The sequence below is a fragment of the Panthera uncia genome, chromosome C2, assembly GCF_023721935.1.
Source record: "Panthera uncia isolate 11264 chromosome C2, Puncia_PCG_1.0, whole genome shotgun sequence".
Lineage (NCBI taxonomy): Eukaryota > Metazoa > Chordata > Mammalia > Carnivora > Felidae > Panthera > Panthera uncia.
In genome coordinates, this window is record NC_064810.1 from 116,747,051 (window position 1) to 116,819,139 (window position 72,089).

Here is a 72,089-nt window from a genome sequence, read left to right on the forward strand (position 1 = left end):
CAATACACTATGAACATCCCTCCAGGCCAACAGATAAAAACTCAACCAGTTCTTTTTGACAAATTCATAATTAAAAAAAAAATCTTATTCATAATTAGAAAGAATAAAATCAATAAATGAAGCATTCAATCCAATAAGACAAAAAGTAACAAAATTAACTTTAGGAAAACAGAAATGAAGGTAGAACATGAAAAATTTAAGGAATTGATAAATCCAAGATGAGCGGGAAAATTAATGAGAATAAGAGAAAACTTTGCAAAACTCTATCCAAAAGAACTTAAAATTCAAGAGAAATAGATATTTTTTTAGGAAAACACAAATTTCTGAAATTGATCCCAGAAGATAGAAAAAACTAAAATAGATCAACTTCCATGGAAGAAACTGAGTAACTTCACAGAGTGAAAAAATTCGAATGCTCGGAATTCAGAAAGGTAATTAAAAATGAGAAGATGGGATTTGTGTAGCAAGATATGAGTAACCAAGGATACCAATTCCTACAATGTGACTTTTGTTTAGTTGTGATGTGACCACTGACACGGTAAGAGCATTTGTACGCCTACAGATGTGTTTAGATGGAAAAGCAACACAGAAAAGCTGTTCTCTCCCTATTCTTAACCTTCGATGCCAACTTGACTAGATTGGCTTAACAAAGTTCCTGGCTAGCTGTTAGTCCTTCTCTGCTAGGGAGCCCTAGGAAGCCCCAGTTATTGGTGGAAACGATCTGTGTCACATGACCCCCATCACTGACTGGACCCAGGATGAACATCTGATTAAAGGATAGGTAGCACAGAATATGACCAATGGTCTACAAAATTTTATTGTTCAATCGCAATCACTTTGGAAATTTTACTAGTACCAAGAAAACCCCAGTTGTTCAGTGAGTCATAGAAGCCTCAGTAGATGAGGGCAGTTATCTTAATAGCCATATTGCATTAATAACACTGACACATAAAGGATCCCCAAACTCAGCTGCTAAAAGGCAACATCATAATCCACCCAGGGCGGCTTTGTATCTTAACAGGCTTTCAGTAACCATGCCCCAAAAGCCTGGGTAGACTAAGATTCCTGTTCTTCTGCGGAGCCCCAGTGGATTGTGTTTCCTTAGTTTCTTACAGGCCTAACAATAAAGCTAGAAATCCTGTCTTTGTCAATTCTACTTCCATCCACATGGTAAAATACCCCCTCCCTCAGCTCAAGCTGAGGAACTTCCTGTTCTAGGCTCTAGTCTAAGAAACTAACAATTCTTAGAAAATATTTTGAATTTCTGAACTTGTGGCTTGATTTACCACTTTGGAAAGATTAAAGAAATTGGTCTTTTTCTAAGGCTGAAAAGATGGTGGGGAAATTTATTAATGGTATTCAAGAATATGATGGATTCTTACACAGGTGGTGCTAACCAGCTGTTCTCCATCTCTACTGAGAGCAGAACAAAGGGAAATGGTGTTAAATTGCAGAATTAGGGATTTTGTCAATTTAATAAATCACCCGGTCCTCATTCTCTCATCTCCCATTCCCTGTCCCAGTTGCTAACCTTTTCAGCTAAGTGTTCATTACTAGGCATTTCATTTTCAATTCCATTTATTCCTAAGTAGGAGGACCTGGGCAGCCCTGCTCTTTGATTTATGGATGTACAGTGTACCACACAAGTCCTTCTCAAATCTGCCTCTATGATGAAGCATTGCTTGTCAGAAGCACTATGCTGAGCAGTGGAATGAGGACAAATGCTGACATACTTTTCAATTCCAATCACAGAGAGCCTCCAATGCCAAATAACACAGAGGCACACAATTTTTCAACATCATTTTGTCTATTTCCCTCCAAACCACATGGTCGCAGGACACTTGGCTATCAGTTCTAGGGCAGCCCTGACAGCTGGGAGTTTTAGTATTACATGGAGAAATTTAATTCTATGAAATAAACCTAATGAAAGTACACAGGCACAGCAGAGTCTTGGGGCCAACAAACAAACGGAGAGACACGGAGAGAATCTGTCCGCGGAGAGAGGGTTGTGCTTAGCGGAGATGGCAATATAGACAATGATAAAGACTTGTCAGTGACATCCACTTGAGATGTGCTGAGAACTGGAAGACTCAGCTCCCCAGGATCTACCCCTTTAGATACTAAAATAAAGCAGGCTTCTTTTAGATTTTAAGAAAATTATCTGCTGAGGTGCCCAGAACAAGAAAGACTACAATGTGTTCTACCCAGAGATACCTAATAACAACAACAACAAAAACACAAATAAAAAAGGTTAAAGCATATACTGGAAGTTTTTAATGTGTTTAAGTAGAAATAAAAGTCCATGGACTATTCCATATACTAAAGGAGGAGAATAACAGCTAACCAAGTCCTCAATGACATCACACCCACTGAGTTAGAGAAAGACTTTTCACTTACATAAAGCTTTCGATTTTTTCAATCCAATTGTTCCCCTGGGAGTAAAACTGCTACCCGTGAAGAGACATCAGTCTTCCAGAGACTAACACCAGATCACTGCCTACATATTATGCAGAACAACAAAATATGCTCGTACCCTTTACAAATACCATCAGTATCTCAGCACCACCCAATTCATTTGGCTTTGATTTTGCCATCTTCCAAGATTGTGAAAAGCAAAACAGTCATACGGATTTATGGTTGTGCCAATGCTATTTGCAGTAAATAAGCACACTCCCTGAAAGGCACACACAAAGAAGGTAACACAGTCGATGTGAGGGGGCAGCTCTCTCCGTAGAACTTATATTCTACTGGAACCACAAGATCATGAGCTTAGTAGTTTAACATTGATGTTCTAAGTGTGAGAGACTCAGGATGAAAAAAGGACTATAAAAAATACTTAAACTCATCTTTCTTCCACTATTTATAATCTTTTATTGAAAATTAAAATGATCAAGCAATTTAAAACTTGTTTTTATTATTTAAAACTGGATAGGGATTCCTTCAATAATGTGTGTAGGTATATGCATACATATATGTATGTGTATAGTTCTACATCTAATGTGTAATATATGTAAACCTACGATATATAGATATATACATATGTGTTGTATACATATAATTATTCTTCAAGTTTGACTTTTCAAATCCATAATTTATCCCATCCCCTATGACAGATCTATAACTATGAAAGAAATCTGTAGTAGAGGCTAAAGTAAAATGTTGATTTAAAAAGTAAAAAAAAAAAAGTAGCAACTCTGATTCCACAAAACACAGATACCTCATTCTTTGACATCATGTCTCACACTTACTGCCTGCTATAGTAATTGTCACTGAAAGAATCAGAAGATATGAAAAAACAGCCTTAGACCCCACAACTCTGAACTTAAGGTGGGAGGCAAGCGGGACCCATATCTGACACTTACCTCAAAATACGCGCAAATCAGAAGCTGAACAGTACCCCCACTCTGCATGCCTTGTATGCCTTGTCTTATTCTCAAACTGCTTGAGAGCCTTAGCGGAATACTCTGGCCAAAGTTTCCCATACTTTTAACTTTTTTTTTTTTTTACTTTTTATTTTAGAGGAGAGAGAGAGTGAGCACAAGCAGAGAAGGGGCAGAGAGAGAGAGAGAGACAGAGAGACAGAGAGACAGAGAGAATCTTAAGCAGGCTCCACGGTGAACAGAGTTCTAGCCCATGACCCTGGGATCATGATCTGAGCTGAAACCAAAAGTCAAATGCTTAACCAGCTGAGCCACCCAAACGCCCACAAAGTTTGCCATATTTTTAAATCACCAGTGAAATGTTTTAGGACTTATATAAGAAATGCCTATGTTTCTGGGCCATGCAACTGACATTGGCTTCCAGAGCTCATAAATTATTCCTCAGAGGCTTTAAGGGTGACAGGTGGTAAATTTGCTTACCTTGTTCTACACTTCCTTCCAGCCTCACAACAACTTTCTCAATTTGGCAAATTATCTTTCTCCAGCCATTAGAATTGACAGGTAGGCAAAGGGGGTTGAGGAGCACTGGCGGCCTAATTATCCCAGTGACCAAACTTCTAAAACTCTGGAGTCTAATAAGAAAGGGTATAAATGCAAGACATTCTCCTTGATTATGTGGAGGGATGTCATTATATCCTCTAAAAGTATACTTAATGAGATAGTTTAAATACTCTGGAAAGAAAGGGGCTTGATTACTACAACCGTTGACATAGTTAAGAGCTCATTTATTGTGGTTTTATGTATCTAAAATGCACTTTCCGTACATAAGAATGGAAATCTGCTGGCTGATAAACTCTTTTAAAAGGAAGATTCTATCATATACTTAAATCCCTTTGAGGATACTGAGTACTCCATATGATAACTATTATAATTATAAGCATTTGTCAAGATGGTTTAAAATACTCTTATCACAAAAAGCTTGATTATAACAGTGGACTGATGTGGTTAGCAGCTCTATCATAGTGATTGCATATAAAAGCCTACATCATACATTTGTGAAATGGAAGAATGGTTTTGGTACTAAATGCTAAAAGTCTAGAAAAGCTCCATTTGTGATTTAAGTGCCCTGAGGAAGGACAGGGAGAGCTTAGACATGGGCTTTGAGGCCTAGGCTAAATCCTCATTAGTGAAGTCTCACAGGATTAATAATACATCTGTGGCATTGGAAAAGGCAGTCACAGAGTTTGACATTGTTTTCTACTGCTGACACTACAGAAGAAACATTTGACAACAGCTCAACATATCTGAATGTTATCTCCATCATGATGTGATGTATTCATGGCATGCTATGAATTATGTTGTAAATAGCTCCACGTTCATTTTTACTTTTAGTGGTGGAGTAAACCAAATGGGTTTCTAGGTCCAGTTTCAAGTTCAACTGTTGCAACCACTCCAAGAGATTCCCTTATCTATTTGAATTAAACTTTAAATCACAATGTAAAACCCTGCAGAATCTATTGAAAGTTTCATAGATTGGTTGTGCTGAAAGTGGGTTTAACTGATGGGCATTTTGTTTGACCTTCCAAGTGCTTCCTTGAACAAAAAATAAAGAGTGGCAAAACAATAGAATCATACAGATTTATTAAAGTGCTTATGTACCAAAAGCACTTAAGGCATAATGTTATTTGATATGTACAGTCGATCTGTGGTGAGAAATAATGATTTTAACAGGCAAACATACAGTTTTAGGAGCTATGAAAGGATTATACTTTCCTAAAAAGCATTGGAAACTTCTCAGAGAGCTATAACTTAAACTTTGAAAAGCTGAAGGAGGTAAATAATGAAAGAGTATGATATTACTTCAGGAAACACCCAATTTCAACTTAACGAGAAGCTATATCACCTCTCCATACCCATTTCTTACCCAGAGGGGGAAATAGTACAGAGACATATTATTACATTGCCATCTACTCTCTGGCTACTACATTTTCAAAATTCATCAGCAGATGAAATATGATGGAAGATGCTTCATGTCATTTTACCTGAAAAAGTAACCAGTTACTGAAGAAACAAGTAAGGCATTTTATAGTTGGAAGTCTAACAGAATTTTCAGGCTTGAAGCCTCCAGAGGGAGAGGTACCAATTCGTCCAGCTTCCTGGAGAATATGTTTGCTCTTAAAATGTCACCCAAACCATCTCCCAGCATATTTTTTTATTCTCAATTAATATTCTCTCATTGCATCACTACATGGTATCATACTGTTACCGCTGTTGTTATTCTTACTATCCTTATGTGTGTCTAACTTGTCTCAAAGACTAGCGGATCCTGAAATTTTACACAGCACATAGAAAAAACCATACATATGCATGCCACACTGGTTTAAGTGCAGGAGCTTGCCAGGCTGTTCTGGGATCTGAGGAATCTCTAGCTCGGCTTACCTGTGACCCACTAAGGTACCATATGAAAAAGTGGTGTACTAGATTCTGGGCTCACTGAGAGCAGGGTATTTATCTTCACATCCACGGTTGCTGAAACAGTGGCCCCAATCAGTACATGTAAAGAAAACAGAAACAAATTCCTTAAAGTAGATTATAAAGCACCTCACAGCCCTGGCTCTAAACCAAGTTCTGTGTTATCTCCAGCCACTCACCCGCCTTGTAATTCATCCTCCACTCTGAAGTATTCTAATATATAGATCTATGTGCTAGTCCTATGCTTACTAACAAGGTATATGGTAAACATTCAACAAAAAATTCTGAGTATGATCCTCAACAGAGCAATGCCAGGATGGTGCCGATGCGGGAACAATTTATAATCCTCCCACATACACCATCAGAGCCTGAGTTAACCCAGATCCTTCTCTCTCCTATCCTTATATCCAGTCAAGAGCTAAGAAATACCAATCTAACCTCCTAATGTCTCTCCAAACCATGCATTTCTCTACATTTCCATATCATCAGATCACATCACTTTCTCATCACCTTTCATCTGGACAATTTCCATGCCCTCTTGATCTCTCTCAAAGCATTCACCTGCCTTTCTTCACAAAGCAGTCCAAAAGAGACTTGAAAAATACAAATATTATGCCAAAAACTGGACAATCAAGGAGAAATGGATAAATTCCTAGAAACATATAAAGTCTCAAAGCTGAGTCATGAAGAAACAGAAAATTTGAACAGACCCATTACTAGCAATGAAATTGAATCAGTAATCAAAACACTCCAAACAAACAAAAGTCCAGGCCAGATGGCTTCACAGATGAATTCTTTTTTTTAATTTTTTTAATGTTTATTTATTTTTGAGAGACAGAGCGTGAGTGGGGGAGAGCAGAGAGCAGAGAGAGAGAGAGAGAGGGACACAAAGATTTCGAAGCAGGCTCCAGGTTCTGAGCGGTCAGCACAGAGCCTGACGCAGGACTCGAACTCACGAACCGTGAGATCATGACCTGAGCCGAAGTCTGATGCCCAAACGACTGAGCCACCTAGGCTCCCCATCACAGATGAATTCTACTAAACATTTAAAAAAGAGTTAATGCCTATTCTTCTCAAACTTTTCCAAAAAATTGAAGAGAAAGGAAAATTTCCAAATTCATTCTATGAGGGCAGTATTACCCCGATACCAACACCAGATAAAGGCACCACAAAAAAGAGAACTACAGACCAATATCTCTGATGAACACAGATGCAAAAATCCTCAACAAATAGCAAACTAAATCCTGTAACACATTAAAAAATCATTCACCACAATGAAGTGGGATTTATTCTTAGATGCAAGGGTAGTCCAATACTTGTGAATCAATCAACATGATACATCATACCATTAAGAGGGAGGATAAAAACATGTGGCCTTTTCAATAGATGCAGAAAAAGCATTTCAAAAAGTAAAACATCCATTCATTATAAAAACAACAACAGCAAATTATGTTTGGAGGGACTATACCTCACCAAATAAAGTCCTTCTATGAAAAATCCATGGCTAATATATACTCGATGAGGAAAAACTGAGACAAGGATTTCCATTCTTACCACTGTTTTCAACATAGTACTGGAAGGCCTAGCCTCAGCAATCAGAAAAGAAAAAAATATCAGGTATCTGAATTGGTAAGAAAGAAGTAAAACTTTCACTCTGCAGATGGCATAATACTATATATAGAAAATCCTAAACACACCACCAAAAACTATTAGAGCTGATAAGTAAATTCAATAAAGGAACAGGATACAAAATCAATGTGCAGAAATCTGTTACATTTTTATACACCAATAATGAAGCAGCATAAAGAGAAATTAAGAAAACAATCTCATTTACAACTGCATCAAAAATAATAAAATACCTAGGTAAACTTAACCAAAGAGGTGAAAGACCTGTATTCTGAAAACTATAAAACACTGATGAAAGAAATTGAAGACAACACAAGGAAATAGACATGCCATGCTCATGGACTGGAAGAACAAATATTGTTAAAATGTCTTACTACCCAAAGCAACATACAGATTTAATGCAATCCCTATCAAAATACCAACAAATATTGGGTCTACATCAAAATAAAAAGCCTTTGTACAGTGAAGGAAACGACCAAAAAAAAAAAAAAAAAACTAAAAACAACCAACAAAACTAAAAAGCAACCTACTAAATGGGGAAAAAAAATTTCCAAATGACATATCAGATAAAGGGTTTTTATCCAAAATACATAAAGAACGTCTACAACTCAACACTAAAAAACAATCTAACTTAAAAATGGTCAGAGATGTGAACAGACATTCCTTTAAAGAAGACAAACACATGGCTAACAGACACATGAAAAGATTCAGCCATAAAAAACAAGGAAATCTTGTCATTTGCAACAACATGGATGGATCTACAGAATATAATGCTAGGGGAAATAAACCAGTCAGAGAAAGACAAATACCATAAGATTTCACTCATGTGTGGAATTTAAGAAACAAAACAAGTGAACAAAGGCAAAAAAAAAGAGACAAACCGACAAACAGACTCTTAACTACAGAGAGCAAATGGATGGTGACCAGAGGAAAGGCAGGTGGGGGACGGGCAAAACAGGTGAAGAGGAATAGGAAGGCACTTGTCTTGGTGAGCATTGAGTAAATGAATGGAACTGTTGGCTCATTATATTGTACACCTGAAAATAATATAGCACTGTATGTTAACTACACTGGAATTAAAATATAAAAAAAAAAAATACAAATGAGAATCTCAACTAAAATCTATCAGTCTATCTAAATCGGTCAGTAAGAATGAAAAAAAAAAAATTCTTAACGTGTCCTATGGTGGTCCTGTGTGACCCGCTAGCCACTTTCTCTTCTTCCCTGTTATTTTATAGTCACCACTTTCTCCTACTTCCCTAAATACAAGTTCACCCCCACTTCAGGACATTGACAAACACTCTTTGTTTTGGATGATCTACTCACCCTTCCCTCTTAAACTAGTTAATGTCTAGTTAATCTTTAAACACAGATCAATAGTTAAAATCTCAAGAGAAATTTAACTCTTGAGTTCATTTATTTATTAACTAGGGTTCCTAAAAGATGTTTTGCTCTGCCCGGGGCTTTGGAAATACAGGGGTAAACAAGGTATAAACTGTGCCTGCTCTCGTGGAGGCTATGAAGTAAGATTTCATGTAGCTGCAAGTAACTAGAAACCCTTCTAGAGTAGTATAAGCATGTAATGAATATTGTTTCTTATGTACACCAAGTCCAGGAGAGGCAAACCTTGGATTAATACAATAGGTCAGCTAAATGACGTCATCAGTGATCAAGGCTCCTTCCATGTTTTTATTTCTTGTCCTTAAGGCAGAAGCCTCGTATATTCATTCCTATCATTATTTTTTAATATAATTTATTGTCAAGTTAGCTAACATACAGTGTATACAGTGTGCTTTTGGTTTTGGGGATAGACTCTCGTGATTCATTGCTTACATACAACACCCAGTGTTCATTCCTATCATTCTTGGCCACAAGATGTTATTCTTTAGACTCTAAGGCAGGGCTACAGGGATAAAGGAGTGATACTTCTTATCATGATAGCAAACTCTGCAAGAATTACTCAGTTAGACTCCCCATTATAACTTATTTGCCAGAACAATGCCACATTATGCCTCTGTACTACAGCAGAGGTCAGGATATTGAAATTTATTAGCTCAGCAATTGCCACAGAGTCAAACCAAACGTGTAACTAAAAAAGAAGAGAAGAGTGGATGCAGAGTTTGCTACATGAGATTTATAGGTTGGGGGAAGGAAATAAACACTGTGGTGAGCAGAATAATGGCCCCCAACAACTCTCACATCTTGCTCCCTCAAATCTGTAAATATGTTAGTTACATGGTGAAGGAGAATTAAGGTAGCTAACCATTTAACCTTAAAATAAGATTATCCTGGATTATCTGGGTGGACCCAATAAAAGCATCCTTAAATGTGGAAGAGACAGCCAGAGAGATGGCTGTATGAAAAGGACTTGCTCGATGTGGTTTTAAAGACTGAGGAAAGAAGGCATGAGCCAAGGAAAGCAGGCAGCTCTACAAGTGGAAAAGGCAAGAAAATGCCCCCTTCTAGAATTTACAGGAGGAATGCACCCTGCCAACACCTTGATCTTAGCTCAGTGAGATTCATGCCAGACTTCTGACCTATAGAACTATAAAATAATAATCCTCAGCTCTTTTAAAAGCCACTAAGCATGCAGTAATTTGTCATAGCTGCAATAGAAAACTAATACAGACACTAAACAAAATAATTACTTCAATAGCTGATTAACTACAACTCTAATGAGTGTTATAAGCAGAGTACTATGAGGTTATTTAATAGGGGCATGGAATATAGACTTGGAATAAATGCCCAAAGGCCTACATTTAGCACTTAACTTTTGAAATGTAGTCTTTTCATGCCTTTCTGATTCCTGCTTCAGTTCTCACCACCTTTCTTTAAATTCATCCACCACCTTCCAGGTTAAACCCTGGGTACTCAGAATACCACCTAACATATACTAAGATCTTCATGAATTAATTAACTGATTATTAATAAATTAATTAACTAATGGACATCTAAATGGTTAATATTTGCATATGTAGGCCTAAAACACATGTAGATTTGTGACTTGTAAAGTGTTTACATGTTAGCTGTTCTGATAAGAAAATTGAAAAAGACCAGGGAGATTACAGAAAGAGAAGAGTCAAAACAGAATCTCAAGAAGTATCAACATTTAAAAAGTTATGGATAGGGGCGCCTGGGTGGCTCAGTTGGTTAAGTGTCTAACTTCAACTCAGGTCATGATCTTGTGGTTCATGAATTCGAGCCCCACATCAGGCTCTGTGCTGACCGCTCAGAACCTGGGGCCTGCTTCAGATTCTGTCTCTCTCTCTCTCTCTCTCTGCCCCTCCCCTGCACTCTGTCTCTCTCTATCTCTGTCTCTGTCTCTCTCTCTCTCTCAAAAAATAAACAATTTTTAAAAATTTAAGAAGTTACGGATGGTTATATATAACGTTAACATTAAAAGACACTTGGTATTTCATGAAGAATCAAGATTTCAAAACTTAAATGGATAACACTGTATGTTAACTACACTGGAATTTAAAAAAATAATAAATGTAAATGGTTTGATGAGACTAATGGAAAACACATAATCACAAATACATACAAACATACACACAGTCCCTGGGAAGAAATTGATCAAACTGTTAACTAGCTGTGTTTGGACAGCATATATATTGGTTACACTATATTTTGACACTGAAGAATATTGCTTTATTCATTCTATACTCCAATTTTATGAAATAGAATCCACTCATCTTTAAAAAATGTTTCATCATCTCTTTTAAAATGACTCAAAGAGTTTCTTCTTTTAAATGTCCAAAGGGAAACCTCTCATCTTCTTACAGCAAAGCACCTTCTACCTTGACCTTGGATGGTGTCTTTCACCACTGTTCCTTGCCCACTGTCATCCCCTCTGTTCACACACTTGGATCTACATAGTCCAGGCCAAATACAAATCCCATTCATCACTCCTTTTCCAGAAAGCACTGCAAATTGTTGTTGACAATTTCAGTGTTCTGGCTCCACATAGAAAAAGTCAGTCTAGCTCAGTCCTGAACAAGAAGTCCAGGATGTTTATATTTAAAACGTGGGTACAAGAACTGCATTTACATATCACCAACTCCTGAGTGCTGTGGGGCTTGCCTGCTGTTTACACCGGGCTTGCCAAAGCTGTCAATCAATCCTCAGTCACCAGGCACTTCAGGAACCAGACAAGAGACATAACAGCTAACACAATGACTGAATCTATTCAGCTATGAACTCAGAGGATCAATATAAACTGAAAATAATCATGGAGACATTTTAAAACCCAGAGATTAATGGACAATAACCTTAATAAAATGGTCATTGTGTAGGCCAGGTACAAGGTGTCATTATGATAAACTAAATTGAAGGTTATTTTTAACTACTGATACTGCCTCAAGAAGATGGATGCAGTAATGAATGAATGAAAATTTATTTTTACCTTTCTCTACCATTTCATGTCTTAATTCCATAAAGAATAATTGTAATTCCGCCTAGATATCTCTTAGAAACTGTGAATAAATACTTTATATGTATTTTTATATATTTGTATTTTTAATACAAGTATTAAAGTATAAATGTGTCTAAATGTTCTTGTTTGGATATTTATCTGAAAAAGAAAGCCAAGCCTGAAGTTTCCATTATACATTCAAAGAATTGGATTCTTTGGGTCGGGTGGTAAACCACATTTTTAAATATTTGGGATTAAATCTCTTCTGGGATTAAAACAAACTGGTATAAATACATACCAATACTAATGCTCTATTAGGTAAAATCATTTGGTTATGTTGTTGGACAGGAAGAGCAGAACCTTCTTGAAGATATTATTCAACTATGTAAAAACAGTGATCCTCATGGTTTTCCATAACTCTCTAGTATTATAATGCTAAGATTCTGTCACATATTTCTCTCCCACCCCCACCCACATCTCTTTATTGGCTTAATGTTCTCTTGATGCTTTATTTTTCACTGACATATATAGGCTTCAGATCTTGTTCCTATTCAGAGTAAAACCTTTCACAAATGTATCATCCATTGTGTAGTGCTTCCTTGTCATTTATTACGGGTTGAATTATGTCTCCCCAAAATCTGTGTAGTGAAGCCTAACTCCCATTATCTCAAATATGACCTTATTTGGAAATGGGTTCATTGCAGACATAAAGAAGATGAGGTATTATGGTGGGCCCTAATCCAAATATGACTGGTGTCCTCATAAAATTAAAAAAAAAAAAAAAAGGAAATTTGGACTCAGAGACAGACATGCATAGAGGGGATAAAATGTGAAGAGATATAGAAAGAAGTGGACTAGAAGAAATTCTTTCTCACAACCCTTAGAAGAAATCAATCTTGCTCACCACACCTTGGTCTTGGACTTCTAACCTCTAGAAATGTGAGACAATTTGGGTTAAGCCACCCAATTTATGTGCTTTGTTATGGAAGCCATATTATATTCAGCATTCAAGTAATTTTTCCAGATGAAAGATTACTTCTTTTTAAAATATGTCTTCCTATAGAAATCTCTTTCTCTACTCAGTTCTTCAGATTCCCAATCCTAATTTGAAATGGCCATTTCTGAACATTTTTTATTTTCGTTTTCTTTAGAAGCAGCATCCAGAACTAATTGCAGAAGCCTTGATGCAAGGATCAATCAATGAGCCTCCGTTTCCTCACTTGCAAAATGTATTAGAAGTTACTACACAGGACTGCTTTGAGGATTAAACAAAATACCATACATGAAAATGTTTGAATTGCTACTGATGTTTCTGTGTCCTTTGCAATACTCTAACAATTCACAGAATTATAGTAACTGTTTTTGTCTCCACAGACTTCAGGTAGAACTTTCCAGAAACAGAAGATAAATAACAACACTCGAATCTTTATCCTGTGTCGTCACTGATGCTCAACGGTCACCATCATATACTATGATTTATATCCTCTTTCCTTATTCTACAACATTCACACATCCCTGGGTAAAGTTCATCTTCATGTCCTGACCTCATACACAAGCAGGAAAGATTTTTCTGCAGTTTATCCTTATCAGCCTGACATTTAATTACCCAGAGAAGCTTAGTGTCATCTGTGAACTTGAAGATTTTACTGGGCACTTCATCTTCCCAAACACCATAAAAACCTTAAATGAAGCCAGTCCTGGCAGTAATCCCTAAAGCAGAGCCTCTAAATCTGAGTGCTGGGAATGGGTTACAGATGTGCTGAGGTGCAGATGTCTCACGAGCAGCCTTTTCCATGTGAGTAGACAATGCCAACATTATCATTTTCTATAGGTGTTGGGTAAGAAAAATTGGAGCCTGACACCTTAAAGATAGCTTCTGTTAAGATCATTTTATTCATAAAGGTAGTTCTTTTGCCCTTGCCTTTTTTCCTCTCAATAAACTAGGTGGCTAGCCATGAACCTATATTCTCCTTAATTTCTATGCAATTTGTTCCGTGTGTCTGTGTGTGTGTGTGTGTGTGTGTGTGTTCTATGTCTATTTTTAGTAGACTACAGCATAGATGATTTTCAAATGTGTTGCCGTCATGATAACTGAAAAATCACAGGAGAGATGGAATTCAAAGTAATGTGCAGAATCAGTCCCTCGAATAAATAAATCAGAAATGAAGGTCAAAGCACTCATATGAGGTATCAATGTCAGAATCAACAGATGAAAACATCTTATGTTCATCATGTGGAACTATATCATTATGGAGTCTACATACATTCAGAAGCCTTGTAAATGTTACCTTTATTTTATGCCTACTGGATATTCCTTGGGCCATTCCAAAAGGTCATCTCAATTGAATGTTATTTGTTTTACATAAGCCTGGCCAAAGTAAAGCTTTCTGAAAAGATAAGGAATTCCTGTGCAGATAACTCTTCTCTCAGATGATAATGAAGTTGGGGGTGGAGGCAGTCCTGTAGTGTAAGGATAGGAATTCCCAGAGTAAAAGTTGAGGGGGAACAAACCCCAGCAAGGCTGGGACATGTGGTAGAAATCTAACAGCCTGAACAGAGGAGTGGCAGACTCATCCAATGGTTTGGAACCTAAACTCCCCACAGGAGTGGTTCAGTAAACAAATAAAAAATAATAATAAAGAGCAATAGTGAGGGAGAGGTGGAAAAAAAGCAACATGAAAGCAAGAATAAAAGGAAGAGATAGTGGGAGAGAAAAAAAAACAAAAAACCTTGGTGAAATAACCCAATTCATGTCTTGTAGTAACATCTGTTGCTATGTGAAGACAGCTCCTACATATGCCAATAGCAAAACTCAGTTTGAAACTTAAAAACTGTGTGAGTGTGTGTGTGTGTGTGTGTGTGTGTGTGTGCGCTCAATATTTTAGGTAGGTACCTTGTGTCTGAAGAAAACAATATAAGAATTATCTGGAAAGCCAATTACTGATGCATATTGTGCTGTCATAATCATTGCGCTTCTGCATTGTATCAGAAGCAACAAACCTGAGCATATGACCTCTCTGGGGTAGGATCCACAGTGAGAGGAGGTTGAAGAGAAAAGGCAGTATTGAGCAACTTGTGAAATGATGTCCCTGATCCTAGGAGACCAGCCTATGTGCCAAGCTGACTTTTTTCACTACTTGTCTTTGTGGGAGTCTTTGAGATTCTCTCTCTGCCACCTCCTACTGTACTACCAGTAATACACAGGGTGCCTGCATCATTCTCAGCCTCACACCCACAGACAGGCCCTTGGTGGGCTATGTCATGTCAGAATTATTTTGAATGGATTTCCTTTCCAAATGGTTCCACTCAGGCTCCCTCCAGGTGGGTGGACTGGGAGATCCCTCCGAGATTCTTCCCACTTCATGTGAGGTGTTGAAAGGAAGCTGTTCTCCTGTCCCCATAGAAGGGAGAACCCACAGTGGGCCCATAATCTCTCAAAAGAAGATTTCCCTCATTCATTTCCTACCTCTATGCTTTTCTGGTTGGAGGTGGGTGATCACTAGTATGACAGAACCATTTTAACTATCTCTTAGCACATCCTGGTTAAAAGGTCTGGCTCCTTCCTTTGAAACTTGTGAGATACTTGACATCTACTGCATCATTCCTGGCCTTGAGGGCCTCAACCAAAAACCAAACACAAGCATTTCTTTTTAATTCAATTTTAAATGGCCATATTTGAGGTTAAATATGGTGTATTTAGGTAACTTCACATGTTTCAACGTAATGAATATCTTGTGTATCAGTTTTCCCCTCTCCTACTCTTATCACCTAATTTTGTCAAAATGAGACTTATTAGACAACTCTTCTCTGTCAACCTGAAGTTTTTAAGAGAGACCCAAGAGAAATATATATACTAAATTCAACTCTTTCCCATTCCCGAAATAGTGGTTCTTCTAACAAATAAACAGAACACATACCTCATCCAATGTTCTCAAAGTTACAATCTTCTAAGTGGTCTTTTACTGTAAAATAAAAGAACAAATTGTTACTCACAGCCCAACTTGGAAGGATCACCAGATGCACTGGGAAGAACTATGTTTTGCTATTACTTACAGAAAGATGTGGTTTTTCTGTCTAACTAAAGGAACTTTGCTTAGAGAAGCCCTGTGGTACTAAGTCAGAGGCAGGTTCCAATGTTATGAAGCCACTTAATGATGATGGTCACAACTGCTGGCCAATGACTTTTACCTGAGACCAACTATCTTCAAAATGCATATGCACTTCTGTGATCTTCTATAACTTTTACTATTTGTGCCTCTCATTTTTAGTAAATGAGTATATGTTTAGCAAACATAAATGTTGTTTTCTCTTCTTGGCTTATATCACAATTAAATTTCATGTGTATTTCTGATCCTCTAATTTCTGTAGATTCTGTGCTCTTTGCATAGGGCAACCTGTAATCTGCTGTGGTACATACAGTTTTCTGTTCCCCCTTGTGCCTCTCTAGCCTTTATACAGTGGAAAAACTCAGGAAGTACACATTGAGTGAGCTAATTAAGGCTACTGCTCTTGAATGCTGAATTTCCAATGTCTGTATTATTCTATTTAGCTGTAGTATCAATTTTTTGAGATTATTCAAATCAACCTATCACAATAGCTGGACAAAGTTACCTTTTCATACTGCCCGGAGAATAATATGCATTGTGTTTAACTTTAGGAGTTCTCTGATTTATTCTTCTGACCTTTTAATTCCTTGCAAAAATGAGATCCTTGAGATATACTCATCTTAAGCTAAAACTAATAAGAGAATTTGCCTGATGTTTAGCTCAGAGAAAATGGAAGTGTTCTGTGAAGAGCAGTATGGTCTCTAAAAATTCCTTTGTCACCTCAGGATATATAAGAAGTTAAATAATCATATCAGAATGACAAAGAAAATAAGTACAGGATTGTATCACCCCTCTTGCAAGATAAACTTTTCCAAGAATATGGAGAAACTATTGTTTGTTCTCTTCCGTTAGCTGCTATGAAAGGAACAATTTAAAGAGCAAATATTGCATTGTTAAATTCCAAAAGTTTATCTCGTACTTAAAGTAATCTGTGCGTTCATTTAGAAACAAACTACAGATTTTCCCAGAATGAATAACTACAATTTAGAAATAGAGACAATCTTATAAAAAGACTAGATTAAAAACAAGATACTTTATTCATGATTGCTGTTTATTTTTCTAATAGATGTTCTTTTTCTTCTGTAGCTCAAAGAAGAGTTAGTCAAATTGTTTCATCTGTTTGGTTTTTAATGAAATTTTCTGATTGAGTTGATGATTATATTTTCAGCAATCAATGAGTAGTAGATAATGTAGACCTCAACAGCATCTTCTTGGCAAGAACTCCAGGGACTCTTATAATTCTTTATAGAACATCTGTGCTAAGTGGAAACTGCAAGAGAAAAATGAAAGAAACTTAAATATTCGCAAATGGATGAATTTTTATAAATGGCAAATGTTTGGCAGGACTAGTAGAACTTTGCTTATATTTATAAGGAAACATGCTATCAAAAAATGAATGTATGAACATTGTCTTTATTATCCAAGCAATAACTGCTTTTGTCAGTAAGCAGGTATTTAAATGAGACAAGTCAGAAGAAATTGGAAATAAGAGAGATTGAACTGGGGAAACCTACTAACAAGTCCCCTGAGAGGAGATCAAGCAGAGATAAGGAATGTCTCAAAAGAAACAAATTCTTTCAGGTGCATAAATCCAATTATAATCAAACTGAAGTTGTGAGTATATCAAAAAAATGAATGTCAGTCAAAATGGAGTTGCTATAGAAAATAGAATGATGAAGGTAAATATCCAAAGTCAAAACTACATTCGTCAAGTGCATTCAGGTATGCAAGGAAGATTGCCAAGAATATTCCTATCACTGTGTAACTAAATGAATTGGTATTAGCTTTAAACCATTATGCATTTAAGTCATTAACTATCTGTGTCTGTTTTGATTCTATGATCACAGAGAAATCCACTTTATATTTTGCCTTCCTAGAATGAGTTGGTTCTACTCTCTACAATACTGTGGTCCATACAAGAGTTACTTTGCTCATTACAAACAAATCAGTTGACATTCACGGTTTATTCACCAGTTTCAAGGACTCTGGTGGATTCACCAATATAATATCTGTTCTTTACGTAGCCTCTTGAAAGCCAGGCAGCAGCAGCATTTTCCTGGTTTTCATAAACTTTTCTAAAGTGTTACGGGAAAACTGAGCCTTTTAGACATTTAAATTTCTACATCTGTATTCTAGTCTCATCTATAAAATCCCACAATATGTTGTCTAACTAAAATGAAGAGTAATCACAATTAGTCATTCTAGTACTTCAAATTCAATTTAAGTTTTATTTTACAGCTCTTCTGAGAACTATCGTGCACCATTTGTAGAATTATAAAAAAAAATGGTATTACATGAAAACATTAATGAACTTAAATTTTATCAGCTTGTCAATATGTTTATATTGGGGGATAAAAAAGAATGTCGAGAGCAATTCAAAATCAGGTGTCCATTTGTTACACTTGAGCAAGCAGAATGTGTGTGCAGACTATTATGTGTAGGTTGTCAACAAAACACATCTAGAATTTAAGAATCACCTGAAATTATTATGCCTTAGAAGTTTGGAAAAAGCAAGGAGACTGTCAGCCATGTCTCCCACAAAACAAGCAGCTCATAAAAGACATTCCTAAAGTAGCACATTATTTTACTCAACATAAAATTTTGTACCTAGATTGAAAAAAATTTTTCGGAGAAACTCAAAGTTAGGTTTGTAGTACTTGGTATAATAATATAACAAAATTGAAGAAGAAAAGCCTTCTATTATTTGAATATTTTAATTCTTTGTTCAGTCCATATAAATTGTATATATTACTAAGACTACTGAAATCATGGAATGGTTCTGTTAAATCAGAGACACTTAAAACTACCCAGGCCATGGATAAGACAGGATAGTCTGGATTATGCTACAATAACAAACAAGCTCAAAAATATCAGCACAGGCATGGGGTGCTTGGATGGCTCAGTTAGTTAAGCGTCTGACATCAGCTCAGGTCATGATCTTGCAGTTTGTGAGTTCTAGCCCCACGTTGGGCTCTGTGCTGACAGCCGAGAGCCTGGAGCCTGCTTTGGATTCTCTGTCTCCCTCTGCCCCTCCCCTGCTTACACTGTCTCTCTCAAAAATAAATAAACGTTAAAAAAAATTTTAATGTCAGCACAGGTATATTTCTGATGCTATACATCCACTATAAGTCGGTTAGGCTTCTGCTCTACATAATTGCCTCCCTTCATCTATGGCTCAGGCTGATGGAGCAGCCATTGCCAGATGGCAAGGCAGAAGACAAGAGAATATAGTGAAGAATCTATTGATGGGAAAGTGAGATCCTACTACCACGTGCCCAGAAGTAGAAAAAAATCCCCAAACACAGCAGTTGTTCACAGATCTAATGAAAATAAAGGATAAAGAGTAATGATAACATATATAATTACATGTCACAATTTTAACAAAAAAAAACCTGTTGAACCAAACAGGCTCTAGGAAAGAAGAAAGGCCATTAGTGTGTAAATAGAAATAAAACATGAGCAATGTCTTTCTTGCGCTGAGACAACTCACAGTGTTAAAATTTTGTACTAGGTGAAAGCAAAACATAAACAGGGCCGAAGATAAGGCTATTTATGTTCCCTGCATTGGATTACTCTAGGATTCTTCTAATCACAGTAAGGTAGCACTTCTGAGATATCAAAGGACAGGCCAGCTGTATGGTCTTCCTTATATTCCTTACAACATGAAATATCAACATTATTCTCCTCTCTGCTGAAAGCCCTCACCCAAAGTGATAACAGTGTTTACAACTGCCAGGGCCCCAACTATGTACCTTGTTTGGGGGCTGGAAACACCTGGGGATATTGTCTGAGAGCCCAAGAAAAAACACTGCCAGGCTGACCTTTCCAGCAATGGAGGGCAGTAGGTATTCTGACCCCTATTCTGATTTCCTCCAGGACAGAAATTATAAATGGCATCTGGTAAGTGGCATCTGATCACATTTTATTTGTGCTTTTATTTGTGATATAAAGGGACATGTATTAATTTTTCTGGGAGGAAAAATCAAGCAAACAATCAAGTATAATTTCTAGACAAAAGGACTCTCTCAGTAAAGAACTTGCAGGTATTACATATTCTCCTCCCTCATACAAATACATAGTCTCTCATGAGGAAAAAGCACATAAACTTTAACACACATACCTAGAATTATAGCACTCAGAGTCCATTTATCCCATTTGCTTTCTAAAAAATAAACTAAAAAGGAAATTTATTACATAATGGTATTTTATGGTATTTTACTAATGATCTTTTTTAATGTAGGTCAGGCAAATACAATCAGCTATAAGAAAAAGACCTTAGAAATGTTCAAAATGTTCAAAAGAAGGTAGCGTTGATACTATCTATAAACAACTACAAGGTTCAGAAAATGAGATTTACCACGGAGTTTTCTATAAGGTACACAATAGAAGAATAATGCCCTCCCTACATTTGTAAGTGCACAAATGTATGCATTTCTGGAGTATGTACCTAGGGTAGAACTTGGGAGTTACAGGTCATGCATGCATACATTCTACCCATAGTGCTTCAGTGTAGTGATACACTATCTACTCCTACTAGTAACATGAGTTTCCATGACAACATCTTCATGTACACTTGGTATTTTTATACATACAGTGGCCAAGAAGACCATTGCTATCTGTGACAGAATTCTAAGATGGCCCCATAATCTCAGTCCTGGTGTTACTTCTATAATTTTGTTCACTACATGGTAAGAGGTATTTAGCAAATGTGATTAACGTTACTAATCAGTTGACCTTAAAATAAGGACATTATCTGGGTGGTCCTAAACTAATCACATAAGCTTTTTAAAAGGAAAGCATTTCTTCTAAGTGGCTACAGAAGAAGAATTCAGAGAGATTCAAAGCATAAGAATGATTCAGCAAGACAGAGATACTCTATTGCTGTAAAGGAGCTAAGACAGCCAGTAAGAAAACGGGGACCTCAGTCCTACAACAATAGTCAACTGAATTCTACCAAAAATATGAGTGAGCTGGGAAGCAGATTCTTCCCTAGAACCTCCACATAAGAGGCCAGCCTGGCTGCCACCTTGATCATGGCCCGTGAGACCTTTAGCAGAGAAACCACCTATGCTTAATAAAATTTTGACCAATCAAACTGTGAGTTCATTAATGGGTGTTATTTTAAGTTTCTAAATTTGTGGTGATTTTTTATGCAGCCACAGAAAACTAATACACTGTCTGTGACTAACCAGGTAGTATAGGACCTGACTTAACCAACCTCTACTCTGGTCTAACTGATTGTTGGCATAGGAATGTAGGTTTGCTGTTTCCCCATGTTCTACTTATGAGATGCTGAAAATTCATATTTTTATATTAAATGTTCTAATATTTTTTGAACCTGGCAAGTAATTCAGTTAAACCAGAAAAAATTTTAAAAAGTCACTATGCAGGCCAGTTTGTAACTCTGGCCTAGCAGTTCCTTTAAATTCCAATGTTCCATGATCTACTAAATGAATGTTAATAAAGGCCTTTCACTTTTTGTTTTAAATAATATATATTGGAAATGTTGTAATGCACTAAATGGCTTCTAACTTTTCTTCCAGATGAAAGATTTATAATTATTAATGCAGTACCCTTCCTTTTCTATGAGATCTCTTCCTGTGCAGAGGATTACAGGAATTGAGGTTTATATTAAAGTTTTGCTTGGGAGCCACCTGAAGAAGTTTCCATGCACCTAAGATGATACGATTTAACTCCTGGCTAAAAACCACCATGAGTTAAAATCCATCAAATACATTTAAATCCTTGAGTTTATAATGATAAAAAAAATAAAACTAAAAAGTAAAATCTAAAAAAAAAAAAACAAAAAAAAAAACAAATTATAAAGTTTTGCTACATTAAACCATCAGACAAATAATTCAAAACTAAGAAATATTGGGGCACCTGGGTGGCTCAGTCGGTTGAGTGTCTGACTTTGGCTCAGGTCATGATCTCACAGTTCATGAGTTCGAGCCCTGAATCAGGCTCTGTGTTGACACTCAGCCTGGATCCTGCTTCGGGTTCTATATCTCCCTCTCTCTCTGCTCCTCCCCTGCTCACGCTCTGTCTCCCTCTCCTTCAAAAATAAACATTTAAAAAAAATCAAAAACAAGAAATATTTATATTGATGTATAAACTTTTTTCTTGTAATAGAAATATGGCAATAATGTGTATCAGGAAGGAATAGCTGTTTTTTCTTCCCGACTACAGAGGTGGTAGTTATGATTGTGATCTTGGGCAAGTTTCTTAACCTGTGTCAAATTTCTTGATATATAAAATGAACTTACAGTAATAGGAAACTTATAGGATTTTTGTAAGGATCATATGAGTATGTCTGAAGTACTTAGAACGTTGACTAGAACTTAATGTTCAACAAATATTAGTAATTTGCAAAGAGAGGCATGAGAGTTCTAAGTAGAGAGGAGATCTCACCTTGGCCAGAAATATTCAGTAGCTTGATGGTGCTTCCATACTCCTTTGTGTGGCTTTAAATCTAGCTTTAGTCCATCTTTTCAGATCCCTTATCTGCTCTAGTGCAAGCTGTAGAGTCCAAATCATCCAACTGTTCCACATTTCCTAATCTCATGATGTATCTTCCTTCTCATTTAGATCCCACAATATGGAATATCAAGAGTCCTATTTCCCTTTGTCCATCCTAGACAGCAAACCTATAGACAAGTCCTCCACAAAACCTCCCCAGATTTAGCAGAAACTTGACTCCTAATTTCCATGGTAAGTGTCTAAACTTAAGGTTAAAGTACATGGCTAACATCTTGCATTATATTCATTTGCATCTCAATCTGTTTCATTTATAGATGATAAATTCCTCACAGAAAAGTGTATTTTATTTGTGTTCCTACAGAGCTTAGAATGAGGACTTCTAATGTTAGGAACTCAGCAAATGTTAATTGAATTGAAGATGCTCAAAAGCAGCAGACAGGGGCTGCTCACTTGGGTTAGCATGACTCAGTTGTTTAAGCATCTGACTGGAACTTAGGCAATGATCTCACAGTTCATGAGTTCAAGCCTCACATCAAGCTCACTGCTGTAAGCACAGAGCCCACTTGGGATTGTCTGTTCCCCTCTCTCTCTCTCTGCCCTTCCCCCATTTGTGTGTGTGCATGCGCAGGCATTTGTTGGGATGAGCACTGGGTGTTGTATGTAAGCAATGAATCATGGGAATCTATTCCCAAAGCCAAGAGCACACTATATACACTGTATGTTAGCTAGTTTGACAATATTTAAAAAAAAAAACACGTAACAACACTCTCTCTCTCTCTCTCTCTCTCTCTCTCACACACACACACACACACACACACACACACAAACATTTCATGAAAAAAAAAGCAGCAGACAGGCCATTCAATAATGAACACAGATAAAGAAGAAAGAGATGATTCAATATTTACATATCATAAATTGAGACAGGTTTGGTCTGCCCATTTTTAGAATTTTGTGTTTGTTTTGTTGTGTATTCACCTTTACAGGCTAAAAAGTAAAATAACTACCGGGATGAGAAGCCTGAATGAAATCATTCCAAACAACATAATTATTTTTATATCCTCTTGAATTCAGCAATTTCCTATCATTAAATAAGTTAGACTTCCAACACAGCACAATAGCCTTGTAGCACTAACTACTTAACTTGGGATTCTAATGTGCTATCTTATTTGGCCAACAGCTGTTGCTACTAAATTTCTGCCTCTCTGAAAGTAATCACATGGCAGAATAGTCTGCCAGTTAAGACATGGATGGTTCTCCTGCTGATTTTCTTTGCCCTCTATCCACCATATATAAAAATACCAGATTTTCACTTTGTGGGCCTTACTTACAGCTAGGTTACAGATTTATAAGCAGTGCTGGTCAAGGGGACCTTGTTGTAAGTCTACTGAGGGTATCTGGGAAAGGTTTTCATCCACAATAAAAAAAAAAAAAGACCTCTTTTTGCCTTTGAATATGTTATATGAGGATACGCCTCCTGCCCAGTGGTTATTTTTTAGCCACAAGAGGACATACCTGAAAACTAAAGCCAAGTCACCAAAAATAGAAGTCAGAAGGACAGGAAAACACCCTTGTCCTGAATAACACTGCTTTTCCAGAAATCAAATCCTAAGACCTGTCATTTATGGAATTCTTTTTCTATTAGATCATAGATCCTTACTGTTTTCCATTTTGTTTAGTTTGCTTATCCAGATCTTACAATAAGAATACTAAGTCTGGGTGCCTAGGTGGCTCAGTGAGTTGAGCGTCCAACTCAGTTTTGGCTCAAGTCATAATCTCCTGGTTCACGGGACTGAGCCCCGCATTGGGCTCTATGCTGACAGCACAGAGCCTGCTTGGGATTCTCTCTCTTCCTCTCCCTTTCTGCCCTTCCCCTGCTCACACGTGTGTATGTGTGTGTGTGTGCGTGCACATGCACATGCATGGATGCTTTCTCTCTCTCTCTCTCTCTCTCTCTCTCTCTCAAAATAAATAAGTAAACATTAAAAAAAAAAAAACCAAGTATAAAGTGTTTCCCGAATGATGTAGTATTCATCACAATCACAGCAGACTAAAACTTGTGTTTCTCAACTGGAATTTTTTTCATTATAAAGTCCCAGTTAATAGTAATATTCGGTCATAATAAAATGATGACTTAAGGGACATTTAAACTGAAATTATGTGACTGTCTTTATAAACTGTAATACTTGGAAAGATAAAACTAGCAGCAATTTTGTGCAGTTAAACATTAATATCTTGCTAATCCTGGACCTCCCTGGTGATTTACAGCTCACTGAATAGTGCTAATAAATATTCTAGTGTAATGCATGTCGATAATACTTACTATGTGAGAAGGACTATATCAGCTTACCTCCAAATGAAACAGCAAGACATTTGAGCTAGAAATTTTTCAATTATTTTGTGACAAAGAAATTGAGGAAGTTTCTATTTCAAAACTCAATTGATGTATATGGCTTAGTTTTGGTTTGTTTTCCCTGAGGACTTATTCTGCCAGTATAGGGCACCTTTTTGTGTATACAGCCATTCCTATACAGTCTTGTTCACATCAGGAGAATTAGCCAGACTCCTAACTCTAACATTCCTATCCTCAAAGGCAGATATCACCTACCTGTACCAACACAAAGCAAGAAATACTTTAAGATATACAATTAGCAGTATCAGAGTTTGCTGTTTGCATATTTATCTATGAACAGACCTTACTTCATCCTTTTAAAATGAGAATTGTATATAATAACTGGTTACAATAGAATGGGGCAAACAGTGGCTAACTACACATTAAAGTATGTAGAATTCACTTTTTCTTCTGAAGAGAGGGACAATTAAAATGTTAATGACAGAAATTTCAACTTAGGCCAAGTTAAGTTTAAAAAAAAAGGAAACCTATTGGCTCAGGTATCTGAAGAGACTAGGCCAAGTTCTTGTTCAGTTTGATCCAAGAATGCACTCAATATCATTTGAACTTGGTTTCTCTGTTTGACTTTCTCTCAGACCTCCCATGGCTTCAAGTTCATATTCCTCCTCATTACTAACAAGATCAGAAGATAAGCACCAGGCTCTTCTTTCAATGGGTCCAGAAAAAGTCTCCTTGGATCCCGCTTACTGGATCTTGGTCCATTCCTAGGTCAGTGATCAGAGCAATATAGTTCCAATGAGTCAGGGCCAAAAGTGGAGATTTCTGCACTGAATTATATGAATTATATGAAGTGATAATAAAAGAGAGACTGTTCATCAGAATCAAATTGTGGATTTATTACCAAGAGGAGAAACAACAGTTGCTGGGTATCTAAGACAACGATGTTTTAGACATCTTTATAAAGACTTTAAAAAGAGTCAAAATAAAACTAAATTGACATATTGACATACACTCTTTAGACACTCAAAGAAATAGTCATTTAACTGTCAAGAGACAAAAATCACTTTAAGTTTGATTGAAATGATTCATTATTCCCAAATCTTTCAGTGTAAAACTAAATATAAAATATATTTTATACATATTACTATATTTACATTCTTTTTACTAAGCAATAAATTATTCAATGTGGTAAAGTCTACCATGAGGTCAGCACTACAAAGGTGTTTTCATAGAATTAGAGGAGAAAAGACATGACTGCAGATACCAGATTACCCTAACTGAGGTGAAAAGACTTACTTCCATGAAGTGGTGTTGACCAATGGAATGGAAGACACGGTGATGTAAAATGAGGTGTTCTTGCTATGGACTAAGTGTGAGGGATATAGAAAATGTTCAAGATTGAGTCTTACATTGGAATCCTCAAGGAATTTTAGGATTTAATAATATGAGATCAGATGACAGTCTAGGTGGAAGGAACAACAGTCACCCCCCAAACCACCAAAAACAAACAGAAAAACAGAACAGTGAATAAAATAGTTTTTTAGTGAGACAGTAAGGATATCAGTGTTATAAACACAGAAGAATGAGTGAGACACAAAGTTCTACATCAGGAAATTGTAGGGTCCAGGTAAAGAATGACTGGCAAAAAAGAAAAAAAAACCAGAATGACTGGCAGAATATGGTAAAAATGGGTAATGGAATCATGCAGACCAGAACGCAAATCCCAGGGCTGCCATTTAACAAGTGTGTGACCTTGAACCAATTACTGAGCCTCTCTGTGCCTCATTGCTTTACCTGTTAGCGAAGGTGAAGAAAACCCATTTGAAAAGATTGTGAGGACTCAATGAAAGAATGCATTTAAATGTAGCACAGTCCCTGGCATGTGTGATATATGTGACAATTGTCAGTGGTTATTATTATTACTATGTAAGTTAATGTGATGAAAAAGCAAAGATCCTGAGTTGGGCTCTTTTAGGGAAAACACACACACACACACACACACACACACACACACTCACACACCAGCCTTACTCAATTCCTTCAGATAACGTGGAATTGTTGTTTGTTTGAGGAGTAAACATAGAAAGGAAGACAATGCATAGCAAGGTCTCAAAAGAATCTAGGGACCATCAGAGAACAGAAACCATAGTTGACCTGGTTTCACAGTAACCAGACCACCATAGCGCAGTGTGGTTCAAGTTCCAGGGCTCTGAGACAAGAGTTCAATGTTTCCTTCTCATAACAACCTGATCACAATTCTCTGATGAATCCTTTTATGAAGATTCTCTGCTTTTCTCTACCTCTCAACTTCTCCTACCTCCACTGAACTAACTCCTCTCTCGTGGCCAGTCAGGTCTCAGAAGAGAAGGCTGATTCAATAAGCCATTCTTTGGGTAAAGGATTCACCATTTCACCTCTCTAGCTGCTGGATTATAGATTGTCTATCCTTGGACCAGATGTCCATTTAATTAGCAGTTGCCAGTTAACAGAGTGGCATGTAGGGAGAAGGCAGTTGTAGCATGGAGGGATTTTCAGAAGAAAGCCCACATATAGGACTGTGAGGAGAAACTGGGATATAAGACTCAGTAGACTGTGTGAGGCCTGGCCAATACAAGACAGAGCATTTAAAAAAAAATTAGCTAAGGGGCGCCTGGGTGGCTCAGTCAGTTAAGCGTCCAACTCTTGATTTTGGCTCAGATCATAATCTTGTGCTTTGTGAGATTGAGCCCTCTGTTGGGCTCTGTGCTGACAGAGCAGAGCTTTCTTGGAATTCTCCCTTTCCTTCTCTCTCTACCCCTCCCAGGGTCACTCTTTCAGTGTCTCCCTCTCTCTCTGCCCCTTCCCTGCTTGCATTCTGTCTGTCTGTCTCTCTCTCTCTGTCTCTCTCTCTCTCAAAAATAAATGGATATTAAAAAAACTTTTTAAAAAAATGATCATTTACAACAATTATTCAGATATCAAATTGCTGAATGTATCAAAAGAACGATGGTTCGGTAAGGCAGGTTAGTAAGGAAGCGATTACATTTATCCCTGTATGATGTGTAAAGACACGATCCACACTGAATAGAAATAGGGAGGTTAGCAGAGTGGTTAAGGGCATAAATTCAGTGCTTTCAGAGTCTGAAAAACATTGTTTGATATTCATATCTTGTCATTTATTAACTGTGACTCTAATTGTTGTGCATCTACTCCAAACCTCAGTTTCTTCACCTGTACACCAGGGAAATTCACAACAGCAGCTGTACAGTGTCAGTGTGTAAAGTGAATGAGATCATGCAGGTGAAATGCTGAACAAAGAATGTCATTTAGTAAATGCTCCTCTCATGTTACCTGTTTTCATTAACTCTCTAAGAAGAGAAGGAGTCTGAGGACTTGAAGAGGTTTAGGTTGAATCCATGAAAGAGTCAGAGGCCTCAGGAGGGAAACTGATCTTAATGCAGCAGAGATTGGCTTCTGCTTTGGATGTACTAGCTCTAGCCAAAAAGGCCATGAGGACACTGAACACACATAGAAGGTCATCAACTTAGAAGAAGAGACAGAACAAGATAATGATACTAGGAGAAAAAGATGATGATGTTGGAAGACTACAAGTGAGCTCCCTAGAGAAAAAAACAGAGATCAGAGAGAAGAGGCCTGCTACTTCTCCCAACTAGAAACTGAAGAGGAGACATGCCAGGAAAGAGAACAGAGAAGGCTCCATGGGAGAGGGTCCCAAGATTCATTTATAGGAACATGTAATTTAAATAATTTGAACTATGCTTAAAATTATGTGTTTGTTGTTGGCCTTTTATCTCACTGCAGGAATATAATACTCTGTAATTAACTGGCAAGTTCAATAAAATGATTTTAATTTATATGAAGTGTTCTGTGAACACTTTCCTTCAAAATAAACTACACAGAAGTAATGTTCCTTAAGCACTACATTATACATAAGAATATTTAGGGAATTATAATACAATGATACATATTTAGAATTTGCTTACTTCTCTACATTGTGTCATTTAATGCCCTACCAGAAAATGGAATTCATTCTCACTGAAATCTACCAATAATTCTGTGATATTTGCTAAAGAGCACTGCCTTGCATCTATTTCTTAAGCCATAAACTTGATAAGAATTTCCTTCCTTTTTTCTCAGTGATGCTACCCAACACACACACACACACACACACACACACACACACTCACAATCAATCACCAAGACTCAGTGCTTCTATGGTTTAATCACCTGTCAGAATATCCACATTTCTGCATTCCCACTGCCAGTACCCTAATGCAAGCCAAGCCACCATCTTCCTTTATGAGGACTACTGGCCATGGTCTATAAGCCAGTATTGCCACTTGCATTCTTGTCCTTTTCCAATCCTTCTCGATGTCATTACCTAGAGGTACCTTGTGAAACACAAATATAATCACAAATATCCACTACTTACTACTCCACAAGTTCCTTCCCCAGGACTTAAATGAACTCAAATATCTTTGACACAACTATATTGTCTTTCACATCTAGCTGCCATATACTTCTAAAGCTTCATCTTTCACCACTCTCTGACTGGCACTCTATGCCCCAGTCATACTTGACTCTTTCTAGTTTGTGTCTCATCTCCCTCGCCTCCTGGCTTTAGATATGCCTAAAACAACTTTAACTATTCCACTTAGATATTCTTCAGGTCTAAACTTATATTTCTCTTTCTCTAGTCAGCCCTGACCCCTAAATCAGGTCTACAATGCTACCCATTCTATTTTGGCTTTCCATGACATCCATCACACTCAAAACTACTTGTTTATTACCCTTCTTATTAAGCTGCACACTTACTGAAGGCTGGGACCCTATCAATTTTGTTTATAGCCAAAGCTGCAATAATAGAATCTACTGTTTATAAGGAACACAATAAATATTTACTAGCTAAATTGAATTTTTGGAAGAATCCTATTAAACTAAATGGTAGTAAACATTTATACTATTGCTGAGTAATTTGATTAATAATTTCAGTTATTTGTAGAGTCCATTTACATCATATGATATATATATATATATATATATATATAACAAAATATAAACTAAAAGGCATATATATACACAGTACAGATAATATTTATATTTTTTAAATGGATATGTATTTTTAAGTTTATGATTTCACATGCACATTGGTTTCATGACCACTTAAATGATTTTAGAAATATGCAAAATTGTTTTCTACAAATATATCCTCTATGTTACTAATTTCTTGGACAAAAACAAACTTGGTAGAATTTCTTCTGGATTCTTTCCCCCAAACCTCTATGATTCAAATACTCTCTTTATAATCATAAATTACTGTGACGTTTCCACTGTAGATGTAATTTCTTAAGAGGAAGAATAAACTGTGTGACTTGGTGCTTGGATATTTCCACTTATGCTAGTAAAACAGAAACAGCAGGGAAATGTCACAAATGAAAATGATGCTTTATTGTCAAATGTGACCTGTCTTGTATGACAAGTATAAACGTTTGAAGCTGAGAGATACAGGGATTTCCTAGGAAATACATACCCCAGATATTAAAAGTTTATTGCAATTGAATCCTAAAATAACGGAGCCTAAATTATTAAACAGAAACTGTCTCAGACACCCAGAATTAGACTAGAAGCCAATTAAGTGTTTAATGCTATTGGGTATCATGAACTAATTCTTCCAAACTCTAGGGACAAGTTTCATTCTAACCCTGACCTAAAAATAAAAAGCCAGAGACAGTCTCAGAATATTTTATTTTGTCTCAGCTTATTAATTGACTTGATTCCTGCCCTTGTGTGAGGGCAGTAGGGTACAGGCTATCACAGGGTAAAAGGGCACTTTAAAATTAATGAGTTTCATATGGCAGTCAATGGGAGGTGTTTCTTTCTTCAGAGCATTCACTTCAAGTAGTAAAGCTCAGTACATTTTCACAGTTGGTGTTTAAAAAAAATAGAAATACCATTTCACTCCAGTTAATGACCACTGGTGCCGTGGGCCAGGAGCAAGAGTCCAGAAAGGCCCAAACTTCCTGGAAACCCAGGTTTTCCAGTTATGCAAACCTTTCAGGCTTAGACTAGAGTGAAATTTTGAGATTGAATTCAAGATGAAAGCTAAACATTCAGGATAGTGCAGAAGAAAGTCAACATCGGAGAATAGAGGACCTATTTAATCTTTACCCCATAGTTTTGGACTCATCTTAGGGAAGGGATCAAAGTCCGACCTTTGCTCATTGGAAATAAGACAGACAAATGAAAAAGTGATCAGTCCGAACACTCTTCTCTAGTGTATGGAGATGTCAACTTTTCCTGTTACCAGCTTATGGCCCCAGCTTCCAGGGCCTCTCACATCTCCTCATTGTGACTCAAGATGAATTGTTTTAGTGTCTCATGTCAACTCTACTATAATGTGAGGTCTTCCCACTGAGGATGTAGATACAAATGTTTCTCACTTACCCCTTCATCTCACTTTCCAGTGCCTCCATTCCACTTCTATATGGAAGCAATTACATCCTCTCTTAAGAACATGTCTTCTTTCTAATTTACTTGGTTCAGCTGCAATTTCACATGAATACTGAACATTGGCTTCATAACCCCTCCACTGATTTTAGAAGTATATAAAACTGGCACCTTCTTCTAAAATAGGGAGTCTGCTGTCCCTGCTGTGTCAGACATTCAAGAAAAACTATCCTCCCTATGCCAGAGAAGCTGTTCTGACCAAGGCTGCCAATGATCCCCCAGAATCAAAATGAAATGCTTCTTCTGGGGTTTCAGTTTTCTATAATGTATCACTACTGACCAATACTTTCCTCCTGGAATCCTCTCCTTCTCTGGTCTCCAGGCCCACACACTCTCCTGGTGCTCCTCTAACTCACCAAATAGTGGACCATTTATTCTCAGTCACATGTGAAATGTCTTCCTTTTCTGTCTAGCCCATAAATGACCCTGAAGCATTACACTGGCTCATCTGTTTTTATCCAGCATGCTGTCCTAATGCATATGTAGTCAGTTACCTAGAAGATCTATAGTTCTTCATCTCTATTTTCAGCCCAGACATCCTTCTAGAACCCCATGCTTCTATAACAAAGTGTCTATTCAATATTTTGTTCAACTGTGTTATAGGAAATTCAATGTCAATTTATTCAAAACAGAAGTGTCCCTTACCCCCTTCTGTACTCCCCATCTCATGAATGGCACCACTTTCCACCATCAAATCATTGAATGTAGAAGTACGACAGATTTCAGGCTCTTCTCTTCTTTAAATCAAATTCCATTGATTCGACCTTCTTAAATGCTGCTTGTAACTTCTCCATCTCTCTGTTCTCTTCCTGATATTTCACATGGGCTTGTCTTCAATGGTCTCTTGACCATGTGATCTTAAATGGCCTCCCTGCTCATTTTATCTTCTTCTAAACGAATATTCACTAAAATAATCTTTTAAAACACATATCTGAACATATTATCACCAGCTTAATACCATTTCAGGGCTCTCTTAGCCCCATCGTTTTCAAACTTTATCATGCACTGATAACCTATAAGTCATGTTGGAACAAGTTGTTAGGCTCTACCCACAGAATTTCTGAATCAGAAGATTTGGGATAGGCCAGAAAATGGGCATCTCTAACAAGTTTCCAGGTGGTGGTATTGATTATCGACTAAAATCACACTTGGAGAACCACTGTATAACTTATAATATACATTTTACACTTCACTGCATGGTGTACAGGGCTTTGTCAACCCCTCTATAGCCATATCACCTTACCACCATTATATGGATCTGACAGATGAGCTCCAGATGTGTAAAAGTGCCTCACTGCTTCTTGCCTCTTTTTTTTGCTTAGCTATTCCCTCTTCCTCCTTTCCTTTCCCTCTGCCTACTTATTTAATATCCACTCGTCTTTCAAGATCCAGCTCAAGTATCATCATCTGAGATCATTCCCAGTCTCCACTCCCCCACTACACACACACACACACGGGTAGAACTGACTACTCCCTTTCTTGGATCTCATTTATGAGTTGAACCTCCCCTTGTCACAGAACATGTATCATTTATCGTACTTAACTGCCTGTCTTCCTCTTTAAACTCTAAGCCCTTATAGGCAGAAACTCTCTTTAACATGAATACCTCCAGTACTTTGCGGACCATCTATAATATTGTAGAAATGAAACATTTGATGGGTGAATTAAAACAGATAAATATATAGAAGTTAAACAATTTTATTTTTTTAAGTTTATTTCTTGAGAGAGTGAGCATACAAGTGGGGAATGGGCAGAGAGAGAAGGAGAGAAAGGAATCTCAAACAGGCTCTTCACTGTCATTGTGGAGCATGGCATGGGGCTTGCACTCACAAACCAGTGAGATTGTGACCTGAGCCAAATCAAGAGTTGTTTGTTCAACGGACTGAGCCACCCAGGCGCCCCAAGTTAAATAATTTTAAAAGCCTATGCACGTTCCCACAAGATTACTCTGCATCTTTATGTAAGGAAAACTTATGAATTGGAAAAAATATCCAAGGGTAGTTTATATGTTTAGTATAAGACTAATGTGGAGAGGAGAAGTAGAGCTTCTTTCTTCTAAATTTAATGAATATAGACACTAAAAATAATTTGGCTAATGGAATATTAGGCCATACAACTGACTACATAGCAATTCCACAAGAATAAAAAGACTCCAGCAATTCTATTGTATTCTTGCCTATACTGAGTAAGGCCAGCATTAATTTACAATGCTTTCAGCATGCTTAAATAAAAGGATCTAGACTCTCTTTATAATGAAGAAAAACAATTCATTTTAAACAGGGCATGGAGTGGGTGGAAGGATTGGTTCAGACTATAAATTACTGAATGGCCAACAAAAAGGAAATCTTTATGTTCCTATCGGGTCATTGGCATAAGTTCCTGCATGTTTTATAACACATTACCCAAATATTTTGAATAGTTCATTTATTTATACATTCATTATTTTTAAAATATAACACAAAATATAATAGTCAATAACTAGAATGTAAAATATTGTGCTAAGTACACTGGAAGATTGAAAGAAAGGTCAAAATCACCCCTACCCTATTTTTCAACGGGGCACGCATGGTATTTTGGACAGGACAATTCTTTAGTGTGTGGGACAGTTCAATGCATTCCAGGATGTTTAGGACTCCTGTTATTCATCTATTAAAATACTGGTATCATCCCCCAGTAATGTAACCAAATGCCCCTATGCATTCCCAAACACTTCCTGGGGGTGGTATCAGCTACAGTTGAGATTTATTAGACTAGAGGTACCTTGACAAGGAGGCCCTTTGTGAAAAGTTGTGACACTCTCACTCTCTGGCTGTCTCACCCCATTTTGAAGGGAATAAGAAGGAAATGACGAATACTTTAAATTTTCTAATTTTTTTAAAAAAATTTTTTTAACGTTTATTTATTTTTGAGACAGCGAGAGACACAGCATGAACGGGGGAGGGGCAGAGAGAGAGGGAGACACAGAATCAGAAGCAGGCTCCAGGCTCTGAGCCATCAGCCCAGAGCCTGACGCGGGGCTCGAACTCACGGACCGCGAGATCGTGACCTGAGCTGAAGTCGGACGCTTAACCGACTGAGCCACCCAGGCGCCCCTAAATTTTCTAATTTTGTATGATTAACACTCATTTTACTCCTGTAACTCACTAATTAATAAGCTTAAATGTGAATGGTAATGTTAATGTCTAATAATTAGTTACCAAAGGAATAAATATTTCTTGCACTGATGCCAGCTATTATAAATTGGACAATTATCATCTGATCTGGACTCTATTGTTAGACAACTATCACACATCAGGTAAATCATATGTTTTGGGATAAAATACCACAATAAATTTCAAAAGGTAGAAATATTGGATAAAATGTTCTCTGAGCAAAATTAAATAAAATAAGCAATCAATAATAAATAGCTAGCAAATCAAATATCAAAAAATTAAATAATATACTTATCAATTATAAAAATTACAGATCAAAGGAGAAATCAAAAAAAAAATTAGAAAATGTTTTGAAATGAATAATGAAAATAAAGATCAAAATTTATGGGATGCAACTAAAGCAGAGGAAAACATATAGCTTTAAATGTCTACATTGAAAACGTAGATTTAAAATCAATTATCTAAGTTTCCATTTTAAGAAGTAATAAAAAATAGGGCAAATTATGAAGAAAAACAATAATAAAAGAAAAGCAGAAATCAACCAAATATAAAACAATAAAGAAAATGGACTATAGTAAGAAGAATGTCCCCCCACCCCCTGCCGCCAAAGATGTCTATGTCCTAATCCCTGCAATCTGTGAACAGGTTACTTTATGTAGCAAAAGGAATTTTGCAGGTGAGATTAAGATTGTGGACCTTAAAATAGGGAGATGATCCCGGCTCATCCAGGTGGGCCTACCTGTATTTCATGAGCCCTTAAAAGCAGAGAACTTCCTCCCACTACAGTCAGAGAAATGTGACAGTGGGAAAGTCAGAGGTGGAAGCCTGAGAGGAAGCCTGACTCAACATGTCATTGCTGATCTGGAAGAAAGATGAAATATGCAAGAAAGTCAGGCACACTTAGGAGCTGAAAGAGGCTCCCAATAACAGTCGGCAAAGAAACAAGAGCACCTCAGCTCTACCAAGGACCTAACTCTGCAAACAACCTGAATGACCTTGGGAGTGGATTCTTCCCCAGGGTCTCCAGAGAGAAGCATGGTCCTCCAACACCTAAATTCTGATCTGGTGACACCAAGCTGAGAACCAGTTGAGGCATACTGTACCCAGAATTCCAATACATGAGTACTGTGAGAAAATAAATGGGTGTTGCTTAAGCGCCTCTATGATAATTTGTTATGACAGCAGTAGAAAATTCATATAATTAATGAATACAAAAGCTGGTTTTTTGAATGATTAATACAATTGACAAATACCTAGGAAGACCAATCACGATAAAAAAGAAAACACGAAGTGTCAATAGGAAAAACAAAAGAAGGGGCATTACTACAAATTATGTAAACATTAAAATGTCAGTAAGGTAATTTTATATAAATATTATGGCAAAAATTTTAAAACTTACATTTAAAACAGTGTCTTGAAATGCACAGCTTGGGGTTCCTGGGTGGCTCAGTCAGTTAAGCGTCTGACTTCGGCTCAGGTCATGATCTCACAGTCCATGAGTTCAAGCCCCGGTCAGGCTCTGGGCTGACAGCTCAGAGCCTGGAGCCTGCTTCGGATTCTGTGTCTCCCTCTCTCTGACCCTCCCCCAGTCATGCTTTGTCTCTGTCTCAGAAATAAATAAACATTAAAAAAAAAAATAGAAATGCACAACTTGACAAAACTGATATGAAATATATATGTGTGGGGATTTTTTAATATTATATATAAAATATTAACATATAATAATGTATATCCCTATATTTAACAAAGAAAGTGAATTTGTAGTTAAAATTCTTCCAATAAACAAACTCTAAAACCTGCTAGCTTCACTGGTGCATTGTATTAAACATTTGAGAAACAAATAATAACAACCTTACTTGAACTCTTTCAGAAAATAAAAAAGGATGTAACCTTCTCGGACTCATTTTAGAAGACAAGCATCAGGGGCGCCTGGGTGGCTCAGTCGGTTAAGTGTCCAACTTCGGCTCAGGTCATGATCTCACAATCCGTGAGTTCGAGCCCTGCATCGGGCTCTGTGCTGACAGCTCAGAGCCTGGAGCCTGTTTCAGATTCTGTGTCTCCCTCTCTCTCTGCCCCTCCCCTGTTCATGCTCTGTCTCTGTCTCAAAAATAAATAAACGTTAAAAAAAAAAAAAAGAAGACAAGCATCAACCTAAAACCAAAGGCTGACAAAATTAAATACAAGAAAAATTATTTACCTATAATTTTGCACATACATGAAAGAGTCTTAAGAAAATAGTAGCAGAAGAAATCCAGAAATACAGATAAATAATATACATAATAATCAGGTGGGACTTTTCCCATGAAGACAAGAATCAATAAGTAATTCACCATATTAACAGGGTTTTAAGAAAGGAAAAGCCATATTATCTTCATAGATGCAGGAAAAGCATTTAAGAAAAAAACATCTATTCATAGTAAAAATCTAAGCAATTAGAAATAGAAGAGAACTTCTTCAAACTGATAAAAAGCATCCTTAACCTACATCTAACATTCATATTTATGTGGTTAATAACAACACTCTTTCCCTAAGATTGGAAACAAGGCAAGGATATCTACTGTCACCACTTCTTTTCAACACTGTACTAACTCTCCAGAAATGACATGACTATGTAAAAAAAATCTCAACAATCAAAGAAAAAGATAACACTAAGTGAATTTAGTATGGTGGTAGTACAAAAAGGTCAATTTGCAAAAACCAATTATATTTTTACACACTAACTTCACACAGAAATGAAAGTAAGCAAACAGTACCATTTACAACAGCATTAAAAAGTAAAATGTTAGCAATAAATTTAACAAGGGACAGGTAAGATCTTCACACCAAGAACTATAAATCATTGCTGAGACAAATTTAAAAATATTTAAATGAATGGAGAGTTCTACCGTGTTCATACCTCAGAGGAATCACTATTAGTAAGAGGTCATTTCTCTCCAAACTGACCTGTAGATGTAATGCGATCCAAACAAAATTCCAGTGAGTTTTTAGCTGAAATCTGTAAATTGACTATATGGAAGTCAAAGGATTTGGAATAGCAAAAACAAAACAAAACAAAACGCTGAAAAAAAATGAAGTTGGAGTTTTTTTGTTTTTTGTTGTGTTTTTTTTTGTTTTGTTTTGTTTTGTTTTGCTTTTTTTTACTATCAGATCTCAATACTTGCTATAAAACTACTGAAAGACAGTGCAATGTGGGCATGGGAATAGACTAATAGATCAATGACACAGAAAAGAAGCCAGAGATCAACTCATATATACATATTCAATTGATATTCATAAGGATACCAAGGCAATTCAGAGAAGTAAAGGAAGATTTTGTTGTTGTTGTTTTCGTTTTTTGTTTTTTTTTTTTTCTAACAAATGGTGGTGGTACTACACATCTGTATGGGGGAAAATTTCCCCCCAGTGTCATACCATATCCCAAAATGATGTCCAGATGATCACTGGCAGGATGAACAACCCAAAAAGCGATAGCATAACGTATAAACTTGTTGAAACTATGTTGTACACCTGAAACTAATGTAATATATGTTAAGTATACTGGAAAACAGAATATTTTAATAATCCTGAAGTAGGCAAAGATTTCTGAGGACCAAAAACACTAAAGCAAAGTGAAAAATATATAATTTGAATTTCATCAAATTAAAAACTGCTTATCAAATGATACTCTTAACAAAAATAAAAATGCACAGAGTAGGAGAAAATATTCTCAACACAGTGTCCAAGTACTTGCATCCAGAATGCAATATAGAACACTTACCATTGAAGAATAAAACACAATTTAAACATGGGTAAAAGACTTGAACAGATACTTCAGAAAAATAAGGTATATAATGTTCAGTAAGCACATGAAAAGATGTTGAACATCTTAAATCATTAGGAAAACAGAAATTAAATTCACAATGATAAACCAGTTTGCACACCATCAACACCAAATATTGGCAAAGATGTGAAGCAAGGGGAACTCTAGTACATTCAAGTAGGAGTGCAACATGATTCAACTGATTTGGAAAACTGTTAGTGTCTTATAATGTTAAACATATACCTAATAACATATAACTCAACAATTCCAAATATTTACACCAAAGGATTTGCAAAAGAATGCTCATGTAGCTTTGTTCACAATAGTAAAAAACAGGAAACAATCCAAAAGACCATCAACAGGAACAGAAGAAACAAATCTCGGTATATTTATTCAACAGAATGTTACCCAGTAATAAGAATTAACTAATGATATACGCAAAACATGCTTGAATCTCACTAATAGATAGTATACAAAATAGACAAAAGAATGATTTCAGGTTTCCATTTATACAACATTCAAGAGCAGGGAAAAAAATGTATACCTATAGAAATTGTATGTGAATGCCTTTGAAAGCAAAGACTAATTACAAGTTGAGGGAAGAGGAGTGCCTGGGTGCCTCAGTTGGTTAAGCATCTAACTCTTGGTTTTGGCTCAGGTCATGACCTCATGGTTTGTGGGTTCAATCCCCACGTCAGGATCAGAGCTACTGACACAGAGCCTGTTTGGGATTCTCTCTCTCTCTCTCTCTCTCTCTCTCTCTCTCTCTCCCTCCCTCTCTCAAAATAAATACATAAACTTAAAAAAAAAAAAGAAGTTGGGGGAAGGATTTTCTGGTTGAGATGGTGGTTATGTGGGTATAGACGTTTGTCAAAACTCATTAAATTATGTATGTAAGATCTGTATATTATAAAAAATTTACCTCAATAAAAATATATTCCTTTTTAAAATCCAAAAAGGAGGAAGGAAGAGTAATCCAGTGAAATGTAGTAGAATTGAGAGACAAATGTTTAAAGTCTATTTGAACATAAAGATCATAAACTTTTAGCTATAACCCAAAAGGAATAATGAATCAAAGAATACAGGTATAAGTTTCACTGTGCTTACTTAGCATATTAACATTTCAGCTGATTCTTCAAATAAAATATAGTAACTTGTTACAATGTTTAAATTCTTGTGACTGACATCCCATGATCTATAAATTCATATATAAATCAACAAATAATGTAGAGTAGTTCCTTGATTTAACTTACTAGTCTGTAAGAGTTTGGAATAAGAGATTAACCCTCAAAACTGGAATGTGAAATTCTATCAATGTTTTATGAATGTTTCTCCTCTAACAAATATATTTCTAAGGTTTAAATCTACTATTGGTATTAGTGTTGGGCATCTATAGAAATCTAGGTGAATGAGAGCACCATGTAGAAATCCATAAAATATAATTTACGTTTTAAGATGATATCATGCGGTCCAGTTTGCAAAGGAGAGGACATTCTGAATCAAGCGTGGGTTGTGAAGAAGGAGCTAAATAGTGTTATTTATTTCAGAGTGGAAGAACTTGAGATTTTCTATTTCCTAATATGGAAAGTTAAAAAAAAAAAACTTGAGGATGTATGAATTAAGACCTGCCTCTTGATCTATAAAAGAAACCTAGGTGTGGATTTCCTTGGCATATATAAAAGAGCAAAAAATAGCTATACCTGAAATATTACTCATGCAAAAAATACTATTGCAATATAAAGAGGGTTAACATCCTGCATTGGGAAGTCAAAAGTCAAGTACTAATGATGAGAACTAAAGCTGAGTGAACTTTCACGATGGATGGGGATAAGCTTGAAGCATCTGAAGCTTCCATGATTCACTGTGATTGAAGTCTTTAATTTTTCCTCTAAAATTTTTTCTCTTAATTTCTTCTTTTTTAATTTTTTTTATGTTTTTATTTTATTTTTGAGAGAGAGAGAGCGAGCAGGGGAGGTGCAGAGAGAGAGAGGAAGACACAGAATCTGAAGTAGGCTCCAGGCTCCGAGCTGTCAGCACAGAGCCTGACACAGGGCTCGAACTCGTGGATGGTGAGATCATGGCCCAAGGTGAAGTCAGACACTTAACCGACTGAGCCACCCAGGCACCCCTTCTCTTAATTTCTAACTTTTTCTCTTAGTACTAGAGAAACTAACAACTTCTCAATAGATGTATGATGAATGAATACATGAAACAAATGGGAGAATGGATAAGGAAGAGAGAAAGAGGGCTGCCATGGTATGACTCCGGAAGAATGGCAGTACCCCGGCCACAGATAGAAACCTTGGACTTGAGAATGGTCGACACTGGAGAGGGTCTTCTCACAGAATCAAACAGTAAGTCCTAAAATTGGACACCTAACCCCTGCCCTCAGCGAAAATACTTTAATGGAATGTCCTTTCCCAGTGTTATCAGGCTAAGAATATTTGGGAGAATTTTCACCTGTGTCATCAGATGCTCTAGCATCAGAATCAGAAAATCAGCTTTAGCAGGCTGGCAGATGTCCTTTAGAGTTCAATCTCAACAATGCTCCCTATGGAAAGGACACTGATGCTGGGATATTAAATGGACATGAATAATCACCTGATAAGGAGAGAGAACAGGCTGGCAGGCTCAAGTTCTAATTTAAAGGTATGTCCTTCAGAAGTCTGTCCAATGTACAATATCATTTTTATTGCATGGAATTACATTGGTAGAACCTTGGGGGAGCTACATTAAAAAAATTCTTCCCATAATCCTCCAGAGATAAGGCTTTGCTTTTTCAGCTCAGAAATTCATATTCCGGTAAATTTCAGTTTGGTTATTTGCAGCCTATCAAAGATAATGATTTCATCCTTTGAGTTCTAGGCTCACTTTCTTCTTTAAGTCATGAGGATATTAATTTTCTTTTGGACAGAGCAAGGAAATTGAGGTGATCTTATGGTCCCTCAAAAGTAATAACTACTCTCCAGCAGAGATGCTGGCTTCTGTCTTGTTTGAGCAAATAAGTAGCATAGCCTGGGTTTGATTTTTCTCCTTTGAAAACTAATATCATTAGAATCAAATGGCAGTTTTCAGGGTAGGTGTGTAGATGCTAGCCCTCTGTGGTGCTGAATAACCAACTTCACTGTCAGAATTTTTTTTAAGATATCGCTATTTATAAGACCTGTATTATAGAGGACAAAGGGGGAGCATTTTTCATCAAAAGCTGGAGACTCCACACTCTAGTTCCTAATCCACCAGAACTAGGATCTCTTGTGTATATGAGAACATACAACCTCAAACCTCCACCCACGGCCAGCAGTGAGCAGGGTACTCTTCTCTCAGCAGCAGAGGGGAAGGTTGACCTCGTAATCATGTCAGCAACTTAGAAAAGGCTACTTAAAAAGGGTCTGCTAAGATACACATGGAAGACGCCACACCATCTATATAGTAAAATATTAAAAAGTAAATTGTTGTTATCAGTAAAGGGGCCATAGTGTGTTTCTAGGGGATAATAATCTTTTTGTTAGTTGAGATTTTCATGTTTTGAATATGTGACATAAAGTTCTTCTTTGGAAACCATTCATCACTTTAGTGATTCTTTAAGCGTAAAGGGTCAGGTTCAAAGAATTCTGGTAAACAGTGCTTCCCTACCTTGAAAAGTGTATGTTAGCAAGCTAAAGGTTCTCTGTAAACTGTGTTGAACTCTGTACTTCCCAAACACGTTTAACCACGCAACCCATAACATGTACTTGCCTAACACGGAAATAGCCTCCTTAGAACCATCTTTGGAAAATATTTACCTCAAATGATTTCTAAGATCAGATATATATTCTGAAAAGAGGCTAAACCTGAGTAGCCTTTGTTGTGCAGGCTTCTAAACTAGTGCAAAAATAACTGAATAGTATTTCAATGGTTCCTTATATTTTTATTATTTCCTCTCTCAAATACGTTTTCATTGATCTCCACAGCTCCACAAAACAAGTTTTATCTTAAAATTGAGTATTACCATTCCAACTTGACGCCAGGAAACCACAACACTCCAAAGACTTCTGCAAATGATTTCGGTGGAAAATCATCTGACATCAGAACAACAGTGACAATGGCTCAGTTTGTAAGACCTTCTCTGGCTAGAGCCACACCACCCTTCCATGTCCCCAGGATGCTAACTCCTTGAAAACTGCCACCCAAAATCTCCCTCTGCTTCCCACAGAGGTGTGTGCAGTTACTGCCCTTGCGCTCCAAATGACTACTGCTTCCCTCACTCCCTCAATATTTGAAGAACTGCTATACTATGAGAAGAGCACTAGTTAGAATTAGGAACTCCTGAGAGCCAACCCTTACTCTGTAAATCATCAACCTGAGGACCTTCTTAGTTTCTTTTTTAATTTCATGTACTCTTCTGGAAAAGAGAAATAGAACATTTATGCCTCCCAGGGACAATAGTGTCTTGATAAGGAAGAGAGACATTCAATAGACTGATTTTCCCTTCACCACCACCCCTGTCATTTTCTTATACCATAATCTGAATTGCAAACAACTGAAAATAAAGATGACCCTGATATTTATGGTAATGAAATCTTTACCTTGGAAAATAAGGGCAACTAGCTTAAGAAGAAGAGCCAACATCTCCGAACCACCATTACCCAGAGCACTTTCTGCAAAATGTAATCTTCACTACAGGACAAAAGCAGTATTTTCCAAGACTCTGTAGGGCTTTTGTCACTATAATGGTATACAGGGCTTTGCAATGGACTCCCATTACTCAGGTAGAGAGGCCTGTGGACTGTACACAGAAAGGAGTCGGTAAGTGAAAAAAGGCCAAAAACCACACCACTTCAGTGAAACCCAAAGGGTATTCATTCGTTCGTTCATTCATTCATTCATTCATTCATTCATAAAATATATACTGACCACTTACCAGGAGCCAAAGGAGTAAAGGAAATTGAGGTTTGTCCATCTATATCCTCAATTGCTGCCAGTTCAGGAGGCTGTCTTCCTATGTCCCAGAGAGCAGTAGGGTGGCCAACACCAAAGCGAACAGTGGCTCATGGTGGCACTGGAACAGTAGAGGGGCATGTGGACTGGCATGAATATGAGACCATCTCCCTTCTTACTGGATAAGCCAAGAGGTTAATTATTCTCCCTCAAAGAGGGGCATACAAATTCAAAAGGATTCTTAAAGAATGAGTCTGGGTGACTGATTTTTTTTTTTTTTTTGTAGAAGAAACTCCAGAAAGTTAAGGCTCACGTACTGTGTATTGTTTAGCAAAACATGGCCACTTTATTATCATTCTTACTGGATGTATATTACACTTAAAATTAACTATTTCCTAGGAAAATTATGTGGCATAGCACTGAATGCTAGGTGTCAGAGAAGTGGAACTACCTGTTTTATTTATGTCAAACTTATTTGTCACAAAAGCCAAATCTGAAATAAAAGATTTTCAGTTCTTTCTTTTGATGTTGGATTGAAAGAAACTTCCCCCAAATTACTGGTGGCTTAGTGTGTAGGCAGTGCAGTCATGAGTGTTTTAGTTAATGTATGGTTTGTTTTGCAAAGACTTTTGAGCATTTAAAAGGAATGTTCATGAATTTCCAAATGCTATGTTTGCTATAGCAAGAGACTCAGAGTAATCATTACCTCCAGCTGTGATTTCCATCTTCCCCACCGCTGCACCCCTGTGTACTTCTTTTCTATTTGACAGACATTCTGCATTTTTAGCCTCCCTGACGATAATTATGTAGTTGGTGAGCAGCAACCATTAAGCTTAGGTGCATTTAGTTCCTACTTAGCCCCAATTATATGATCATGAAGCACTTCATGAGGTAACACAAAGTCAAGCATTATGACAATGTAAAACTAGGAATTTAAATGAAAATGGAGGGGGAAAAAGTTATTTTGAAGGAGGTAGAAGACAAAACACATCTTTTTATAGAGGTCCTTTTTTGATAGATGTTACCTTACAACAAATTATTTGAACATAATTTATGAAATTACCGTTCAGCCACATATGTAAGCTATAGCAAAATGTGTATGAGATTTTTACCTTTGAAATCTTTTTCTTTCTTAAATATTATAACATTTTAACAATATTGTCCCCCAAAAGTTACTACCTAGTAACTGCAGAGTTTATTTTGTTTTTTGGTTTTTGGGGGAAGGCTCTCACAGTGCTTATTATCCCATTTTAAGATCTATGCAACATCTCCTTCATAGCAGTTTAGGAATAAAACATAGTATCATTTAGATGTAATTCTCTATTAATTTCCTTGTAATATGCAAATAAAGCCAGAAGCTTATATACTAAAACTGTATAGCAATGTCTTCAGCAGGCATATTAGGTGTAACTATGTGTGTGTGTGTGTGTGTGTGTGTGTGTGTGTGTGTGCGTGCGCATGCGTGTGTGTGTGTGTATTTTAGCTTACGTTCTCGGGAGCCAGACATAGCTAATCCTAGTAATGATTATTTCCTTACTTTTCACTGTTTTTTTTTTTAATAGAAATATTGTTAAGGAACCTCTTAATAAGAAAAACAACAGGTAGTATTTTTTTTTAATCCAGCGAATTCCAAATTAACTTAGGGAGTTGTGAGAATGCATATGATATACACAAAGACTCTTCCTCAAAAAAATATTAGACCTAACATTCAAATGTCAAAGGATACAGTGGACCTAAATGTATTTCTCATTAGTCCCTAAGTTAAACAATTTGGAATTTGATGGATAAAAAAATACTACCTCTTGTTTTTCTTTTTTTTTTCTTAGTTTATTTATTTATTTTGAGAGAGAGAGAGCAAGCGGGGAAGGGGCAGAGAAAGGGAGAGACAAAATACCAAGCAGGCTCTGCACTGACAGTGCAGACAGCACAGGGCTCAAACTCACAAACCATGAGGTCATGACCTGAGCTGAGATCAACAGTTGGATGTTTCACCAACTGAGCCACCCAGGTGCCCTGATACCTGTTGTTTTTCTTATTAAGAATTTTCACTGTGGGGTGCCTGGGTGGCTCAGTCAGGTAAGCATCTGATGTTGGCTCAGGTTATGATCTCCCAGTTGGTGGGTGCCAGCTCCGCACTGGGATCTCTGCTGACAGCTCAGACACTGAAGCTGCTTGGGATTCTGTGTCTCCCTATCTCTGCCCATCCCCACCCCCCCCCCACTCATGTGTGCTTTCTCTCTGTCTCTCTCAATGATAAACTTAAAAAAAATTTTTTTAAAGAGTTTTCACTGAAATAGTTCAACCAAAAAAAATGCAGTAACAAGCAAGGATATAATCATTACCACTAACAGCTATGTCTAGCTCAGAAGAAGTCTGATTCTATTAGGTAGCTCTTTGTTACATAGAACTCAGATGTTAATCAGAGAGAACCAAAACACCTATATACATATCTTATTCTCTAGATATTAGGATTACAAAGACACAGCTTTGGAAACAAAAGGATGGAAAATAAAAAAATAATATCTTGGTATCTTGCAGTTCAAAATTGTAAAGAAATTTCATGGGAACAAATGTGCTCTTGAATTGTATATTTCTATTAAAATATATATTAAGAATATATTTTTTTGGAGTTTGGGATTAGAAGACAGGTCAGAGCACAAAATGGAGAGAGGCCTTTTGCCTCTCCTGTGCCGCATACATATTTTGTAAGGAAGCACATGAACTTGGCAACCACCAACTTTGCAGATAAATAAAATAAAAAAATATATTATTGAGTCAAGATACTGTAATATTTAAGAAATCTGGGGCTTCTGTACCAAAATTCTTATTATTTACCGGGCATCTTTCTGCCCACAACACAGTAAAATTTTCTTCTTTTGGGTCCCTTCTCAATGGCTGTGAGAAATTGACCGAATAGAAAATAGTGGGAGAAGCCAAAGTGAGATGAGATCCAAGCAATCATTACTGAACCATTTTCTAATGGGAGCTAACATGTTATCCCTAATAACTTTATCCTTAATTTACATCCATGATCTCTTTATGTCAACCATCTCTGCCATCCCTTATTATATTTATATGTATTTACAACTTTTCTAGAACTTAATTATTGTTGACCTGTGCTGCCTTTTAGATATGATGAATTCTAATTTCTTATCAGTCCCATGGTCCTTCTGTTGTAATCGCAAATGTAGGAGTAATTCCTTCATGAGTAATAATAGTCACAATTCAAAGCACTTAAGTTAATCTCGTATCTCCTATAGTTATAATGCTTTTGGGGGGATTCACTCTTGGAAACTTAATTGACACCAAAAATTACCAAGACTGATTACCAATATGAATAGAGAAAATAGGTTAGAATTTAGAAGTCAAAAACTTTTTTAAGTATATAAAATTGACCACAGAACCAATGAAATCCAGTTCAGGGTGCTTCCCCTTTAAATCTCCCTAGAGTAAATATCACGATTTTTTCTTACTCCAACATACAAATTTAGAGCCATCCATCTTAAAACTTCTATTGCTGATATACATAAGAAAACAGAAAATCTCTGAATGTCAAACTGCAGAATTAGTTTATCTAATGTCCTTCGTATTGCCAAGTGTGAATGCATCACTAAGAGCTTGGTGGTGGACATTACTGGGGAGAGGAAGACCATTACACTGAATAGCCCTCGAAATTGATATCCACAAGTCAAATTGCCTCAAGTCTGTAGATGTGGCTTTATTTATTTATTTATTTATTTTTAAATATTTATTTTTTTAGATGTGGTTTTAAAGTATACTTCACGGTCTACTATATGGTCCAAATATATTTCACAACTCCTCAGAAAAACGGTCAGGACTTCAAAACTGGCTGAAATGCTAATTTTCTCTAAAATATATGTATGAAGTCCAAGGAGAGCTCCACTCAATAGGTGTGAGTCAGAAGTCTACGTTTCTCACTGTGGTCACTAGGATTGCCTCACCGAGCCATTCCAAGGGAATGTCACTGAAGAGAAAACATCACCAATGGGCTAAAGGACAACCTGATCTCTTCAGGTACACTAGCAGGCAGGAAAAAGGAAGCAAGGGGCAAAATCAGGGCCACATACCCCACTCTAGCCTGTCAGTGTTCTCCTCGGGCTTTGATGTCCACATTAAAGCCATATCCTTCATCCTCATTTTACAGATGGGCACATTCAGTTTCACTGTGGGGAAGAGAATCCACCTGAGATCAAGCCTTTAATCCTGGGCTAGTATTAAAACCACACCCGACCCCTCCTTGGAAAATATGCATTAGAGTCAGGGAGAGACCTGTATTCAGTAACAGACTCAGTTCCACTAGTTCCAAAGTTCTCTCTAGACTGGCAGAAAAGTAAAAGTGCCATTTTTTAAAAATTTTTTTTTTACGTTTATTTATTTTTGAGACAGAGAGAGATAGAGCATGAACGGGGGAGGGTCAGAGAGAGAGGGAGACACAGAATCTGAAACAGGCTCCAGGCTCTGAACTGTCAGCACAGAGCCTGACGCGGGGCTCCAACCCACGAACTGCGAGATCGTGACCTGAGCTGAGGTCGGATGATTAGCCGACTGAGCCACCCAGGCGCCCTAAAAGTGCCATTTTTTGAGGGTTGCCATGATTTTGTCACTCATGAATTTTAATTTTTCTATAATATTTTATTAGAAAAGTTTTAAATTCACCCTGTTTCTGACAGAAAACAAGCAGCTATGTTGTTTAAATACAAACTTACATAAGGTGTCTTTAGTTAAAGCTCAATATTTAGTAATAAAAATAAAGGGAAGTCCCCTAAAACCATTTACCAGTGGGATATAGATTTTGTTTCCTTCAATTTAAGAATAGAAGTTCTTACTTTCAATGAAGTACCACAGACCATGTAGCAATATCTTGTACTGTAAATCTCTTAACCAGGCTTCTAGAGAAATAATGGATCTGAATGCTGTGTCTTATCAGTGAAATACATTTCATGGTAAATTCAGAAAGCAAGCATTGAGCGGAACAGATGTATGGTCTTTAAGGGCCATTTATTATACCAATCCTATTAGAAATAATAATAATGCAGCTTCTCTCTCTTAATAATATTTTGATCCTTGTCCTTTTGCTACACATAATACCATAAGTTAATACTTTACATGAAAATCCATTTCCAGAACAATCCTATTGGGCTGCTGTACCGTAGTAAACTCTAATCTCTGGAAGAGAGGGAAATTGCCAGAAGGGATAACAAGGTCTACCCTTTAAATATAGGCTGCTATTTTCTTTTGCAGTTAGTAGAGGAAAAGAAGGAATCAAGGGGACACCTTTCAAAGTTATTTATTAGAGTACCAAATAAAAGACTAAAAATAAAGATAATCCCCCCAAATAGAAGACCAAACCACCCAAGCCAGGGATAGTGACAATAGATGGCATTTTATTCAAATGAATAAATGAATTCTAAACAGGAATACAGCACATAATGAAAGATGACATTACCGCCTTAAAGAACCTTTCAATACAAGGCAATTCATAAAAATATGGGTATATATATTCACGTGGTGCAGTATTTTTCAATTATTTTTTACAAATAGTTGTATAGCTTCCTCCTACACAAACATTCATAGGGCACAGGTGAATCACGTTAACAGAGGAAAGGCTATTACAAACAATGGTGAGAGCAGTTTGCTATTTCCCCGCCATCTCCCTCACTCCAACTCTTCTACAAAAGGGAAAAGCAGAGACAAAAACACTTCTAGAAAACAGAGCCCAGGGGGGATATCTCATCCTACAGGCATCCATCCCTCTCAATCATTCATTCCGTAAATACTTACTGAGTATACACTATGCAGACAAGCGGCTAGGGCTGGGGATACAAGAAGGTGAATACAGTTCCTGCCTTCAAGGAAATTATTGTCTAGGGGGAAGAGAAATCTACAGACCATTACAATACAGCACACTAAACTCTCCCCTTTGTCAAAAAGCTGAGAGCACTTGGAATTAGAAAAGGGTCTGCATGCAGGGGGAGCAAGGGGGCTGGTGTAAATGCTCTAATTCCATGTATCATTTTAGATCAGGGAATGCAGTAAAATATTCCACAATCACCTGGCTCTCCAGACCCTCTCCCCACTCCTGCATTCTCCCCATCCACACCCCCCATATACTCCTAACATAGGCCCCAAGACAGCTGCCCCAATTTGTTGTGTCCTACAGATAGTTCTCCAAAAATAAGCAGATAAAATCATTCTGGGAAAAATTCAATTGAGTACAGCTCCTAGCCTCCCAAACCAGTAACAGAAACTGGTAAAGCAGAAGTAAACTAGTAAAGCAAACTAGTAAAGCAGAAGTTTCATCGGAGACATTAGATTAAATAGACATGAGACACCAAAAGCAAGATACAAGACCAACAAATAAATTTTCCAATGAAATTGGCAAGTATAGTATAAATTTAAAATGGTTTTGTACTTAAATCCAAATTAAGAATATGAATGAACCAAGTGAGAATTTGGGAGGAGGATTTACAGGAAAGATTTGTACTGCAAGAGGGATCCTATAGAAACCATGTACCCCAGAGGGAGAGAGGGAAGACATTCCTCTTCAAGTCAAAAGGGAGGAGGTTCAAAAGGGCCTCTCTTCACAGTGAAGATGACCCAGTAAACTAGTATCTGCCTCCCACCTAAGAGGTTTAGTAAACAAAGGGATGGGCCAGGGAGTTACTTTGATGGTGCAGAATGAGAGTTGCTTCTGTATTGGGATTGGTCTGCCCTCCCAGAATTTATATGGGCAAAAAGTATACAAGTGTTTTCTTTGACCAGGAGTGGTCTTTAACAAAAGAGAGCACAAACCATTAGAAGGAGGGGGACAACACAAAACAAGAGGAAAAAGCAGCACTCACAGCAGGGGAAGTACCATCCTTTGTGCCTGGCAAGGGCGGTGTTGTGGGGGGCATGCTCTGGGAACCAAGAATAGCACCATTCCGAGTCAACTCTAGACAGCCACCAGGCTACCAGGGTGAAATGCCAGTGTGTGACACTACGAATCAAGAAAACCTTTCTTACATAATGTTTTCCTCTTTCCTGAGCATTCAGGGAGAGAGAGAAAATAGAGCAAAAGAGGAAAAGGAGGAATCAATAAAAACCCTGAAATAAGGATGCCAGGGGGAAATCTTCACAAGCTGGGGAAAAGGGCAAAAGAAAGACTGCTTCTCCTTTCAGTATCACACTGGAGCAGTGGTTAACACGCTTCCCCAAGAGGAATCATTATGTCACTTACTATCTCTATTGTTTAGGGCCCAGACTCTAGAAGTGAACATTAACTTAACAGATTTCTTTCCACGAGAAAATATAACCCAAAAGGTACGGTTCTAGGACAACGTGTTACGAATTTAGGAAACTTAGTTCAGTTTTCTTCACCTTAGTGAGTATATGTGTTCCAGAAACGCTCTTAAACCATTTCTATCATGCTGCTCATTTCCTCATTAATGAGTCACATAACTGTTTGTCACGTGCTCACTTCACAATTGCATGAGAGCCATGTTTTAAACTCTTAAAAAATATTTTGCTGGAGAGGGGTATCTGGGGTGGCTCCATTGTTTGGGCATCTGACTCTTGGTTTTGGCTCAGGTCATGATCTCACAGTTTGTGAGTTTGAGCCCTGTTTCAGGCTCTAAGCTGACAGTGTGGAGCCTGCTTGGGATTCTCTGTCTGCCTGTCTGTCTCTCTCTCTCAAAATAAGTAATAAATAAACAAAAAAAAATACTTTGCTAGAGACACAACCTTTCTCTGTTTCTCATTGCCAACCACAGCCTGCTGCAGAACTCCAGCCAACAAAAGAGAGAAAATTTAACTGGAATTCAGCTCCAAAGTTTTCACTGGTACATATGGCTGGTCCTTCTAATTTCCGAGCTGAAGCCATATTAACAATGCAAAGTGACTTTAAGAGTTTCAGTAACCTGAGGATGACCATAAATGTCACGTACCTGTCAAAATGTCCTTTCCAATGATAGGAATGCTGCCTTCAATATATTTTAAAGTAAAGCAGTAACAGAAAATAAAAATGTCTTTGATAAAAATCCCATGGGTTCTGTTTGTTCTGCTTACCTTAAGCTACACTACATTGTAGTGTTCTAAAACTACAGGATGATAGAGAGGTTCACATGGCCCACTAGGAGGAAATCAGAATATATATTTCTTCATTCTTCATTCTTTTCTCTAACCATGATGTCTCGTTTTTCGTTAAAAAACAGTTTTATATAGAATTTATATATATTTCTTTTAAATACACATGGCATGTTTATTTTTTATCTTTTTTTTTAAGGTTTATTTATTTTTATTTTGAGAGAACAAGCGAGCACTAGCAGGGGAGGGGCAGAGAGAAGGAGAGACAGAATCCCAAGCTCCTGGTGTGGAGCTTGAACTCACAAACCGGGAGATCAAGAGTCAGATGCTTGAAGACTGAGCCACCCAGGCACCCCTTTCTTAATCTTTTTTAATGCTTATTTATTTTTGAGAGAGAGAGAGAGATCAAGCACACGCGAGCGAGTGGGGAGGGAGAGGCAGAGAGAGAGAGAGACAGAGGATCTGAAGGAGGGTCTGCGCTGACAGCAGAGAGCCCTGCACGGGGCTTGAACTCACAAACCGTGAGATCATCACCCCAGCTGAAGTCAGGTCACTTCACCGACTGAGCTTACCCAGGTGCCCCTGCAGAGAGTATATTTAAATTCAAAAGCACTATAGGTGCTAGAAAATATATTGTACTGAATCAGGTATTCATAAGAATATAAAAAACAAGCTCCAAAAGTAATAATTTTCATCAGGACGATTTCATTTGAATTCTACTTCATCCAAATGATACCAATAATGTATTTTTCTTAGGCAATTATAAAAACAGATGGAATCTTATTATAGATTTTTGCATAGCAACAGCAAGATTTACTACAACCAAAGTTGAGATGACCTACAAAACCCGGCACAGCCTGTGGTATACAAGATTTTAACACTGTAATGCCCCAAACACAGACATTTGCATGAAATAAAATGCAGAACTATGAATAAATGAAATTGGTTAAAACACACTTTCATTAAATATAACATGTGATCATACAAAAACATTAATATACCTAATTCAATAAGAGTGGCAATGCATTGGGGCGCCTGGGTGGCTCAGTCGGTTAATCTACGGCCTTCAGCTCACGTCATGATCTCTCAGTTCGTGAGTTTGAGCCCGACGTCCAGCTCTGTAGCTGACAGCTCAGAGCCTGGAGCTTGCTTCAGATTGTGTCTCCCCCTGTCTTGGCCCCTGCCATGCTCATGCTCTGTCTTTCAATAATAAATAAACATTAAAAAAAAATAAATAAAAAGAGTGGCAATGCATAATAACTTCATGTTATACATGGTTTACAGCTCACATAGAGTATGATCCCTGGAATCAAGTGTGAAAGTTGGGGTCTACACAGATTCAAGATTAACACAGAGTCAAGGTCTAAAACCACTTCTTACTGGCTGTAGAATTTGGGGAGAAAAGTCACTTATGCTATTTTAGCCCCCATTTCATCATAATGCCTACTGCAAAGTGTTTTGAGCACTAAATATAACAAAAACAATTTATGTGAATTACTCTATATACTTTTAAATCCTGTGTTCGTGTTCATTTATTATTAGAGTTTCCATTTAGTGCATTATTTTCTCTTCTTGGGGAAGGAGTGCCATTATAATGAAAGGTTCTTCCTGAACCCTAATAGATTATAGGGAGAAGACATAATCTGCCATCGCTGAAAGCTCCAATACAATTAAGTGAGGCTCTGAACTTGAGAAATGAAGAAGGAAATGGAGAACCATAAATGGAGGCCCCTCTGCTGCTGTTGCTTCTGAACAGCTTCTGCTCATTTCTGCCAGCAGAGTGAGAAAGCAAAGAATACATTACTCTCAGTGCATGCAAGAGAGAGCCAAGTACAGCAGCTTTTACCCATGACGGGCAATGGTTCCCAGATAGCAGAGCTCCCAGCAAGACTCTTGGGTCTGAAGCCAGGCAGGCACCTCAGAGTTCTGGGCTGCAAAGAAAGCCCTTCTCCTCTCCTTTTTTTTTTTTTATTTAAAGCCCTGGGTCCACTACAGACCAGCACCAGAGCAGCAGAAATTTAGGAGTTGAAGACCCATCATGCCATGACACTGATATGCTGAGGGTGACAGAGTAGCCTCCGTCATATTTAGCTCTCAGTAACTGATAGAAAACAGCTGGATAACATCTTACATTTCCAAACCGCAGCACAGCATGGACAATAAATAGAGGAAGACATTAAAACTCAGGAAAGGACATTCTGATGAATACAAGTTTCCTCATATTTTAAGAAAATATCTTATTCTAGGGTGCCTGGGCAGCTCAGTTGGTTAAGTGTCCGATTTTGGCTCAGGTCATGATCTTGCCATTCCTGAGTTCCAGCCCTACGTCGGGCTCTGTGCTAACAGCTCAGAGCCTGGAGCCTGCTTTGGATTCTGTCTCTCTCTCTCTCTCTCTCTCTCTCTCTTTCTGCCCCTCCCCCACTCACGCTGGCTCGCTCTCTCTCAAAAATAAACTCTAAAATTTTTTTTTAATAAAAGAAAACATCTTGTTCTTTGGGGCTACAAAGAAAATAAATGGGAAAAAATTTAAGTGATTTTGAGTCAAATTATTCTCTGGAGTAATAACTGATAAAACAACAAAAGCAAACAGATATTTAGAGTATTTATAAGCAGCAAATGGTAACTTTGGACTATTAAATAAGGCATCATGTTAAACTAGTTTCTCCTGCAGTTTAGAGAAACAGAATATCCTGAAAGGTAAACACTAAGTAATATAGCAGACGATATGCACATTGCAGATTCATAACTATTGTTTGAAACCATTCATAAATTTGCAAAACGGTAGATGTTGCCACTTTCTCAACGTGTCATGTTGTCCAAGAAGCCACCTCCATATACAACTAGCTTTTCAGCTTTGGAGAACAGCTACTCCTTATATGATTTGTGTAGTCACTCAACAATTTAAGAAAAAGTGTACACATCGTATCTAGCAGTCTCTATGTTTTGGGTATTAAACAAGGTCATGTGAAAGTGATAAATTCCAGCCTGCAGCTGCTGGGCTAATAAAGTTGCCCGTGAGTCAAGTTCCATCTAAATATATGCACATGTATTTCTATTACAATTACATTTGCCCATACGACATCAATTATCTCAAGAGTTAAAGGGTATTTCTTCACACCCCTATAAAAAAAAAATTACTCAGAGTAAATTATGCTTTCACCAAATCCCCAAATGTATTCAATATGCTCCAGGATAACATTGATTTCATTTAAAAGGACAGCTTCTAGACCCTGCCTTGAATGTTCTCTGCCATCACAACTGAGAAAATAATGGTTTTTACTGTCCAATACTATTCATTAGTGTGGGATTTTTACCTCTCATGATTTTGGTGATCAATATTGAAAGGAAATGACATTTTTGACCCAACATTTGTTCACAACTGTATCCACAGACCTAAGGAAAATACAATCATTTTTCCTTAATATTTTTTCAAAATAAGGATACTACCTAGTCATGATGTCTTCTTTCTGTGTGGGTGGATATCATAATTCCGGATTAAAAATAGAGATTCCAGCAAACTATTATTTTCGTTGACCCCAGGAGAGTCCTGAAGGAAGACAACCATAATAAAAACGGCCATGGCGGGGCGCCTGGGTGGCTCAGTAGGTTGAACATCCAACTTCAGCTCAGGTCATGATCTCACAGCTCGTGAGCTCGAGCCCCGCATCGGGCTGTGTGCTGACAGCTCAGAGCCTGGAGCCTGCTTCAGATTCTGTGTCTCCCTCTCTCTCTCTGCCCCACCCACTCGCATTCTGTCTCCATCTCTCTGAAAAGTAAATAAACAATAATTTTTTTTAAATAGCCATGGAATGCAGGAATTGTGATGTCACCTTACAGTCATCTGTCATTAAAGCAACTACAAAATGTAAAGTAGGAAGAGCAATAAGCTGGATCAGAGCACAGCTCTGCCCATAAGGAACGGCCTGACCCACTCCACTGATGGACCTTGAATCTGAAAAGGTGAAGGAAGGTCATTTCAAAAGTCCTCTTAGTTTGAAAACCTTAATTTGGGTAAAGACAATCTTGACTTACACTACGACTTGCAAAAGTAGCAACAGCCACCCCCTCCAAAAATAACAACTTTTATGATTACTTTGCCCTCTCCCAGTAACTCACCTTCAAACATAGAAAGGCCACCCATACCTCTGAAAAAAATGAAAACTGTCCTTGTACAATGAACTTCTAGCATATGCATAAGGACAATTTTAAAATTATGTCAATCCTATTCAGTAATTTCACATGTGTATATAATTTATTATTTATGCGTATACACACTACATATAACCTTCCCATTCTATTGCCTGCATTCATTTCTCCTAGGTACAAGCCAGGAGTCAGATGTTGAATTGAATACATGTTGATATAGTAAATAATAGATGGCTGCCAGCCATATGTTTCATGTTACAGAATATAGTATCCCGCATGGTGATCCACTACTATTTCAAAAACATTTTCTGTTCAGACATGATACAAACACCTCCTCTTGTTTACAGGACCTACAATCTGATTATGAGTTATAAACTTGGAACATTTAATGTTTAAGCTGCCTGCATTTAAATGTATAGCGCAATCTGAATAACTAAGTGCATCAACCATATTAATTTGCAGTCCTGGTAGGAACTATAAATTCAGAGGAAAGTAATCAATTCACCAAGAAAATAATGTTGATCTCTTAGCCTTATATCATATTCATCCTGGGATTATTCCACTGCCATTCATCAGAAAGAGATATATAGCAGGTGAAGCAGCAGAAACCATCAACCATTCTTAAATAGAAGCAATCTTCACACATGGTTTTCTAGAAAAAATGTACTGAACAGGTTGTAAACAGCAAGAAAACACTGAGTCACTATACTTCTCAGTTCAGGGAATGAAACAAAAGCTTTTTCTTGGTATTCACTCCCCTCCCAGTTTGTGACAAGAAAAAGGAAAGGTGGGGCAGCTGGGTGGCTCGGTCGGTGAAAGGTCCGACTCGGTATCAGCTCAGGTCATGATCTCATAGTTAGTGTGTTCGAGTCCCGCATTGGGCTCTGTGCTGACAACGTGGAGCCTGCTTGGGATTCTCTCTCTCTCTTTCTCTCTTTCCCTCGGCCCCTCACCTGCTCTCTCTCTCTCTCTCTCTCTCTCTCTGTCTCTCTCTGCTCTTCCCCTGCATGCTCTCTCTCTCAAAAATAAATAAACATTAAAGGAAAAGAAAAAAAGGTTAGTGGGATACCCTGTAAGCTACTAAAAGAGATCATTTCCTTTGCTCATGAAATGGTATTTGCGACTTATCTGGTGGCCACATGACCCTCTCCTCTATTACTAAGACCATCAATGGCCTGTGGTTTTAGTTTTATCATTTTCTAACTTAGATACTGTGCTTAGTACATGTGGAGTAGGTGTGTTGACAGGAGAAAGTCACGAGCATATGACAGAATCCAGTGTAACAATGTACCAGGAAGTTTTCCACAGCCTTGCCATGAGCAGTAGAAGAGGAATCAGCCTTATCCCAGCCCACTTTAGGAACGTGCCTGTGAGGACTTCTCCGAATGACAGCTTTCAAGGTGCCCTTCTACATAGCTTTTAATCTGCATCACCTTTGTCAGAGATCTGGAAATGTCATTCCTCAAAAGTACTTAAAAAGTTTGAAGGAGCTGGGTTGCTCTTCTGGAAAACCAAGACAATATTCAAAAACAAATTTAATGGTCAGTAAATAGGCCTTGCAGGAAAGTCTAAGGTACAGACTATTGACTGAAAGGGAGCAAAGACTCAGAAGTTATGAAGGCCCATTTCTGAATGCTTGACTTGTTTTAAGAAGATGAAGGTGGAAATCAGGTAACTTGATATTTATACTTAGCTTTGTTATTAAGAAGGCATCAAAGCTGTTGGACACTTCTGTAGCTGGTGTAAAATTATAGTTGCTTTACCTTGAATTTATCAGGCAAAGGCCAAATAACCTTACATAATGAAGACTCAGAATAGGATAAAAATGCACTTGATTGCATTTTTATTAACTCAACTACCCACCTCTTTTCAGTTTTCCTAATTCAGTTAATTTGTGAGGAGAGAGAGAATCTTGACATAGCATGGGTTTTGTTTTTTATCGTTGTTATTGTTGCTTTGTTTTTTGGTGTTTTTGCTTGTTTGTTTGTTTTGCCATTCAGTGCTCAGTGAACTAGAAACTGGAAAGATGTGCTCATTTTTAACTTAAGGTTTATGAAAGATAGGGGAAGGCTGGACCCTACAAAACTCATGGATACCTGAAGAAATGTCATTCCTCAGCACGTATCTGAGAGGGAGACCCCTAAGAGACGTTTCCTCCAGCATAACTATCAGTAATTATCAATCCATTAATGAAAGGGCTGCCCAGAAGCAATGAAGGAATGAAATCAATCTCCTTCAGCTTAAAATTCAGGCGCTCTCTTTTTTCTCTTTTCATTGTGCCAGTTGCTTCCTGTCACTATTTACGCATAAAACTGGTATAAGGAGGGGTGCCTGGGTGGCTCAGTTGGTTGAGTGTCTGACTTCGGCTCAGGTCGTGATCTCGGGATTCATGAGTTCGAGCCCCACATCAGGTTCTGTGCTGACAGCTCAGAGCCTGGAGCCTGCTTTGGATTCTGTGACTCCCTCTCTCTCTGCTCCTCCCCCACTCATACTCTGTCTCTCAAAGATAAATAAATGTTAAAAAAATTTTTTTTAATTAAAAAAAAAACTGGACAAGGATTAGACTAGAGGTTAGAATTTAGTGTTTCAGTCCAGGTTCAGGATAGCATTCAGGAACTTGCTTTAGACCATGTTGATTCCAGTACCTACAAGAGTAGGTTCCTAGAGGACATTAGTCCAGCATTCTCAAAATTTAATTCATGATCTACCCAAAACACAGATCTTCTTTCCAACTTTTCATGAGAGTTTCACCATTACATTGTCTTCCAACCCAGAAACACTAGAATTTTCCTGTCTCCCTATAGAACTTATGTATCCTTAAGTCCTGTCGGTAATTTGCCTAAATGCCTCTTAGTCACATTTCCACCCCTAGTCTTCCTGACCTCATTCCCAGGGCAACCAACTATAGACTCTCACTATCACATCATGCATGGAATCCAAAACTGTTAAATAAGCTTTTCTTTTCTTACCCGATTTATTCCACACATGACCAATGGATAAAAGGCATTTATATCACTGTTTTGCTCTTGAATGTATACTACATCCTTGCTGTTTTTAAGTCAAAGTTAAATCTCACCTGGTTTTGAAGGCCCTTTATTCTGTGCATCTCCCCTACCAAAGCTACAAGTGCTCTCACACGTCCTTATTGCTGCAAAGCCATCGTTGGCTCAGGGAGAGGACTCTCATCACAGCACAACCACATCCGTGTTGACATCTGTGTTCCACTCTTGCCACACTCCACCCTGAAAGGCTCAGTTTTCTCTACTCTGCCACGCGACACCCAATTCCTCTTTCTAGCCTCAACTTAAGTCACCTTGCATCCACCGTATCTCAGTAGACTATCTTAACCTCTTATAGCCTTTTTACTAGGATCTTACTGCAGCTTACAACTTATACCTCCCCACTGAACACTTTTTAAGCTGTGGCCTTACTCCATTGTTGCCTATATATTGACATCCCACAGCAGCTAGTTCAATACATAAAAGCTGTTCAATACATGCTTAAATCATCAATCTATTAGTACCAGAAGTGCTCTAGTATACTCTAATACAGAGGCACGAGGTACAGAGAGCAATGGAGATTGAGTGTTGACAAAAATGAAGCTATTTGGGGCAACAAAGAACACTGCCATTTTTCCAATTATACTTTGAGTACCTAGAAGGTGCAGGAAAGCGCTGTGTGAAAGGACATCTCTAAATAGTGTAGCTTATTTAAACCTATCCACCACCTTGCTAGTTAACTGACTGCATTCATTTGACAGCAAAGAAACTGGTTTTAGGAGAGGCTCTCTGACTTGCCCAAGACTCTCCACCTGGCAGAACCAAGATGTGTCTCCAGGTTTGTCTCACCCTAAATCTAGTGTTATTTTCCCTGCCTCGTAAAATAGACATAAAAAAAGAGTGGACTTTTAAAATGGAGAATATATATAAATTACGGCATGAAATACTAGCCTCTGCTATCCTTTTTCCTCTCTGAAAGGCAACTAGCCATGATCTTTCCCAGGCACAGACTTTCACCCTGTCACCTCCGACTCCATGATTTATGCCTGAACAAAAGAGAGCATGCTGCTGGCCCGTGAAGTGCCCTCCGGGAGAGCAGCAGCAGTGCTTGGAGAAGCACTGAAAATGCTTATCTATATATTAAGATGGTATCTCTGGTATTTCTGGGTTTTTTTTAATTTTTTTAATGTTCGTGTTATTTTTGAGAGAGAGACAGACACAGCATGAGCAGGGGAGGGGCAGAGAGAAAGAGAGAGAGACAGAGAGACAGAGAGAGAGAGAGAGAAAGAATCCAAAGCAGGCTCCAGGTTCTGAGCTGTCGGCACAGAGCCCAATGTGGGGCTCGAACCCACGAACTGTAAGATTATGACCCGAACCGAAGTCAGATGCTTAACTGACTGAGCCACCCAGGCGTCCCTCTGGTATTTCTAATTCAATACCCCTTCCACAAAGATATACATGGGGAAGTCAGTTTTCTCTTTGAGAATTCCTTATAATTTTTAACAGAAGTCCAAATGTGAATGAAGAAAAGCCCATTTCTAACATTCTATGCCATCTACCTTGTACTCAGAGGGGCAGGGGAGGGAGCACTTACAGAGATGTTAAATGGAAGACTGGGAGGATCAGGACAAGAGATTATCTGTCGTCCTTTAAGCCCAGGCTGAGGCTTCTGGAAATTGTCTGATAGGCAACCAGGAGGCACTGAATTTATTGTACAGGAGGGTGAGACTACCTAAGGGGATGCCACAAAACCCTCCAAGTAGCCATAAATAAAAATAAGTAATATGTCCTTATTGCAAACTCATACTACAGTTGAATAGCAAATTGGATCAAAATGTTTAATTTAAAAAGCATCAGATTTAATACTACCTAGTTGACCCTGGGTAAGATACTTAAGATGCCAGTTTCTTTATCTTAAGCACACACAAGAAATGATAAAGCCTGTCTCCCATTCCCTAGGGGTATTGTGGAAAAAGTAAAATAAGGTATGTGAAAATAAACATAAAACAAATTTATAAGCAGGGAGGCACTACAGAAAGGCAAGTATTTTGTACATTTTTATAATGAGTGAAATGGAAAGGCATAGAATCAAACAAGTAAAATAAAATCTCAAATATTTAGGAGGATCTAGATTCACTCTCTTTGACGTTCAAGGATATTCAGAGGTTTATTACTTGTCATGATTAGGAGCATCTTCTTTCCATCCAGCCAGATTCCTTAATTCCACAGTTTTCATCCACTTTCTACCGATCTCACTTCTATTAAGTCGCAAATGCTTATCATCTTCTATATAATCAGCTCTCCCATTCTTGAATAATTTTTTAGGACTTTGTGCCTTGTAGCCTAAGTCTCATTTCTTTAGCCTTTTCTCCTAATACATATTCTACTGCCTTTATAATTTGCCTGATCCAGAATCAGGAAGGAAAAATTTCTGGTTCCCTGACCCTTATTAAACTGTGGTGATCTCTCTAAAGTATGTGTATTTTGATTAAATGAAGACGAATCTTATGCTGCTTGTTCTGATTAACAATAATGAACAGAATCAATATATTCCACCGAGATTTTATATAACCGGCAAACATTTTAATATTCCATGTGGGCTCTTTAAGGGCTGCGGTGATGGAAGGAGGGAGGCCGGCACCCTGACAGGACACGGAGCCCCCAGTTGGAGACAGCAGTGTTTTCTGCTGAAGTTGCACACGCTGTCAGAGCAACAGCCTCCGTCACAGGATGTGGCACGGAATCTGTAACGAGCTTCATCTACTTTTCGACCAAATTTTTAATTTGCTTGTGCCTGAGGGATAATGTGGCTGCTCCTTTTTTAGGTTTGGCTCTCTGTTACTCTGCTCTTCTGACTCTGAATTCTGCCTTTGGCTTTAAAATTTAAATTATTTTCCCACAGATGTGTCCATGATTTTGTCCTAAATTTCTGTCTTCTGTGTGTGCCACATTGCTCTCCATTTTTAGTATCAGTAACTGCTCTGAAGTTTAAAATAGGAGTGTCATTAATCCCTGTCCAGAGTCAGGGAGTCTGAGCTCAATCAACTGATCTTTCCCCAAATACAGGATGGGACCACTCCCTATAAGAAGCCAGGACTCTATTTTTCTTAGATATATCGGTGTCCTGGGATCTGCTGAGTGATAAGCAGAGAAGGACTAGGCCTAATTTTTTTTTAACCTTTATTCATTTTTGAGAGACAGAGAGAGAGAGAGAGACAGAGTGGGGGGGTGGGTGGGGGGGCACGGCAGCAGAGACAGAGGGAGACACAGAATCTGAAGCAGGCTCCAGGCTCTGAGCTGTCAGCACAGAGCCCAACGCAGAGCTCAAACCAATGAACTGTGAGATCATAACCTGAGCTGAAGTCAGATGCTTAACTGGCTGAGCCACCCAGGCGCCCTTGGGCTGAGCCTATTCTTAAAGGCATGTGTGGAGTATGTTTATTAAAGTAGCCCAGATTCTTCCCCTGGCCTAGTCTAGCACTTGACTTTGCAGCTCTTCCCACCAGGTGGCATCTATTTCCCCACCCACTGAATCTAGTTGGCCTTCTGAGTTACTTTGGACAACAGAATGGGGCAGAACTGACAATGGGACAATAGGAATTTGGGACTCAAGAGGCCTTGTACACTTCCACTGTCTTTGATGCCTTCCACCACCATGACAACAAACACCTGCTAGCCTGCTAGAAGGTGAGAAAACACAAAGATAGATTAATCCCGGCTGAGGGCATTCGAGACCAGCCATCCTTCAGCTAACCTACCAACACACTTCAAGTGCAGGAGGGAGCCCAGCAGAACATCCAAGCCCAGCCAACCCATATGCTTATGAGAAATCATAAATGGCAATTGTTTTTAAATCACCAAGTTTTGGAGTGATTTGTTACACAGCATTATTGCAGCAATAGCTAACTAATATAGCATGGATGGGCATCCTTCCTGCTGAGAAACAAGTGAGTTACTAGATGATGACAAAGTATTAGTCCTTAATGAACAATGAGAGGGAAAAGATTGGCATGGCTTTGGAGCTCAGACTATGGAAGGTGTTTATTTGTGAGGGCCAGGAAATCCAAGAGTTATGTCTCAGTCCCGTTAAGCTACAGGGGACTTGAAGAATGCCACTCAGGACTTTACTTCCTAGAGCTAATCCAACTATCTTCTGGGCCCCTTCCATATCTTAGAATCTCTCTCAAAAACAGCTGCCAGGATCCCAAGGCTCTCATAGCTAATCCTTCCTTCCTGTGAGTTCTCTTTAGAAAATTATTTTTCTTTTCCTGAGAAAACAGTTCTTTCTTTTACCTTCTCAGGTCTATTCTTTTCTAGGTCTTTCACAGTAGAAATCAATGGCCCAATAATCCCAGATCCCAAATCACTGAGAACTCAAAAGGGCAGGAATGTTTAATCTTCAGATGTCGGGGCTCTATCTAGTGCAACAAAAAAAGAATGGAAAAAGAAAAAAGACTTTATATTAATGATTTAATGTTCATATCCTGCCATTTGGTATTAAAAGTTGATTCCCAGAGAATACATTAGATAACCCTAAGATAATGTCACCAAAGCCAGCTTTCTTAATTTTGCTTAGTGCACACATGCAAAATTAGTATGGTTTATCCCATTCCTTCTGGGTAAAGCAAAACCACACGAAAAACACTGAATTTTCACTGTGACTCTATGATACCTAGATTATACTCCTATTGTACTCTTCCTATATCACAATTATAAACTTCAGCTTATTTATTCCTTTCAAGTCTGTAAACAGGTCATTTTTGATTCATTTTGGATCTCTTTGGTGTTCAGCCTAGTACCTAGAGTACATAGGTACTTTATATTTTCTAACTGTCCTCTTCCATTCTTGACTTGCATGACACTGTGCCTTATTTTCTTCATAACTTTTCATAACTTGATTTCTGTACTTTTCCTGAGTACTTTCTATTAGACTTAACTTCTCTATTTGATCATCCCTACTAATTCATTAACAGAGTTAGGCTGAAAGCATTTTGTATAACACCTTTTTTAAAAAAGTTTACTTATTTATTTTGAGAGAGAGAGAGAGAGAGAGAGAGAGAGAGAGAGAAAGGGAGGGCAAGAGCCCACAAGCAGGGGAAGGGCAGAGAGAGAGGGAGAGAGAAAATCCCAAGCAGGCTCCATGCTGTCAGTGCAGAGCCCAATGAGGGCTCGATCTCACAAACCATAACATCAAGAGTCAGATAGATGCTTAAGTGACTGAGCCACCTAGGTGCCTTGATTTGTATAACACCTTACATACCTACTGGGTCCAAGAAATACCAGTTTGGGGCTATATTAATATTGCTTTTCAAAAACACTGATCAAATGGTTTTGTTCTAAGACTTTATCGATCCTTTAGTTAGATTCACACTGTGAAGCTTCAAAAGGAGATCACAGTATGTACAATTTCCCAAATGTGTCAATAAGAGAACTTCTGTTATGGAATAACTCATAAACTTGTCTTCTTCAGAATGCATTGTGAGTTGCACTGCTCTGGACTCTTATTTTATCAGTTGTTCTAAAGTGAGATTCAAGACTGACACAACAATGACTTCTTTTCCACAAATGCAATACTGGACGATAAGGTCTCTAGTTTCAAACATTGGGGAATGAGTAGAACTAGAAAAGATAGCTCAGACAGCTGAAAAATTACAGTTTTTAAGCAATTCTTTATTCATATTGAAGGCTTTTCGTTAACTTTTTAACATCTCATTTAAAAATGGGCGCCTGGGTGGTTCAGTCGTTTAAGCATCTGATTCTTTGTTTCAGCTCAGATCATTATTTCATGGTTCATGACTTTGAGTTCCATATCGGGCTCTGCACTGGCAGTGTGGAGCCTGCTTGAGATTCTCTCTCCTCTCTCTTTGCCCCTCCCTCTCTCTCTCTCTCTCTCAAAAATAAATAAATAAATAAATAAATAAATAAATAAATAAATAAATATCAGTGACTATAGAAGAAGGCTGATCATTGAATTACTAGAAAACTTTCAAAACCTTTTGCAGAAATGGAGGTACGCTGCATACTTCCCGTTTATAATGATTAGTTCTTGGTATTCTTTCTCCCTTTATTCTTCCTTCAATAACATGAGGCTTTGTATTTTAAACTGACTCAATTAATGAATGGCAGTAATTTTATACTAACATTACAAATAAAGCAAAGACCTATATTCACCTATACTTGCTGACTTGGCTATCTAAATATGAGAATTTGGTCTCTGAGATATTTCATATCTGTGATGGCAAGAGTTATGGGCTGAATTGTATACCCCAAACAAAATTCATATGTTGATGTCCTAACCTCAGCACACCCCAGAATGTGACCAGATTTGGAAATAAGACCTTTAAAAATATAATTAAGGTTAAATGATATCATAAGGTGAGCCCTAATCAAATATATATGCCAGAGATGGGCACACACAGAGAAAAGACCGTGTGAGGATACAGCGAGAGGGTGGCCAACTACAAGAAACACCTCAGACGAAACCAAACCTGCTGACACTTTGATCTTGGACTTCCAGCCTCCAGAGCAGTGAGAACATAAATGGCTGTTGTTTAAGCTACCCAGGCTGTGGTATTTTGTTACTGCAATCCTAGCAGCAAGTAACCGACCAATTGCCCAAACATCCAGGTAATCACTGGATTTTTTGCCTTTTACTCAGATACGGATAAGAATTTAGCACCTCAATGAGACTGCAGGTTTTAAACTAGACTATTACCAGCTGTATGATGCTGAACAAGCTATTTAAAATCTCCAAGTCTCAGGGTGCCTGGGTGGCTCGGTCAGTTAAGCATCCGAAGTCTCACAGTTCATGAGTTCGAGCCTTGTGTCAGGCTCTGTGCTGACAGCTCAGAGCCTGGAGCCTGCTTCGGATTCTGTCTCCCTCTCTCTCTGCCCCTCCTCTGCTCATGCTCTGTCTCTGTCTCTCTCTCTCTCAAAAATAAATAAACATTAAAAAAATTTCCAAGTCTCATCAGTAAGAGGGCACTGATAAGAATACTACTTCTTAGTGTTGTTGTAAAGATTAAATGAGCTAATAAATGCTTCAAAGTGTTAATTAAGCACTGTTCCCAGAAGCAGAGAACAAGACTCAATACATGTTACCTATCATCATTATTGTTGTTCTTGTGTTAGTATGACTTAATAAAACCAGAAAATTCAATTCCTCTATGCAGATTCCTATCTTTGTAGGACTTTAAAAACACAAAGGGACAGAAAGTCCCAGCCTTAGACTGTACCTTCCGTTATGAAACTGGAAGGGCATTTATTCGAATCAATTTATAGGATTTTGGAACTCCTCTGAGCAGTGGTGGGCGTTGAGGGGCTGGTAACATTTTCCAAGCCTTTTATTAAAGTTGGTGTATGAATTTTGCAGTCATACACCAATAAACAGAGTTAACAACTGCTTGTACACTTCTATGATCAAATAGCCCGGTAACATCTTAAATATAGGCTCAGAGTGCTCTACTAAAAATCTGTGACACCTTCCTTCAGAAGAGAGCTTTGCAATAGCTCACCTACACATTTCCTGTTTTGTCATCTGCTTGTCACTCTCACAGTGAAAGCAGAAGGGGCAACATAGCTAAACAATGGTCGGAACCTGAAATGTTAGAATTCTGAGAGCAAACAGGAGGCCACAGGAATACGAAATGAGAAACGGAGAAAGGAACAATCTACTCTTAACCAAAGCTTTTCCCAGGCATCCTGAAATTCAGAGCAGGACCTGTTCAGTGCTAGGGGAATTGGGTTTCAAATCAATGCCCTAATTTTCTTTCTTTTTTTTAAATTTTTTTTAAACGTTTATTTATTTTTGAGACAGAGAGAGACAGAACATGAACAGGGGAGGGGCAGAGAGAGAGGGAGACACAGAATCCGAAACAGGCTCCAGGCTCCGAGCTGTCAGCACAGAGCCCGACACGGGGCTCGAACTCACGGACCGTGAGATCATGACCTGAGCCGAAGTCGGACACTTAACCGACCAAGCCACCCAGGCGCCCCACAATGCCCTAATTTTCCTAAATGAAAGACAGCAGAAAAACTAGAGCACATAAATATAGAGGTAAACCTACCCAGCATCTCACGGACTTGAATAAGAGCACTTTCTGAATTTATTTTGGAGACCATGATTTGCTCAGCTTTCTCCAATGGCTTAAGATCCTCTGCCTGCAATTCTGTGTACCACCATACACACCCTGCTCTGCTGTATTGTGAATCCCTAATTCGGGATCTGGATTCAATCTGGGTTGAAATAAGCAACCATCACTTACTAGCTGTATGGCATTGGGCAAGGCTTTTAATCTCTCAGCATTCAGTGTACTCACCCATCTTGAAATGGGCCTACGTCTTGTACTGTTACAACAGTTATCTCATATTGCCTCATTTGTGCTAAGTATTGAGCACAGTGACTAAATGAAAAGTGCTTGATAAACATTAGGGATTATTATTATTGTCCAGAAATCTTCACACTCAAATCCCTATCTTCGATCCTATGACTTCATTTGTATACATCTTCTATGCACAGACTCCTTTTCCTGAACATGTCTTTGACTCTCTCTACCCCTTGGATTTCAGTATATGGTCTGATATTAGGAGGAAAATTCATATTGACATGTGATCATTGTGACTATTAGCACTAATTATCTGACATGCTTAAAGAACGAAGTATTTTAGTTAATTAGGTAGTTAACCTAGAGGAAACACATGTGCTAACTATATCTGAATGATTAGAATTTAAGAAAACCAGGGGTGCCTGGGTGGCTCAGTTGGTGAAGCGTCTGACTTCAGCTCAGGTCATGATCTCCCTGTTTGTGAGTTCAAGCCCCATGTTGGGCTCTGTGCTGACAGCTCGGAGCCTGGAGCCTGCTTGGGATTCTGTATCTCCCTTTCTGTCTGCCTCTCCCCTGCTCGCACTCTGTCTCTCTCTCATAAAAACAGAACATTTAAAAATTACAAAAAAGAGTTTAGTAAAACAATGAACCCACTAATTCCTGAATCCTGATTTAAGGATTTAGAAGATACTTCAGTATTTTAAAGTATTTGGGAGAGCATAATAGAAAAGAAAATCAATGAATAATATGAAAATGAAATGGAGAGTTCTGAGATTTAGGATCACTTGCAACTAAGGTCATTTGGATTTTTAAAAAATTATTCTCATATCATCCTTCATTGTATCTGTTTTCCTGAATAAAATACTTCTTTCCCTCCATTGGTACACCTAATATAGAGGTAAAACATCTGCAATCAGCTTTTGTGTCCTGCTGACATATTTTTAATTCTCCTACTAATGAATGTAGAATGGTACAAGCTACCTAGTCGGAAACCACAGGGACTGGCAGCAGTTAGTTATTTCTGAAGATTACCATTAATTTTCAAGAAACTCGTGACAAACATGTAGAAAGAGTAGCATTTTGCAAATAATGTATTGTCCTCTTTAATATAGAAATGACCTCTATATTCTCACGGGTCCCAGTTCTTCAAATAGGCTTCTCTCTATTCTTGAGAGCTGAGCATTTTATCAAATTCATCAAGAAGTCAGTTTAATCTATGTTTGAACTGACCCCACATTTTTATCAGCCAGCTTGTTTTTACTTTTATATATCTGGATGATCAAATTTTTCCCTTTTTCCTTAGAGAAGGACTGATGATGCTTCACAGTTCTGTGCATTTGCAAGGAATTACTTTTACATAACACCTATAGTTCTGAACACTCCATAAAAAGATTCACTGTGGTCTAAGAATTTAAAAAGTCATAACTGGTTACCTCAGATTATAAAATTTCATAATATGCTTCAGTTTTTCAAATAGCTTGAAGGGTGCCATTAGATTCAATATATAAAACCTTTCATACAATTAAAATGGATTCTGGTGTTATTGTGTTGGCCTCAGTGCCTGCCATTAACTGTCTGAATTTTTGCCTCATACCAATAATGCACAAACTACTTTAAGATGACTTAATGGATTTCAATGATTTCTGAATCCTGACTTCATTTGGTTTTATTACACAAAAATACTTCCCTCTTGCCATACTACCTTTATTTATTTTTTTTTTCTGAAGTCACACTTTTGTGAATATTCTAATCAACCTTAAAATTCTTGGAAGTTACTCTCTCAGGTTAACAGCTTCAGAGGCAAGGGTACTTCACCAAACCATTAAAGTGTAAAATAGCCAGTAGGAGCAGTTAACAAAAGAACAAAAGTAGCAACCTCAGAGACCCGTGGGAAGCCAGGAGACAATATTCAGGAATACAGATACGAGGCAGTCACTTTTGCTCCCAAAGTCAGGTGAGTAGAGGTTTTACCCTGACCTGGAGAGAATACCCGCATACCAGTCTAATGCCCCTGAAAATTCTCCTGCAGATCCTTCAGAATATTGAGAATTTGTGGTAACATTTTAATAAAGGAAAAATTCCATCAATCCAGCAATGTCTCTAGCCAGTAAGATGAGTCACTCTGAATTGCATGAAAGTAATTTAGGAAAGCCTTGCTGGTATCTCAGTAACAGAAATAAAATCATTTTTCGTTTTGGGGCTGGTGGGGAAGGGGTTCCAATCTCTACAAGCAGACTAATTTCATCAGGAAAGTGGAGGGACTGAAAATATTCTGGAAAAAAAAAAATCAACAAAAAGACCCCCTCTGATTCAGAATCTGAGGCTGTCTTTTTGTGACAGGTTGTGAGGTGTGGGGGAGGGGAGTAGTGGCAAAGAGGGGTTGCCTAGGATACAGAATACACAATGCAAAGAAAAGTAAGACTGCCTTCTGTAAAGCAATTGAGAAAGAAAAAAGAGACTCAATATTTTCGCATAACAACCCTTAAAATGCTAAGCAATACTGGCATTAAAACTGGCAGTACAATTCAAGATTGTCCTGGAGACAGAGGACATTAAGGTACTCAAACTTTCTTCTCCCAATAAGAGCATCAGGAACACTGTCTGGAACCAGGCGGGTGAGGGACACAAGACAGAACAGAATTAATACTAAAGGAGGAAAGGAGAGGAGATCAATGCCCTGATAAGGCAGGAGAGTGGTATGAATAGCATGAAAGTGACCTGACCCCCGATCCATCCCTGGTATACTTTGCATGCACAAAAATTACTGAGATTAGCCACTCCTTTCTGACTTTTCAGTGTATTTGTTGGCTAAAAATAATACAGCCTTTTTAGATTATAAACATACCCTGAGTCCTGAGGGTATGGTAAGGACATTACTTTTAGAAACATGGTAAAACGGCCCCCCAATTCACCATGAGAATCTCAACACTTCAGAGTTTAGAATGCTGAACTTGCCTTGCTCTCCCTGGTACCATTTCCCTGATCCTTCAGATCTCATCTCCATTATCTGACCTATTCTTAACCTTTCCTCTTATTCAGAGTTACATACTAACACCAGTTATATAACCCTACACACGCATGTTGACTGGGTGTGTTTTGTGCTTCATATGAGATGGGTGCGAGGTCCAAAAGGGCTTATTCATACATTATTCATGCAACAGGAAATTGGTGCTGACCACCATCTGGGAGCTCAGGTGGAGCTGAAAGGCACAGCCCCTGGTACTCCTCCATGTGGACCTATCTACCTGGCTACTCGGGCTTCGTCAGAACATGGCCACTGGATTCCAAACAGGAGGAAATAGGAAGCCCCCAGTCCACTTATGGCTTGGACCCAGAAGACCTAGAATGCCACGTATGCCACATTTTATTTATCAGAGCAGTCAGATGGCCAGTGCAGAATTACAGGAAGAAGAATTACACTCTACTTTTGGATGGAGGGTGGCATGTATGTATGGAGACCAAAGGAACTGATGTCAGCCATCACTGGAGACCATCACAGACTTAATTTCATTCCATTTCTGACCAGGTTAAGCAAAACACGCTTTCAGAGTCTCTCTACACTGTAATAGTTCTGTAAATTCCAAATCAACACAACAAACCTACTCTTAGTGTAATGTGTTTTATCTAAGATTTTTCTTCATTTAGTCATTAAAACTAAAAAGCACTGTACATTTTCATTGGCTTAACTGTATTATTTTGAAGCAAATAAAGCATTTAAAACACTACTAAGTAAAAAGTTAGTTACTATCCTTTTTCTAGTGTTATGATATCCACCAATAATTTGCTGAGCAGAAATAATTTTCAAGGAATTATGCTGAAAGTAAATGAAACTTTAAAGGCAACAGATGCCTGAAAAGCTGACTTGAAAAGAGAAACGCATAGTATGATAGCAACCAAATAATTATGAAGAATAACAGCTAAATATTTAACATTTTAGTCACGCTTTGAGAAAGACAAAATCTCTTTGAACATAATGCAGTGTAAAAAGAAAAAAAAAAGATGAGAAAGAAGAAAAATACCAAGTAAAGGGCTAGCAGGAAAAAAGTGAGACCAAAATTGGTAAAATATAGCATTTCAGAGAGAATCTTAGTCAAAAAATAATTGAAAAATGTTTATTTATTAGAAGATCACTGCTTTATTTACCCAAAATGAAATATGGATATGTCAACCCCCAGTTCTGTTAAATTAAATATGCCCAGAAAACCTCTTAAGAAATTAAAAAGATTCTGAACTATTTGTCTTATTTATTAGTATTACAGTCTGACACCACACATCTCCAACTGGAAGAAAACTAAAAACCCACATACCAAGGTGCCAGACTGAGAAACACACGGCACTTTCCAATAACCAAAGTCTGGCTATTTGTAGGTGGTGAAAATCTATTTAGGGACCTCCTTATAGCTTGATGAGAAAAACATCATATGTTTACTTTTAGGAGTTTCAGTAAGAAGAAATTTTAGATTTATTTACAGCAAAGAGGGAAAGGTATTACCTGTATTCATGAAATGTAGGTATCTTATGGAGACTGGAGGGAATTCTTTTAATACATTTCTTTAGAAAAGGTTGGCAGCTCAGAGAGAAAACTTTGTAGAGTTTTTAAATATTTAATGTCCCATTGCTGCTTTGCAGCCTGAGAAAAACTTGGGGTTCTTTATTGGCAAATATTTCAGAGCTTATCTCAACTTGTATGAAATTTTAAAAAAGTGTTTAATATTTCTAAACTGTAAAGCTAGATGAAAAAAAAAAAAACAACAGCTTTGGGCAACAAGGTAATTCTTTGCAAAATTAAAAAACTGAATATTAAATTTCAAAATCATAGCTTTTTCACAGATAAAAATGTTCTTGTTTTTGGGGATTTAATTCATTATGTTTTCATTAATATTTGTTAGTTGTCTATTGTACATGAATTATTTGAATTAAAGAATTTGAATGACTCAAATAATTATGTGGCCTCTATTCTTAACAGTGAATAATTTAGTAGGTGGACACATTTATCAGACAAAAGGTAATGATGAGCCTTATAGCCTTGGGGAGATTCAGTATTATATGAGGATGGAGATAAAGCTAATTATAATAGTATGACTGCGGAAATATTTTTTTAGAAGCTGCTGGAAAGTCTCTCTTAATAGACTTACTTCAGATCTTGAACTACATATATTATTAACTCCATAAAGTTAGGTCACTAATAAAATAATGTGTATTGCCTGAAAGACAAAGCATATCATTTATATTTGATCTTTTATATACATACATATATATTAAATTATGTAACCCCTGTCTACTGTCAGAATCGTCAAGGCAATTGGTGATAAAAGGCACAATATATGGA

The 72,089-nt window shown here is 37.7% G+C and overlaps 3 long non-coding RNA genes across 3 annotated transcripts; 2 read left to right on the forward strand and 1 right to left on the reverse strand.

Moving 5' to 3' along the window:
• Window positions 1-16,967: 16,967 nt before the first annotated feature.
• On the reverse strand, window positions 16,968-55,015 carry LOC125921259 (uncharacterized). Its single transcript, XR_007457360.1, has 3 exons — window positions 54,739-55,015; window positions 43,190-43,327; window positions 16,968-17,268 (listed from the first exon to the last, which is right to left on the reverse strand). It is a non-coding gene; the product is annotated as an uncharacterized LOC125921259 (long non-coding RNA).
• Window positions 20,563-25,704, forward strand: LOC125921257 (uncharacterized). The gene is made up of 3 exons (XR_007457358.1): window positions 20,563-20,686; window positions 22,587-22,709; window positions 25,467-25,704. It is a non-coding gene; the product is annotated as an uncharacterized LOC125921257 (long non-coding RNA).
• Window positions 55,016-69,176: 14,161 nt separating the features above from the next.
• LOC125921258 (uncharacterized) lies at window positions 69,177-70,429 on the forward strand. Its single transcript, XR_007457359.1, has 2 exons — window positions 69,177-69,317; window positions 69,922-70,429. It is a non-coding gene; the product is annotated as an uncharacterized LOC125921258 (long non-coding RNA).
• Window positions 70,430-72,089: the final 1,660 nt, after the last annotated feature.